General features: G+C 37.5%; 4 protein-coding genes across 5 annotated transcripts; 2 read left to right on the top strand and 2 right to left on the bottom strand.

The window, feature by feature from the left end:
- Positions 1 to 18,987: 18,987 nt before the first annotated feature.
- LOC137934857 (mediator of RNA polymerase II transcription subunit 31-like) lies at positions 18,988 to 22,398 on the bottom strand. The gene is made up of 7 exons (XM_068779408.1): positions 22,070 to 22,398; positions 21,586 to 21,673; positions 21,296 to 21,393; positions 20,349 to 20,445; positions 20,141 to 20,219; positions 19,524 to 19,786; positions 18,988 to 19,413 (listed from the first exon to the last, which is right to left on the bottom strand). The coding sequence occupies exons 2-7, from the start codon at positions 21,630 to 21,632 to the stop codon at positions 19,407 to 19,409; spliced, it is 591 nt and encodes a 196-aa protein (XP_068635509.1). The 5' UTR covers positions 21,633 to 21,673; positions 22,070 to 22,398; the 3' UTR covers positions 18,988 to 19,406.
- A 4,323-nt stretch (positions 22,399 to 26,721) lies between these two features.
- Positions 26,722 to 27,351, bottom strand: LOC137934371 (germin-like protein 9-3). The gene has a single exon (XM_068778657.1). It carries the CDS (start codon positions 27,349 to 27,351, stop codon positions 26,722 to 26,724), a length of 630 nt encoding a protein of 209 aa, XP_068634758.1.
- Positions 27,352 to 35,970: 8,619 nt separating this feature from the next.
- On the top strand, positions 35,971 to 67,904 carry LOC137967117 (actin-related protein 4-like). 2 transcript variants are annotated; one of them, XM_068813562.1, is made up of 21 exons: positions 35,971 to 36,077; positions 36,188 to 36,297; positions 36,469 to 36,560; positions 36,732 to 36,899; positions 36,997 to 37,070; positions 37,192 to 37,272; positions 37,493 to 37,553; positions 37,672 to 37,721; positions 38,242 to 38,296; positions 38,697 to 38,774; positions 39,169 to 39,222; positions 47,968 to 48,021; positions 48,136 to 48,196; positions 57,032 to 57,083; positions 57,205 to 57,271; positions 57,468 to 57,530; positions 57,616 to 57,678; positions 57,806 to 57,868; positions 65,315 to 65,379; positions 65,714 to 65,782; positions 67,484 to 67,904. In XM_068813562.1, exons 2-21 carry the CDS (start codon positions 36,285 to 36,287, stop codon positions 67,527 to 67,529), a joined length of 1,329 nt encoding a protein of 442 aa, XP_068669663.1. In that variant the 5' UTR covers positions 35,971 to 36,077; positions 36,188 to 36,284; the 3' UTR covers positions 67,530 to 67,904. The 2 variants fall into 2 exon arrangements, with proteins under 2 accessions (XP_068669663.1, XP_068669665.1); XM_068813564.1 differs by lacking the exon at positions 39,169 to 39,222.
- A 1,854-nt stretch (positions 67,905 to 69,758) lies between these two features.
- LOC137934989 (trihelix transcription factor ENAP1-like) lies at positions 69,759 to 71,230 on the top strand. The gene has a single exon (XM_068779597.1). It carries the CDS (start codon positions 69,872 to 69,874, stop codon positions 70,994 to 70,996), a length of 1,125 nt encoding a protein of 374 aa, XP_068635698.1. The 5' UTR covers positions 69,759 to 69,871; the 3' UTR covers positions 70,997 to 71,230.
- The last annotated feature ends 859 nt before the right edge of the window (positions 71,231 to 72,089 follow it).

The following is a 72,089-nucleotide window of genomic DNA, read 5'->3' as shown; positions in this document are numbered from 1 at the left end:
AAACCTTCTTGGGCTTCTCGGGGTAGCTATTTTGAGGTTCCAAAACAGAGGACGAAGCATTTCAAGCTTCATCGGAAGAAATTGGAACCGTGGCGTGTGCAAGAACAGCCTGTCCCGTGGCCTTTCCTCCCATTCGAGACATCGTCTGGTCGAGCGAGTTTAGGTCGTATGACCTTCTTTTCTGCGGCAGGGAGATGCCTCTCACTTGCAGAAATTTTAATGGAACATTCACGTTTGGCTACTTCCAATGCTAAACCCCTTGCGTATTTCTTCCAATAGATCGTGCATGGCAAGCCATTTTTCTTGGGACAAAGAATCACTTATTGTTTTCCCGCTCTGATACCAGTTGTTATGATCCTGGATCTAACACAACGATTCATAGGGAAGAATAAGAGAAAAACGAAAATCAAGCCAAAGGGAAGCTTGAAAACCCTAGGTTCGTTAAGGAGAACACACACCTCTGAGCTCGTTGAGGAGAACTCAAAACCCTTGTTTGCTCTAAAGCAATGCTTGCCTTTTCTCATTACTCTTACCCCTTAAATAGGGTTCACCCTTTCAAGGTTCAAGATAAACAATTACAAAAATACCCATATGACCTATTAATTCATTAACTAAAATAAAATAAAGTAAATTAAAGAAAACAATTAATTAGACTCTAAATAACTTAGCAACGTTATTGTGTGCATAACAATATCCTAACTTAGGAAACATGATTTATTACAGTCGGCCCGAGCTTGTTCTGATCGAGACCTGGACCCACCCGAGTCAACCCAACAAACCAGGCTGCTCTTCTAGCTACTGTCAAGCTGCACCTATCTACCGAGTCAACCCAGACCAACTCGGACCGGGGGTCCGGATCAATTTGACTCGGGCCACTTATGTTTCTACCTCGGTATACATGTCTTCCATGACTCGGATATATTGATCTACGATTTGACTCAGCGCGACTTGGTAATTTTTTTCTCTGCTAGATTATTATTTTGAAGAATTCATAGATTATTCATTGGTCAACATATTATTTGGTACAAATATGTGCATTAGATTATTTTATGGGTGAATTTTACAAGGATTATTTTGGTTCGCGTTATATGGGCCCAATCCCATTTCAGTTGCTGCTATTGTGTCTCTTTGGATGAGACATTATTATTGAAGAAGAGGTGGCCTCATACTATTATTTATTTGTCCCTGTCAAAAATATCAAAAATATTTACGGTTGGGATTCCATGACAGAGGAACTTAATACCCCGTAAAAAATATCAATTATGTCAACTGTTGGGATTCCATGACGAAGGAACTTAATACCCCGTCAAAAATATCAAATGTCAAAGGTTGGGACACCATGACGGAGGAACTTATTATTAAATATATGTTACTTCCCCCCATAATATCATATATTACTCTACCACTTGAGAATCATTGTCCTGGAGAGGTGGACACTTAAGAGAAATGCCGATAGACACACTACCTACAGAAGACGGAGTGTGCCCTACATCTAGCATGAGTTAAGACTGGAGTATGGAGCAATGTCTTAGTGGTTAGGAGTAATTTACTCTCACTGATATTATGTCATTTGGGCCTCATGAACGAGAGCACCAGTTTGAGGGGGAGTGTTGGAAGATATTACTCTACCACTTGAGAATCATTGTCCTAGAGAGGTGGACACTTAAGAGCAATGCCGATAGACACACTACCTACAGAAGACGGAGTGTGCCCTACATCCAGCATGAGTTAAGACTGGAGTATGGAGCAATGTCTTAGTGGTTAGGAGTAATTTACTCTCACTGATATTATGCCATTTGGGCCTCATGAACGAGAGCACCAGTTTGAGGGGGAGTGTTGGAAGATCGGGCCCAAACCCACACGACTAAGGAAGGCCCACATATCTAAGTGTATTAGAAGATGGGCCTAAGCCCATAAGACCAAGGAAGACACATGCATCCAAAAGATATAGAAGACGGGCTCAAGGCCCACAGATCAAGGAGAAGGCCCACAGGCCCACATACAATGATGGCATGATGGTAAATAAAGGATCATCTCATAGAGATGGCATTGATGTAATTAGATTAAAGTTCAAGGGTTAAAACCTTAAACCCTAAGTTTAGGGGTATTATTGTAATACAATAATTTTATTAATGTATAAATAGAGCTTCAGGGCGAGGGTTAATACATCAAGTCCATAACTTGTTCTTCCCCCAATTTTCTCCCAATAGGTTTCTCTCCCTTTTTCTCCATGAGCTAAATTCATGGAGTCCTAAAAATCAACACTTGGCACATGAACTTCAACTTCAAATTTGGTGTTAGTGTGGACGAGTTCATGGGCACTGGAAAAAACAGTTTCCAGTGGTAGTGCCCCAAAATAAGAAAAATATAAAAAACAAGAGAATTAGTAACTTGTTATGATATACTTAATTAAAACATAATAATTAAACCTTGTTGGATTTAGAATCCCTTTTCCATAATTCCGAGCAAGAGAAAGAAGAAATAAAAAAGAGAAAAGGGAAGAAGAGCTCTCGGGTAGAGAGAAGAAAAAATAAAAGAGCAAAGAGAGGTTGCGCCAAACAAAGGGAGAGAGAGAGTAACTCGAGAATGAGATGCGTAACTTGATTAATTTTGAATTACAACACCTCTAGTTATAGTAGAGGAGGAGGTAGAGTCCTTATACAGTTAGCCTTTTAATCCTAATTACATTCCAACTCTAACTCTCTAAGATAAGTCTATTTAAACCAAACTACTAGAAGCATAATATGAGTTGAACTAGAACTCTGGCATTCTTCATGTGACTATTGGGGAGAAAGCCAGCTCGTAGCCTTATCCTTGTGGGTCCCTCGTGATTCTCCAGCTCATCTTTATAAGGTTAATAACTCGTGAGATATTTGTGGGTCCCACTTGATCTTCAAGTCTTCTAGCTCAATTCTACTTGTGCTTCTTGATGCCTTAAATCATGCTTGCTTGGGTGAGGATTCTTCTCGATGTCCCACGTCCTTTAGGACTCTTCTTGGTGTCCCACATCCTCATGGTGAGTCCCACCAGCTCAAGCACCATGGTGGGTCCCACATTGTAACAATCCCCCTCAAGTTGGGGGTGAGAAGACATCATAAATGCCCAACTTGCTGCATATGGTAGACATAATCTTGTGAGTGACTGGCTATGTGAGAATGTCTACAACTTGATTTTGTGATGATATATGCTTTAGAGATAAGAAACCAGTTTGGAACTTTTCTCGTATAAAATGACAATCCACTTCACTATGTTTTGTCCTTTCATGGAAGACTGGATTCGATGTAATGTGTATTGCTACTTGATTGTCCCAGTATAGATCTATTGGAACTTTTTTGTAGAATCCCAACTCAGTGAGAAGAGATCTTATCCATATAAATTCACTAACAGTGTGTGCCATGGCTCAGTATTCTGCTTCTGCACTCAACTGTGCTACTACATTTTGCTTTTTGCTTTTCCATGTAACCAGATTTCCTCCAAAAATCATACAAAATCCCGAAGTAAATTTTCTGTCATCTGGGGATCCAACCCAGTCTGCATCTGAGAATCCTTCAATGTTGAAGTGACCATGATTTTTATATAGAAGCCCCCTTCCAAGAGCTCCTTTCAAATATTGTAGTATTCTTTCAAATGATCAATGACTAAGTTGTGGCTTGTGTATGTATTGACTTACCATACTTCCTGCGTATGAAATATCCGGCTTTGTTACACACAGGTAAATAAGTCGTCCCACTAGTCTTTGATATTTTCCAATATCTACATCTTCTCTAGTGCATCCACATAATTTTTTATTTGCATCCAGAGGAGTGTCTGCTGGTTTGCATCCCATAATTCCTATTTCTTCTAGTAGATCAAGAGCATACTTCCTTTGGGTTAGGACAATCCCATGTCTGGATTGCAACACTTCAATACCCAAGAAATATTTGAGTAATCCAAGATCCTTCGTCTTGAATTCTGCACATATTTTCTCCTTTGTTTTCTGAATGCCCTCGGAATCGCTTCCAGTTAAAACAATATCATCAACATATATAGCTATAATCACCTTACCTCTCATTGTATTTTCAATAAATACTGAGTGATCTGCAAAGCATTTGTGAAAATCGGCCCGTCTGATGGCTTGACTAAATTTCTCAAACCATGCCCGAGGGGATTGCTTTAGACCATATAGAGATTTTTTAAGGCGGCATACGGACTCCTCCTCAACCACATACCCAGGTGGTTGTTGCAAGTAAATTTCTTCTTTAATATCACCATTGAGAAATGCATTTTTTACATCCAGTAGATATATTGGCCATTATGAATTGGCTGCTAGAGATGATAAGATACGTATCGAGTTCATTTTTGCCACTGGAGAGAAGGTTTCTTCATAATCAATTCCATAGCACTGAGTATAACCTTTTTGCAACCAGTCGAGCCTTATGTCGTGCAATGGACCCATCCGGATTGTGTTTTGATAGTATAAACCCACTTGCAACAGACGAGTATTTTATCTGTGGGAAGAGGAACCAATGACCATGTATGATTGTCAATAAGTGCCTTCATTTCTTCGTCCATTGCTGCATTCCACCCTGGATGTTGTAGAGCCTCCTGATATGACTGTGGAATAGATATGGAGGAAATAGAAGAAAGAAACTGACAACATAAAGGTGAGAGGCAATGGTGAGACACAAAATTTGAAATAGGATGAGAAGTAGAAGGTTGAGTGCATGATCGAGGTTCTTTCCGTATAGCAATAGGGCGAGTATCATATTGAGGACCAAAATAACTGGTGAGGAAGGACTTACCTCTGGTGGATCTGTTAATTCGGCAGGTGTGGTGTCGGCCACTTGCTCTAGGGGTTGAATGATCTTTGTGTCACAGGGACAACCTGTCTAGGGGAACTTGGTACTGAGGATAGACCAGGAGGAGCGCTATCAGAATAATATGAGGAGTCTTCAAAAACTGTTACATCCCTGGACACAAATGAACGTTGAAGAGTAGGACTATAACAAATATAACCCTTTTGTGTGAGAGAGTATCCCAAAAAAATACACTTGATATATTTAGGATCAAGTTTGCTGTGTCTAGGTAATGAGTTAAGAACAAAACATTGACATCCAAAGACTTTCAACGGTAATGAAAATGGATCATCATTCGGTAATAATCTAGAGTAGGGAGATTTATTACCAAGAACAGTAGATGGTAGACGATTAATAAGAAAGCAAGCTATAAGGACGCCATGAGGCTAATAAAAGTATGGAACTTTCATGGCATATAACGAACCTCAAGCTACCTCAAGAATATGATGATTTTTTCGTTAGGCTACACCATTTTGTTGAGGAGTGTAGGCTCATAATGTTTGATGGATAATGTCATTTTCTTGACAAAAACAATTCAAAGTCTTTGGAAATGTATTATTTGGCATTATCAGACCGAAGAATTTTTATTTTCTGACCAAATTGTGTGAGTACAATAGCATGAAATGACTTTAAAATGTATAGTATCTCAGAATGCTCTTTAAAGACAAACAACGAAGTTGTGCGAGTGAAGACATCAATAAAAGTAATAAATATTTTGCTTGAGAAATATTAGACACACTCAAGGGCCATATGAATTAAAGAAAATGGAGTGTCACTTTTGACTTCTGGATGAGGAGAGTATGTACTCCTTTGATGTTTACTCAATTGACAGACCTCACAACAAAATTCTGACCTGACTATAAGAGATAGAAATATATAATGAAGAGATTGTGCAAAAGAATATCAATGAGCGGAAGTGATGGGGTGACAGAAGTAGAACCTTTCCCTTGGACTTTGGTTTGAGAATCATCAGCTATGGTAACAAACTTGTGTGAAAGAATCGGAGATAGAGAACGTAATAAATTTTTGTTAACTGTAAGATGCTTTGAGGCTCCTGAATCAATTATCCAGGATGAAGATGAGGCAGATAGCATACCTGAAGCGGTAGTGGCAGCAGTAGTTACAGAGGAACTAGGAGAAGAACCTAGCATTGTCTTCATTTTCTGAAATAGCTCATACTCTTCGTCAGTAATATTTTTCTATGCAGTTGTTGTTGTAGGATGTTCTTCTTTTGTATCACTCATAAAGGCTTGATTAGCCCTTGTGAATTGTGAATTTTCATTTGCTTTATAGTATATTTCTTTACAATGGCCATATTTTCCATAGTAAGTGCATGCCCTGTAACGGCACTGATCTATAGTGTGGCAAAAACTTTACAATGTTTACATTTGGTATCATCTGTTCTGCCAGCACCAGTCCTTCCACCTCTTCCTCTGCCCCTCTATAACATCTACCTCGGCCTCAGCCGTGGTCAGATGATGATCCTCTATGATCAGAATACATAGTGGATGATACATTAGTAGTATAGGAAGAAGTGTATAGAATACGAAATAGTGTTGCACACACATCATCAAACTTTGGGACAGTAGAAGCACTCAAAAGTTGACTCTTGCCAATCTCAAGATGAGATTTAACATTTGCAAGACAAATGGCAGTAATTAAGGCTTCCTTCTGTTTGTCTTGGATAGAAATATCAGTGGTTGAGGGCTGAGTTAACTTCCACTCTTGAATAAAGCCTCCAAACCGAGCCAAGCACTCATGAATATTTTATCATTGTTTAGTATTCAACATTCTTTGGAGAATATCATAAGGTCTATGTAGTGTATCCGGGCATGAGTACAGTTTAGCACATGTCTCCCAAATTTGTTTAGCAGTTTCAAGATGAATAACATTACCAGAGACATGTTTTTTCATTCTATTTATTAGCCAACCAATTACCAAAGCATCATTCTTCAGCCATTTCATATAAAAAATATCATCTTCATCAGCAGGTGGTCCTCCGGTTGTGAGGTGACCAAGTAGGTCTTTTGTTATAAGAAACCTCCGAACCAATGTGGACCAACTCATAAAATTTGATACCCCACGTAAGGGAATGCTGGTGATTCTCAGTATATCACCTTTGACATTCATATTTTTGGCAGCCATGATAGGTCTTTGTTTAAAAAAATATTCTAATAATAACACCAAGTAACACTTCTTCAATCAACTCGATGTATTGAAAAATTTAGCATCAATGCTAAATTATTAATCTTTTTTTTTCAAAAACTACTCATAAAAGGCTCAATAATATTATTCTATATAAGGGAACTCTTATCCCATGAAAAAAAATTCCAATAATCTAATGATGGACTGGTCTCGGTAAACAAAATTTCCAAACCGATAAAACTGTTTTGATAGCTCCTTCTAGATAGTGAGGCATGCATATCCATAACAAAATAAGATGAAAGCATTAACATATTCATCCTTGAATCATCTTCTAAATTCAAAAACCAATAGCATAAAAAAAAAATGAACACTTATCTCTCGGCTTGTGTTCTTCCTTCATAAAAGAGCCTTCTTTGAGTGGTGTTGATCATCACTTCTCTAGAGCATTCCTTTGACGAGGGATCCTAAATATAATGTTTTGATACCATGTTGGATTTAGGATCCCTTTTCCATAATTTTGAGCAAGAGAAAGAAGAAATAAAAAAGAGAAAAGGGAATAAGAGCTCTCGGGTAGAGAGAAGAAAAAATAAAAGAGCAAAGAGAGGTGGCGCCAAGCAAAGGGAGAGAGAGAGAGAGTAACTCGAGAATGAGATGTGTAACTTGATTAATTCCGAATTACAACACCTCTATTTATAGTAGAGGAGGAGTTAGAGTCCTTATACAATTAGCCTTTCAATCTTAATTACATTCCAACTCCAACTCTCTAAGATAAGTCTATTTAAACAAAACTACTAGAAGCATAATAAGAGTTGAACTAGAACTCTTGCTTTCTTCACATGACTATAGGGGAGAAGGCCAGCTCGTAGCCTTATCCTTGTGGGTCACTCGTGATCCTCCAACTCATCTTGATAAAGTTGACAACTCGTGAGATATTTGTGGATCACATTTGATCTTCAAGTCTTCTAACTCAATTTTGCTTGTGCTTCTTGATTCCTTAACTCGTGTTTGATTGGGTGAGGACTCTTCTTGGTGTCCCACATCCTCTAGCACTCTTCTTGGTGTCCCATGTCCTCATGGTGGGTCCCACATTGTAACAAACCCCATATTAGGTAAAACAAACATGATTACTACACTGATAACTAATTTAATGTATAATTAAATTTATTAATATATTAATTAATTAAATTAAATTAAATATTATTTAATGATTGTAATTTATTGTACATTACTATAGTAATTACGTGAGCCAATTAACTGTGCATATGATTAATTATAAAAAAATAAAGTCAAAAATAACATAAACGAATATAATAAATTATGTTATTAATTTATTAATAACATAAGATATACTTTAGCATAAAAAGGAATGATTAGACAAAAAGAATTGATCAAATGTTAACTTTAACACACTATATTATTTTACGTATTATTAATTAATAATATTTTTTTATTCAAGTTTAAACCATTTGTTTTATTAATTATAAAAATGGCTTAATTAAACCAAAATAATTTATCAAATGCTTGATTTAACAATATTTTAATTACCATTATTAAATCACTAATATAATACAGTAATTAAAAAATAAATATAATGAATAAACAAAAATAAATGATCCATCAACAAAACCATATTTGTTTTTGACAATTAAGGTCATAGTCATGGAATGACTCCATGTGCTATAAGTCTCCTCACTGAGGAATAATGGTACAAGAACCAACCCAGGCTGATCTGAATGGTGAAGATACAGCGAATGTTTGAGATTATCAAAGTTAGCCATGCTAGCCATATCCCTTTTTTTTTTAACCGAGTTGAATCGGATTAACTCGTCTGAACTCGGGTGGGTCGGGTCTCAGACTTAAGCATAACCAGTGCTAGTTTAATTTTTCTAACTAATAAGGAAAAATTAAATTGGTAGCAGTGCATCTTCTTCCTCACAACACTACGACGAAGGCCCTAGGACATAGACAACGCTACATCGGAGGCGCTGCAATAGAGGCACTCCGACTGGGAAAGGGGACACTGAGAGGGAGGTGGTGATGCAACGGAGATGACGCTACGCCTGAGGCGCTGCGACTGAGCAGCATTGTGACAGGAGCTGCTACAGAGTCGTGCAACGATGTTCGGCGTCGGGAGGGAGAAGGGAGAGGGAGGCTGAGAGGGAGAAGGGAGAGGGAGGCTGAGAGGGAGAAGGGAGAACGAGGCCAAGAGGGAGAAGAAAATGCAAGAGGAGGAAGAGACCGAGAGAGAAGAGAGCGGGAGAGAGAGAGAGAGAAAAAAAAATTTTGGCCTCCCACGATGACGCATCCCGGAGCTTCATCTGAATGATTTCCAAAAAACTACGGAATCCTAAATCCAGAAATTAAACATTGGGCGCCATCTTCGGATTCATCTGATTCATCAATATGAATCGGACGCTGGTGCACCACTAACGACGTCAGGTGATGAACTGAGTAATGCAGCTAAAATTCATCTCTTGATTCAAGTTGACTAACCTCCTAAGGTGGAGACTTACTGATCCAGGCTCTTCATTGAACTTGTGTAGAAGGTGCTTTCGGCACTTCCATATCTCCTATGGTTCATTAGTAGGCATAGCTGGCTAATTCACCGACAAGGAAGTTGATGAGTTTTTTGGGATCGACTTCCTCCATTGTAGTTGACCAATTTCTTTGACTGTACTTCTCACACGAAACTAAAGAAGAAGATGACGGCCTGAATTCTGTTTAGATTATAGAGGTAGTCCCTCTTGCATGCTCCTTCTCTACCTCACTGTTACACTTACGTTGTGCAACAAAACATAACAGAACCCCATTAGACAAGAATGTACGTAAGGGGGGTTAGTGCACTTTGAAAATGAGTTACCTAGTAAAAGTGAAAGTAAAAGTGAATTATTTTTTTGAGTAAGTGTGTGCAATGGAAAATATAGTAGAAATTAATTTTTTGTATTAGTGTATAGTGAAAAGTATATAGGAAATTTATTAATAAAATAATTTAAAAGATTTAACATTTATAGGATAGTTGTTTTTGGCTTTTTTATTAATAAGTTAATATAACTTTTAGCCTATCTGAATTAATAAATAATTTTAAAATTAAATTAACTTTCATTTCTTTAATTAAATCTTTAAAAAAATACTTAAACAAGTTTTACTTTTATAATATTCAAATGTATAATCAAATTGTTACTTTTTAATATCAAAATTCTCGCTCTAAAAATATTAATTAAATATAATATTAAAAATAATAAATTTATGTAAATAAAAAGTGGGTAATTTATTATAAAAAATTACTTTTATAGATTTAATTTTATAAGATAGATTTATTTAACTAGACTAAAATATATTTAAACTTGTTTAAAATTAATAAAAAAATTTAAAAATAAGATTATTTATTTAATTAAATATATAAAATTAAAATGAATAAAAAAACCTTACTTTTATAATATCCAAATGTTAATCAAAATTATTACTTTTATAATATCTAAATTCTCATTCTTAAAATAGTCATTAAATATAATATTAAAAATAAGGAATTTATATAAATAAAATAAGGGTATTTTATTATATAAAATTAATTTAAAAGATTTAATTTTTAATTTATATAGTTTATTGATAAACTAAAATAATTTTAAATTGTTATAAATAAATTTTAATTATTTTTTAATTATAAATATAAATCTAAAATGATTAAACAAATACTTAATTTTATAATATCCAAATACTTAATCAAATTTTTAATTTTGTAATATCTAAATTCTCACTCTTAAATTAGAGATCAAATTTAATATTAATCATGAATTTATATAAATAAAAAGAGGGTATTTATTATATAAAATTAATCTGATTGATTTAATTTTACGAGATAATTTTATTTAACTATTCTATTAATAAATTTATAAATTTTAACTTGTTTAAATTAATAAATAATTAAAAAATTAAATTAACATTTTAAATTAAAAGTTGAAAAAAATTAATAAATATTTAATTTTATAATATCCAAATACAAAGTGTGAGAGGGTAGAATGAGCATAACAAGAATGAGAGAGAGTGAGTGTGCGAGTGAAAGTGAATTCACTAGCCTTGGGGAGTGATTTTACTTTCACTCGTTTTTCTAAAGAATGAGTGAAAATGAATTACCTAGGTAAATTCACTTTCACTCGCCACTTATAGTGCACACTAATAGGTTTTAAGTTATTTTTACTAGTGGAAATATTTTCGCTTTGGCTTTCAGAGTGCACTACCAACACCTAAGACTCTCCAATGTTTCTATTCTAGTGCTTCAAGACTCTGATCATTATCTCGTGCTACAGCAACTGCCAACAATGGAAGCCCATCTGTTGAGACAAAGAGTCCTAAAACACCATGCTCTCTCAGCCATACGAGTTGTATCATTGAGAAAGGAAGCCAGGTTTGGAGGAAGTAGCAGCCACACGTTAACGTTCATAATGCTTTCATAATGGAAAACCAGCAAGCATGACATAGGCTCCTTTTTCTGGTGAGCAATGCACCTCCTTCGCTTTCATGCTAGCTGGTCAAACCATGTTTTCACATAGTTTTGCCAATGTTTCTTAGAATGCCCATAAGGCACAATATTTTTATGCTATGTTGTTTCTTAAATGGGGCAAGGAAATAACTAATGAGGAAAAAAACAAACTACACTAAAACCTGATTTGGAGAGAGAAACACATCATCTCTTTAAATTGATATTGTGTCAATTTATAGACCATGCTTTGATACCACGTTAAGTTTTTAGAAAAAGAGATAATTTATTGATTTTATTTTAACTGATAACAATAAGCTTTTATTTATAACATAAGAAACAAGTATAATCAGATTATAGTTAACCTACCCATGTCCCAGTTATACTTAAAATCTAACATTTAAAAATATTTCTTAATACAATTAAAAAACTAAACATAAATAAAAGACTAACATAACTTAATTACCTTTAAACTAAGACTTTCGTGAGACCTTCTTCCCATGAGACTCCTTTTAGACTCCACCATATTAATTCGGCCTCTATGACAATTTTTGCTGTGAAATTCATGTAAGACTCTTTCATACATGTTTTTCAAAAAAAAAAAAGAAAAAAAAAAGTTTTCTTCGCTGCTACCTGATGATCAAGCTTTTCCCCACTTCCTACTAAAGTGTTTATTTGTATCTTTTTGTTCATAATCTTTTACCTGACATAAATAATTTGGCCCAAAATCCTTTAAATGTATTTTTTAGGATATTCCAAGGATAAAAAAGGGTTTGTGTGCTACAATACTTCTTTGTGTAAAACCTTTGTTTGTGTCGATGTTACCTTATTTGAGGAACAACCCTTTTATTCCAAAGGGTTCTCTCCACCAGGTTTTGATGTTTCTGCATGTATGCCCAGACCGGTTGAGCCTTTGGATGAACCCATTCCAAAACCATATAATTAGCCATTGGACCAGCCGGTACTAGCGCATTCTTTTCCATTGGCCAACCAATCACCTACTTCATTTGTTGATTATGAGGTTAGTAACTCTCCTTCTTCTCCTACTATATTTGGGCCTCCTTTTGGTAATTGTCTTAAAGCTATCCATTAAGATCCCCTTTCTTGTGTTCCTAAAATATTTTGCACCTCTAATCCTATTTCTCATGCTATATCCACTCATCAGCACTCCTCAGAGTGTTGTTCTTGACCCACTACTTGTCTTGTGTATGTTCCTGGGGATCATGTTGAGGCTCTAACACATCTAGGAAGGAGAGTTGCCATGGAACAAGAAGTGGTTGCCATGTGTAGCAATCAAACGTGGGACTTTGACCTCTATTGAAGAATAAATATGTAAGAGTCTTACATGACTCTCATGGGAAAGATTTGTAGCCAAGGAGAAATTTTAGTATTTTCATATTTCTACTTTATTAAAAGTTGTTTAATTATTTTAGGATTTATCATTTAAGTATTTTTTTACTTTGATTATGATTAGGAATTCTATTATAGGTGTATTGTATATAGAGGCCCAATGTGCTCAGATTAAATAAGTCAATGAATTATTTTTATGTTAAAAAAAATTAGCATGGCATTAGAGAAGCCTCTATGAGTTGACTCAATCAATCCACAAAGATAGTGTCATCATTTTCTCTTATGTCATCTCTATTAGTTTAAGTTTTATGTTCTCTTTTTTCTTCCTCATTGATGTTTTCTAGTCCCTGCATCTGTTTTTCCTTGATGTTCTCATATCCATACTATAAATCATATATTGTCATAAATGACTTTGAGTCTATTTTCCAACTTAAAACCAATTTTGTCAATGAGAGTTTTTACAAAGAGAAATTGACATATGAAATAGGAAAAGTCATGTAGCAGGAAAGGTTTGAGTTGCAATAGAATGTTTTATTTATCAAGGAATTTTATGCCATCAATAACGATACTTTATATAGAGAATTATATCTCTAAGAAACATATGTGAGTTTTGTTTCTAACCCAATAAATTGTTTCTCAATCCAATGTTCTTAGCGAGAGATATCTATGTCATAAGACTCAAAGGTTATGCTAGAAATATGTAGCTTGCATGAATTAGAATTTTAAGCATCTTTCTTAAAGGTAAGTCTTCGTGTTTTAATCTAGGTTGTTTTTCCTTTGAGTACATAAATTTTAGGCTCTAAAGTTTGTTTTTTAATTACATGCCTCATCAATTTACAAGCATGCACATCATAGTCCTTTCTTATCTATCTAAATCATGCTTTGCATGTACCATATACCATGCCAAAGTTTCTTTTTTTTCTTTCTTTTTTTATCTCCAATCATTATCTTCGTTTTTGTATCCTGTAAATTCACTCTTGTATGGACAAAAACTCCTTTGAAATTTCATCTTTGACAAAAAAAAAAAATTACATAAAACTAACTTGTCTCACTCATGAAACCGAAATTAGGGTTTGAGGTTGTTTCAAAAGAGAAACAAGGGAGAAGAAGGCCTATTTCTCACATTTTTGGTGGAATTTTAAATATTATTTTATTAAATTGCTGCCACTACCTCTTAGGCTAAGCAAGTTCTCTTATTTAACTCCCTTACTACCCTTATGTGTCCTTGAGCTTCCCCCAAAACTTTCTATTTGTTTGGGTCAATTGTAGTTTACCTTTTGCTCTTACCTAATGTTACTTCAATCTTTTAAGGAAATATCAAAAAGCATGATAGAAATGCTCTTCTAAGTTGTTTTATCCATTTGTTTGTGTCAAGACACTCTCAATAATCTATTGATTTGATGATGGCCTCCTTTCTGGAAGTATCAATGTTGCATTGTCGTCTTCTTATGTTTGAATTATGACTGCTATTGTCTTTGTGTTTCTCTAGTACTTCTTCCGTTTATCATCTTTTATTTTCATCACTTTAGAGTTGATGCTTATAGGCTCACTGCATGTAAAAAACAAAAGTGCATCTAACATCTAGCTTAAGTTAAGTCTATTATTCTTCATTCACGAGGTGATTTTTGTTTGAACTACCTCTAAAAGTAAGTAGTCTATTTTTTTTGTGCCCTAAAACGAGCCATTTTTCTACTATTGAAATCAATTAAAGTCTTTTCTTTTCATACTTAAACCATTTTTTACTGGTGAATGGAGTCTTGTCATTTAGTTCAGGGTAAAATTTTCCCATATTTGTTTTGTAAAAGTTGGTTTTTATGTCTTTTTTATTCCCAACTTGTGGGGAGAAAGTAGAAGAAGAAGTACGAGAAAGATGTATTTTATTCTACATGTTGTGGTAATTTTTTATGTGACAAAATATCCAAGCAAGTGAGAGAATATAAGATGAAGAATTGACATCTATGACAAAAAAAAATCGTAATGAAGATTGAAGACTGTTGAATTTATGGAAAAGATAAATATTTCATTGAATTATTGTAATCAGAGTAGATGAACCTCTATTTATAACAGAGGAAGGTAATAGAGTCCAATTACAATTAAACTATTTTTGTCTCAGTTACACCCAAACTCTAACACTTAAAGATAAGTCCTAGCATAATTAAATAACCCAATATAAATAGAAGACTAACATGAATAAAACACCTTTAAACTGAAACTCTTCTGTGAAACCTCCTTCCATAATAATTGTGGCTTTGTAAGACTTCTTCTTGTGTAAGGCTTCTTATTGTGTAAGACTCATAATGCCACCTAACATGATCATGGTGAGTCCCACCAGCTTGTGTGATCATGGTGGGTCCATATCTTATGGGTTTGGGCCCATCTTCCAACAAATACCAAGATTTTTTTTGTTTTTTTTTGTTTTTGCTAGAAGAAGTTACAAACTCTAGCTTGGGGGGGAGTGTTGAAAAATAAATATGAAAGAGTTGCATGACTCTGATGGAAATGTGTCTCATGGAAGAGGAAAGTTTAGTATTTCTAGATTTTTATTTTGTTGGTTAATTGTTATAGGATTTATCTTTAAGCAGTAGTTTACTTTGATTATGATTAGGAATTCTATTTTGGGTGTAACTAGGACTTGGATAGTTTAATTTCATTATGATTTATGTCTTTCCTCTATTATAAATAGAGTCCCAATATACTCGAATTAAACAAGTCAATAAACTATTTCTGTTTTCAAAACTTCAACAACTTCATTACCACTTGGTAAAAATGTTATGAGTTTTTTATTGGAGTTTACAGTAAAGCACAATCCAGATGGGTTTGTTGCTCGACTGAAAGCTTGGTTAATTGCTAAAGGGTTTACTTAAACATATGGCATTGACTATGAAGAAACATTTTCTCCGATTGTCAAACTTAACTCTAAAAGACTCCTTTTTCTCTCTTGCTACAAATTCTTGTTGGTTTCTTCGTTAACTAGATGTGAAGAATGTCTTCATTAATAGTGATCTCCATAAAGAGGTTTACATGTTTCAACCACTTGGTTTTGTGGTTGAGGGGGAGAAGGTGTGTAGACTTAACAAATCAATTTATGGCCTTAAGCTATCTCCTTGGGCATGGTTTGACAAATTTAGTAAAGTCGTGTGTGGCTTTGGTTTTAAGAGGTGTGAAATAGATCATTCTATGTTTGTTAGACATGCTAATAATGGTGTTATTCTTTTGGCTATTTATGTGGACTAAATTATTCTCATTGGGAGTGATCAAAGTGGTATTCACCAAGTAAAGGAAGGTTTGTCCAAAGTTTTTCAAGCTAAAAATATTAGATTCTTGGATTTGAGGTGTTATAATCTCAACATTGAATTGGTTTACCTCTGTTGGAAGATATAGATGACAACCATTTTATACGAGAAGATCATATACATCATTTGCAGCAAGCTGGGAATTCATGATGTTCTCTCACCCCCAGCTTGAGGGGGAGTGTTGGAAGATGGGCTCAAACCCACATGACAAAGAAAGGGCCACATTTTCAAGTGTGTTGGAAAATGGGCCCAAGCCCATAAGATATGGATCCACTATCATCACACGAGCAAGTGCGACCCACCATCATCACATGAGGTGGCATTATGAGTCTTACACAAGAAGTCCTACAGAGCCACAATTATTATGGAACAAAATCTCACAAAAGAGTCTCTATTTAAACGTGTTTTAGTTATGTTAGTCTTGTATTTATATTGGGTTATTTAATTATGTTGGAACTCATCTTTAAGTGTTAGAGTTTCGGTGTAATTGGGACAGAGGTAGTTTAATTGTAATTGGACTCTACTACCTTCCTTTATTATAAATAGAGATTCATGTACTCTGATTAAACAAGTCAATGAAGTATACTATTTTTCACAAATTCAACAACCTCTAAGGAAGTATGTGTTAGACTTACTTGAAGAAATATGAATGCTTGGTTGTAAGCTTCTTAACTCCTACGGATCTTGAATGCCAAATTGTGTGTGAAATCTGAAAATAAGGTTGATGTTGGGAAGTCGCCAAAGCTGATTTGTAAGTTGATTTTTTGATAGTTACTAGACCATGCATTTCTTTGGTTATGAGTGTTATCTTCCAATTCATGCATAAACCTCAACACTTTCATTTGCAAACTCTTGAAAGGATATTGAGGTATTTGAAAAAAAATCCAAGGCAAGCATTACTGTATAAGAGTCTTGAGATTATATGGTTGAAAAATTTGTAAATATAGATTGGGTAGGTTCTCTCTACACTCAACTACATCTCGATTTCTTCTTCTTTACTATTCAATTACAATTGTCAATGAAGTATACTCTTTTCCATAAATTCAGCTAGTTCAACTGCCAAACTGATTGCCCCAGATGAGTTGACTAGGTTATACACATTGGAGAAATTTTCTGTGTGTGTGAAAGGGGTAAGGGGAGGGGGAGGGGAGTAGAGGGATCCATTGCCTTCTCCTTTGTATAAGAATATAGGGAGTAGGTTCGAATTTGGGTCATACCCTCTTATGTTTAGGTCCTATGCAATAAATTTCCAATGAACTGAATCGGATTTGAACCCCTTTTTACTAAGATAAAGTATGTACAAGCCAAGCCAAGAACAAGATTTGGTTTCTATACTAGTTAAAATAATGCAATTGAAACATAAAATCTTTTTACACAAGGATGAACAATTGAAGTTATACTAATAATAAGATAAAATAAACTAATGATAAATATAAAGTAATGTATATTTATTATTATAAAAATGTTTATAAATTTTATTTTAAAAACAACTTAATAGAATAAAAATGTATATAATAATATAATAATATTATAATAATATTATAATATTATATTCTACCATCCACAATAGGTTTAGTATCAGATTGGACTAGAGTCAGGACTTGGCGTTTGTTTATTACATTTCTTTGACCTTTAAACCACAGCTTCCGTGTCAAATTACTCATATCAACTTTCAATACTAACCAAAGTTTTAACTGAACCTCTTGTTGGGGGTGGGATGGATTTAGTCCAACGGGATTTTTCAACAAGAAATATACCCCAAACTAATCGTACAAGCACATACTCAATCAAACAGTCACAATTAATATTATAGTTTTTTTATTAGTTTACAACTTAAATTCAGGTTGCTAATCCACTCTCAAGGTGTCTCCACACCTTGGAGTTCAATCTACTGAGTAAAAAGCAAAAAAACACTTGCAAATCAAATGGCTTGTGTTACATGAATTCCCCCAAAGGGGTTACACAAGCCTAGAGACTTAAAGGCTACACAAACTTTTATAGCAGCACTTAGCCACAAAGGCCTTAGGCTAAGCTTAAGACTAGGTACATGACCCCACTCCAGCAACCACACAACTCTGCCACAAAGGCCTTTTAGCTTGAGCTCTAGGCTACATAAAGCCTAGTACCAATTGGGTACAAAACCCAAATACCACAGACAGCTACATCCAGCCTCGTTAACAAAGGCCTTACAAATAATTTGGGTATGTAGCCAAGGGTTTTGCATAAAGCTCATCTGATACAAATAATAAGGTAGACTTGCTTTTACAATCTCAAACTCACTAAATGCCTCTTGAATAGGCAAATACAACAATGAAACTCAAAAACAACACTATGCAATAGTAGATTTGCAAATATAAACTTGATAAAGATTTGTTGAATATATAAAAGTCAAATAACTCAAGTTCACTAGAAAATGAAGAAAGAACAATCAAAGATTTGAAAATACCAGTTCTTAGCTCAACAAATACAGCTCAATGGAATAAGAGGTTTTGACACATTTAATCTTAGAAATTCTTGCAGGACTATTTACAAATAGTTTATCAATTAGAGAATACAAGTTCCAGCTCAAAATATAAGCTAAAATAATCATAGATAAGGGTAGAACACCTGGGTCGGGGTAGAGACTTTTGTTTATCTTGGAGATCATGTATGGAGATAATGTAGACGATGTAGATAACGACATGTCATGATTTATCCTTAGAGATCATGATCCTCCCCGATCGTGTGGATCATGTACAAGATAAAAATGTGAATTGACGATATGCTTTACAAGATCAAAGTTTGGGGCCGCAAACACTCGGTAAAATGTGGCTTTTGGTGCATACCAAATAAAAGAAAATAGCACAAAATACAAGGAGCTCAGACGCAACAAATCTGCCCAAGGAACAAACCGATTAATTATCTCTGGCCAAAACGTGGATACGTGATCTCTGGACATGATTAAGCAAGAGTAACATTTTGCATGTTACAAAGTAGACAGAAAACAGGCTCAGGCATTGCTTGTAAACAATCACATTCAAATGTAAAATGTGGCTGTTGGTGAGTACCATAGAAAAAGAAAATTACACAAACATAAGGGGCTCAATCAGTTGCCACTCTGCTCATAGAACAAACCAATTGGTTGCTCTTGTAAGAGAGGTCTCAGAAGAAGCATTACTCTTATCTCTGCCTTCCAACAAAGAAAATAAGGTAAACAACTGAATATTCGGTCCCAACATTGTGGTGGTCAGCTCATGCAGTTTTTAAGTGTTGCTGCTCATGTAGAGTTACCACCGCAAAACCAGTTAAATATGAAAAAGATGGGAAATATTACCAGCTGCATCCATGTACAAAATGTTAGTTATGATATGGCCCCACCAGACTTCCACTTGTTTCCTGAAATATCAAGCATATTTTAAAAGGATTAAAAAAGAAAAAGATAATTACTTTCTTTTTCTTCGATCTCCACTGGCCATTCTCATGTCAGACTTTGGAAGAGAGGAACCAGGTGGTGCACCATACTGCATTGGAGAATGCACTGGAGGTGCAGCTGCAGGAAGTGGAGGAGTTGTAGCCGGCACCGGTGCAGGAGGTACCACTGGAACTGGGGGAGCAGAAATGGGCTCAGGAAGCGGACGTGGTAGGATGTGCTTCAAACGGTTATTCCTGTAGTTCTTCCAAAAGAAAAACTGTTGACGATGGGCCAACTCCTAGGCATACAAAAAAAAACACAAAAATTTATTTCCATTGAGAACCAAGACATAACAATCCAAAATATAATAGCAAGCAACAGAAATGACATATACACAAATTGAGTGAACCTCGAACATTATAAATCAAGGTGCAAGCATGAGTAAACTGAGATTCCAGAGGAGGCAGATCAGGTGGGGGTTGGACTCACCCCTTCAATTGGGGAGTCCCTTACTCACACCCAGTCCTGTTACTGGATTCGTGACTACCCGAACCGAATCGGGCAACCTGACCTTTGTTTTCAGGTGCCCGGGTCAGTACCTTGACTCCAGGTTGAAGAATCATGGGTTCAAGAACAAGTTTCAAAGTCTGACCTTGCTGCCTGGATGTGCCATCGCATTGCGAAAATTTGCATTTTGGAGAAGTTCAAGAAAGAATAAGCAATGTGGATACCTGCAATACAGCATGGTAAAAGAAGTCTAAAACAAACAGAAAATCTTAATAACAGGAAACATAAATATCGATACATCTCTGCAGACCAAAATCTGCAGTATAACAATCACTGTTTCAGAAATAGCTTACATTATGAATTTTATGTATTCAGGTTGCTGCCAGTATTGAAGGTATTTCAAGTAACCAATGAAAGCTTCATCTTCAAAATAACGGTTCTGAGCCAAATCTGGAAAGAACAAAAAGGAACAATAAGTAAAAAAAAAACACAACAAATATGAACCTAAGTTGATTATTGTAGGACAAAAGACACTTGACAGTCAAATGAAAAATCAATATATGGAGCAAAAACAACTCCACAGAGTCTTTTTCTCCTGGTTAAAATGTGGAAAAGAAATGCATAGAGAAATGAAGATATTAAAAATGTATGCAGCATCAGCATCTTGAGATATTACTGAGCAATATTACATCAGACATTAAATAATGATGAGCACAAAGTAAAGGCAGGCACCTTAACATATTTCAATCTGCAGTAGCACAACCTTTCTGTAGATACAAGTCCATTGAACATTCTTTCTGGTAACCCATCATTCCCCCAATGTGTTTTGCAACAAGATGTACTACTAATCTAGCAGCTCTTCTTACAGACAATGAATTCGCTCATTAATCAACCAAACAGTACATCCAGATAATTCTGGTTGAACTCAATGTGAAGTTACCCATGTTCTAGTAGTGCATCTCAAATTTTCTTATGATACAATCAGCAGTATTCAGTCTAATCATAAGAAAAAATTTATCCTAGAAACACATTACCCAATTTCTAGAACTTCAAAATACTTCATCAATATCTGAAGATCTAAAGTTGTTGTCATCAAAGTTGGATTGTTGGTTTGTGACCTAAGACCTGTCTCACAATATCAGGTCATTGGTAGATTTCTTTTCATTCATCAATGGCTCAACTTGGGTCAAGGATCAAGTAAAATTTCCACTCCATCAATGGTTCCCACCAATTTCCCTTGCTAGTTTGAGCCACAGTAAGCAATAAAAGAAGACAAGTGAGTCGGTCATATTGAACTTACAGTGGATGTACGTTGGATTAGAAAGGCACTGAACAAACTCCAGTTCAAGCAAAAATCTCTGACGGCCATCGTCTGGGTCCTTGTAGATGTTCTTAGGCCTGCAGCCATAGACAAATCAACAATACGTCACATTAATTGCCTACAGAGGACATACTTTAACATGAAGAATGATACTGAAACGATGCTGGTGGGAACTCTTTCACAAAATCTGGAAGCCATACACCACAACACAATCAAAATACTAAAAGATTCAAAATTGTGAATTTAAAGAACCAAGTAGAGATACTTGCATGGATGGAGATTGACTTGCGTCATCATTTCCTTTGTTGGCATCCATCACCCTCTAACTTTCCCTCAGTGTCGCCAGCTTTCGACTATCTGAGAGCAAAATAATAAACATGAAAAGGCATCAGAAGGAAAGAAGAGGTCCACCGATAGGCTTTGAAGCTCAGATAAATTTTGAACAACCACAAATTCATCCGGAGAAAAAATGCACGCGGCAAGGATGAATCTAGCAACAGATACATGCGCCACAGAACTACTCTGGCCCAAATAATGCACATAAATAACACCAACACCAATATCAAAATAACAAATCTATAAAATGAATAAAATTGCTAAATTTTATGCTGACCGCTACATAAGTTATTAAAGCAATAAAAAATTAGCGCATCTAGGTTACCCTACGTGATAAAAAAAATCTAAAATAACCAGGCATCATAGCTAAATCAGCAAATAAAAGGAAAATAACATAGATAAAATCCTTATATGTACCCAATTCTTCTAGTCTTTTGATCTGAAAAGGTGGCTCAATGTCTGTCCGCCGGACAGCGGCTAGTCTCATGTGGCAAGAGACAAATAAAAAATAAAAAAGATGACTCCTTAAGATTCAGGCGTATTAGAGTTCAAAGAAGTCAAATTTTAGGGTTTGGCGAATGGATGTGGTCGAAGACGAGATAATCACACACAGACTGTCCGAAGGCAGAGCGGTTTTCGTAACTAACAGGGTATCGAGTTTCTTGATTGCTGAGAGGGAAGTGAAAAGTTGAGCTCCTCTCTAAACCTACTGTCTGACAGAGAAGAGTACTCTTTTTGAGTGCTGATCGTAGTCGTCAATGTTGATAGACCCGAGAACCCAGTTTAACCGGGTTAGATAACCCAGTTTTCAGCTACAAGCCAGAAGCTGGCCCAGTATATGGTGTCTTTCTAGACCACCTATGGGTAACGATGATTAAAGCGAAACCAGTGATATAATCAGTGTGAACTTAGCAGAAAAAATGACTCACCATTCACCTCTCAACATGCAGAAGAACTGGATTTTTTTCATTTAATGCTACTTTTAGTATTCTGTAGCTACCCGATTACCTTGTTCATTTCTTCGTCCGAAGATAATAACTTGTAATCTGAGTACATGAACCCCTATTTATAATAGAAAAAAATAATATAATCCAATTACAGTTAAAGTACCCTTAGTTCAATTACACCTAAAGACTAATACTTAAAGATAGGTCTTAATATAATTAAACGATTTAACATAACTAAAACACTTTTAAACTAAGACTCTTCTGTGAGACCACCTTTTGTGAGATTCTTGTTAGACTTTACCATATTAATTATGGTTTTGAGAGACTTCTTACTGTGAGAGACATGTAAAAGTTTTCCTATCTTCTCTTCAACACTAGAGTTTATAACTTTAGCTTACAATGAACAAGATTTTTGGTCTTCAATTTTCTTTGCCAAAAAAAAAATTTTATAGATACAAAAACTTCATCTTTTGTGCTCTCACTTTATTAAATATTTTGGTCACATAAAAATTATTATAACATGTAGAACAAGATTTTTTTTCTTATTTTTTTTCTTCTATTTCTCCCCCTCAAGTTGGGGATAATAAAGGCACAAAGACCCAACTGGGACATAACACAATATGGGAAAAAAAAATCACTCCTAGCTATATGAAAAAGCTCCATATACCAGTCAAAATGGTCATAGTCTCAAACACACTCCGCTCAATTTTAAAGGCGGAAAACTAGCCCAACTATAGGGCTTAAAAAAAGAGACTACTCACTTTTTAAGGGTAGCTCAAACACAACCTTTTGGGTAAATAATAAAAGACTTGACTCTACTTGGATGTTGGGGACACTCCTATACTTTCTAGGTAGTGGGTCTAGGCATTGCTTTGAAATGATAAAAACACAAGATGATAAATTGAAAAAATACTTGAGGAAAACAACTTTAACCGGAAGGAGGTGACTATGCAACACTCAAACTTCCAAAGTGACCTTTTTTTTTTTTTTTTTGGAAAACTAAGGGAGACTATAATGGTAATACTAAATAAACTTGACCAAGTATGACTTTTTTCGGGTGATCACATTTTTTTGGAGCTAACCATACAAAAGATATACAACCAAGTAACAAAAACACAAAACTTGAAACAACTTTAATACAAGATATCCTGACATTGTTTGAGATCAAGACAACAACGAGATTCTTCTTCAAGCACCGCCTTTAAAACAAACTCAACAACCTCAAGAAGTGTCATTAAGGAGATCCCCCAGGGAAAGGAGAAATGTGGTTCCAAATGATTATATCATATTTCTCCAAGAACATGAGGATGGTGTCGGATTGACAAAAGATGACCCGATTAAATTCTGTCAAGCCTTGTGCAGTTCTAACTCTCAAAAGTGGATTGATGTCAAGAAGGATGAAATAAAGTCTATGAATGACAATGACATTTGGGATCTCATCGAGTTGCCTATAGGTGCGAAGCCCATTGGTTGTAAATGGATATTTAAAACCAAGAGGGATTCGAATGGCAATATCTAGAGATATAAGGCCCATCTAATTGCTAAAGGTTTTACTCAAAGGAAAGACATAGACTATAAAGAGACTTTCTCTCTGGTATCTTCGAAAGACTCTTTTAGAACAATAATGGCATTAATGACTCACTTAGATCTAGAGCTACATCAGATGGATGTCAAAACTGTGTTTCTCAATGGAGACATTGACGAAACAATTTATATGGTACAACCAGAAAACTTTCTATCTGGTGATCCAAAGTCTATGGTCTGTAAATTGAAGAAATTCATCTAAGGTCTCAAACAGGTTTCCCCTCAATGGTATCATGAGTTCCATCAAGTCATCACCCTGTATGGTTTTGAGGTGCATATAGTTGATGACTATGTATATCATAAGTCTAGTAGGAGTAAATATATCTTCCTGATATTATATGTCGATGACATTCTACTCGCTAGTAGCGATATAGGCTTACTGCACGAAACCAAGAAATTTCTTACAAAGAAATTCAATATGAAAGATCTTGGTGATGTCTCTTTTGTATTAGGTATACAGATACTTAAAGATCGTTCTCAAGGTATCCATAGGTTATCGCAAAAGAGCTATATTGGTAAGGTTTTGAGCAGATTCGGCATGAAAGATAGTAAACCAGGAGACACACCCGCCGCTAAAGGAGACAAGTTTAGTCTCAAATAGTGCCCTAATAATGATCTTGAAAGAAAAGATCCAGAAAATTCCCTATGCCTTAGTAGTAGGGAGTCTAATGTACGCTCAAGTTTGTACTCGTCCCGACATAGCATTTATAGTAGGAATATTGGGCAGATATTTGAGTGATTCAGATATGCAACATTGGAAAGCAACCAAATGCGTTATGCATTATTTGAGGAGAACAAAAGACTACATGCTCACTTATCGAAGATTAGACAGTTTAGTGATCATTGGGTTCTCTGACTCCGAATTTGCTGGATGCCAAGATAGCAAGCGCTCCACATCAGACTACATCTTTATGTTGGATGATGGAGGTATCTCATGGAAGTATACTAAGCAGACTCTCATAGCTTCTTCAACGATGACTACACACGAAATATGGTTGTAAAAGTTTGTGACTAGGTTGCGAGTGGTAAATGGTATTGACATACCATTAAAGATTTAATGTGACAATAATTTGGCGGTACTTTATTGCAACAACAACAGGAGTTCAACGAAGTTGAAGTTTATTGACATCAAGTTTCTAGTTGTTAAGGAGAGAGTTCAGGATAGGCAGGTTTCTATAGAACATATAGGGACGGACTCTATGCTAGCAGACCCATTAACCAAGGGCTTAATGCCTAAGGTCATTCATGAGCACACTGCTCATATGGGCGCTATTTTTTAAGATACCTTGGTTTAGGGGGAGTCATTTTTGTACTATATGTTTGCTTTAGACATTGAGTTATTCGAATTTTTTACGTAATAAAATTGATTGCTTATGATTCTATTTTTGAACTTGCTTGTGTTTTTTTATGCGCAATGTTTGGATTGTATTAAGGACTTTGGAAAGATCTCATTAAAGACTAAAGGACCAGTTGGAAATAGGCATATTCGAGATTACATTGCATGTAATTTCTATGATACTCATCCATATTTGATCTATGTCATTGAGAGTATTAGTATGGTGATCATCGTGGTTTAGTCACGACTGTATTATGATGAAAATCGCAGTGGTTCCATTATTAATATATAAGATGGTACCATTATTGATAGTATACAGATGTGCACCTAAAGAATTTGTGATATAATTGTTTCAAGAATGATATGTAACCCAAATGGGAAATTGTTAGGAAACTATGTTTCCTATTCTAATTTGGGCAACATATTTATTATTCAATTATATTAATTATTTAATGGAATTGGCTAAAATTAAGTGATCTAATTTTGTTAAACCCATTAAGGAATATGGGCCATGAATATGGCCTAATTGAGTAGATACCATAAGGAATTATGGGAACCTTATATAAGAAGACATATTATGGTTATGGTCCCCAAGAGACTAAATCACACACAATTTCCCTTTTCCCCATCCAGAAGAGAAACGAAGGTTACATTGAGGAATACGGAAATTTAATTGAGGAAGATCACAAAACCAATTATTCGTTCGTATCGATTACCGCTAAATTCCACAACAATAGGTGACCCGAATCCTAATATCCTAGCATGATGTAAATTCTAGATTAGAATTTAAAATTATAATTTTCTAACATGTAATCCCAACTCTCCCGATCAAATGTTTTTTCTAGGTAAATCTGATCTATTTTCCAGTTCTGCACAAAAGAAAAATCCGCACAACGACAGGATTTGTAATCTAAAAATGGCTTTCTGTCATGTCGTCACCATTATCCAATAAGTTTTGCAGATGATTTAGACTCATATGAACAGTCGAGAATAACGGCTTACCACTAATAGTCTCTAAGTTTTCAACGCAAAAATAATAAACCAAAACAAAACAAGGCTTTTATGCCGAGAGACGGAAAGATCTTTGAACCAATTATTACATCACAGGAAGGGTGCATACACCAAACAAGATAAAACGTTCAAACGGAATGAAATGACGACGAATAGACACCGGCCATGAAAATGTTCCTTCCCAGTGGGATCTAGTTTGCCGCAACGATCTTTGCAATGGTTTTCTTGTCGGTCTTAAACGCTTTTGCCAACACCTCAGCGTCTATTCCACTTCCAAAGAGATTAGTAGGCAAAGATATTGTCCCGGCACTCGCACCTCCGAACATGCCAATTGCTAACGCAGGGTTCTCACCGTCAGTGTTCAGCTGGTAATGAACAAGGCCCTTGGGGAAGATGAAGAGATCGGGAGCTCGAAGGGTTTGCACGAAGAGCTTGTTTGAGGAGTCGATGAGCCCGACTTCCAGAGTACCTTGCAACACCATTAAAAGCTCAGACGCTCTGGGATGACTGTGGGGAGGATTGATGCCAGCAGGAGGGTAGAGTAGAGTAGCCACTGAGACACCCTGCCCATCAAGAGCTGGGAACTCCTTTTTGGTTGCTTTGGTTATAAGGACTGTAGCTTTTCCCGTCAAATTAGCTTTCCTGAGATTTCTGAACCCAGTGAAAGTAAAGAAGCTCCTGGTTATATCGGCCGGGTTGAGCGAAGGAGGGACGAGGAAATCCGAGAGAATGTCAGGGTCACCGGCATGCACAACAACTGAGGTTGCCATGAACGTGGCTGCCAAAAGAAGTGGGCAGAGATTGCAGGTCCTCCTTTCCATTGTGTCTGTCAGTGAAGCTGGGGATGGAAGCAAAGAGAGTTGAGTAATAAACTCCTAATCCCGCTCAAACACCTGTGTATGCAGAATATATAGAAGAAACATTCCGGCTCATCATTTGGCCGGCCGGCTTTGACAAAACAAAATAAAAAATCGATAGAAATGCGATTTCATTGTCGCCTAATCGATTGCTACTAAGGAAGATCGTCTTTTTTTGTTATGGCGTATGCGATGAAATGCGATTTGTCTATCAATTTACAACTGTAAAGGAAGGTATACCTTGAGATTGTCATCGCCTCTGCTACGAACTGCGATTTTTCTTTTTCCTCACGTCTCAACATAAGACTAAATCAAGGTCGTTTATTCATGAATTGTCATAATTTAGTCTCATACTCAGACACGGCTGAGAAACCCATGCATTAAAAATGAAAGTGCTTTACGTTGTCTAAGAAGGAATGCATATACGTTAGGGAAAACACATTTGGATTAGTTTTGTACAGTTTGATGTGGCTAAATAGTAGGGAATGTGAAAATCTAAGGCCATCCATAATTACAATTCACAAGAAGGAACTAAAGATATATCCTTTGCATTCATGACACATCCATGTAATAAATCTGAGATCGAATTGATCGGTAGAACCGAGTACAACATCCACTACAAGAAAATGGACTTTTACCTACAAAATTTTCGCTTGAGGAAATCCAAAAATCACTTGGATAAATTCTCCCTGTGAAAAATTCACTAGCGTATTTCCACTGGTAGAATTTCTACCAACGAATTTGAAATTTGTTAGCATAGAGTTTAAACCTCTACCAGCAAATTTTAAAATTCCTTGTCGATTCTTTGCTAGCGAATTTGGAAATTTAGTGACATAGATGATTGGGTCAATTAAAACCTAAGATATAACAATAAATTGATTATTAAATAAAGATAATAATTAATTTTCTTTACTATGGTATTAACCATAGAAGATTTATACATATAATATTTACTATTGTTGTCTATAACATACTTTATGAGTAATGTATTTATAAATGATATTAAATTAAAAAAAATCATTATTATCAATTAAATTTTAATTTCATTTCAACTAAATTTATTCAAAAAACTAGTAGTTAATATTGTTTACCATAGATATTAGTTAATTGAACTTAATGGCAGTTAACAAAGTTTATTCTAAAACAAGTGTTAACTAAATAAAGTTTAGTAAATTCATATTAATAGAATAAATTATTCAATTCAATAATGTAAATGATAATTATTTTTTAAATTATATTTTAATTTTAAAATTTTAATTTATACATATTATTTCATTTCAATTTCAATAAATTTATACATTTTCCAAGTTACATAATTTTTAACTTGGTAATAAATTTTATAATTCTACCACCAATTAATTATGTTTACTTTAGAGATCAAATTTGGTAATTTTTCTTGTAATTATGTTGATATAAAATCAATGTATGTGTATCTTATTTATTAATTTACTTTTCTCATTTTTATTTTTATTTTATATACAACAAATTAAAATTTTATCAAAATTCTTACAATATAAATATAAGTGAATTAATTTACTATATCAAATATATATTTAATCTATTTATATAAAAAAATTTGATGTAAGAAAGCAAAGATAAAAATGTTATAAATTTATTTTAAACTAGCAGTGCCTTTCCCAATTAATTTAATTTTTTTTTGAAAAATAGAACTTTCCCAATAAAATTTTAAATGTACCAAAAAAATGTTTTAGTAAGCATAAACCTTTTCACTTTTCCTAGCAAATTTAAATTCACCAGAAAAAGTGTTTTCAACAAATGGAAAATTATTTGAGGAATTTTAAAATTCATTGGCAGAAATTCATCTTTGCTACGCAATTTATAATTCGATGGAAAAGGTTTGATTTTCCCAGGGAATTATGAAATTTTCTAAGAGAAGCATTTTCACCAACAAATTGAAATCCACAGGTAGAAATATTTGTTTACAAAAAATCATTTTTCTTATAATGTGGACCTAGTCCCTCTCCAAATTGGTTAAAGCCCAATTGATTAGGTCGAATTAGTGTATTCAATTAGTGATTTGGCTAACTTGACTCGGTTAGTAGGGACATAGAAAGAAGTGAGGGGTGACCTAGCTCTTTCAGAACTTATGAGAAAGGAGCAGGAGGGACAAGCCTAGCTCTTGGGTATAAGGTTATGTCAATTGACTTTTGCATAGGAGAGTCTCACCCTTAACCCTGATTGGGAATGTTGTGTAAAAATTATGAAGAAGTACTTGGGCTTTGAAAATACTTGGTTTTTAAATAAAATCTTGTGTGTGTCTGTGTGTGTATCTTTGTGTGCTCAGAATGTTACTTCACTCTCAAGGAGCCCTTGCTCTAGTTCAATTACAACACCTGCCCAAACACCTTGAAAATCATGGCTAGCAACTTTAAGTATAGGCACTTAAACCACGAAAGGGATTTAAAAAAATACAACTAGTCAAACTAATATGATTGACCTAAGAACAAGGATTACTTGATTTACAATCAAGCTTATAGATGCCTCTTAATAAGTAGATATCAAATTGAAGAGCAATAATATAGTTATACCAAGTTTCTAGGTGAAACGATCAAATAATTAGCATCACTAGAATAGATATCAAAGTAAATTCACATAATGCTAAATATATAGAAGTTTTGAATTTGGACAAGAATAGTTCAAATAGTAAGGATAATCAAAACTTTTGTCATTTTGAAAAGTATTTAGTAGATGTAAAAATAAATACAGGAATATTTAGCTCTTTGAGACTAAATCTTAACTTGGAGACTCCATTGTAAGATTTCAAAATCCAAGCACTTAGAAACAATGACAAGGGAGCTTTGAAAAATCTGTTTATGGAGTTGTTGTTTAGGCTAGAATAGACTTGCTATTTATGGGACAAAATCTTAGTTAAAAATAAACTAATTGTCACGAAATATTAAGCATATTTTTGGCTCTTGTAAAAAATTAGTGAAAATAATCCAAAAACTAAAAAAAATATTTATTAAATCTTAATTGTGTTTTTTATTATTTTGGTAGGTCACTTTCACAAATTGAAGAACTACAACCAAAGTCGTGGCCTCTAAAAAGTCTTTGATTTCCAAATATGTAGTTTGGAGTCTAATCCTTTGTCGGGGTTTGAATCCTTTCTGCTCCAACGACTCTTTTAGGGTTGAATATTTTGTCTGACTCGAATCCTTTATTTTTTGCTTCCTATAGGAGACTCTTTTTTTGTAGGGTTCGAATCCTCCATGTTCTTTATCTTCAACTTGGGTAGAATCCTCTTGATATAACTGATTCCTATATTTTTCTCTTTCTTATAAGGGTTGACTCAAATAATTCTAAACTTGTTGTTTCTCGTGTTCGACACCTTATTCCTTGTTGCTTGTTGTATGGGGTCGACTCCTTCCCTATTCAACATGGATCCAATTTGAATTTTTTCTTCTTTGGACATGATTCTTTGCTTCTATGTTTGAATGGATGCACATATACTCAAACTCCATGTGCATGTGCTCGACTATTTTTCTTTTGTAGAAATATCTGTAATGATTTTTTCAAATTATTTTTTCATCCCTTGCATTAGTGGTCGACTCTTATAGTGTGTGGTCGACTCCTTTTGCTTCTTGAAGTGGCAATTATTGAAATTTTGAATTTGATTGGTTTCTTCATGCATATGTGCTTGACTCATATAATATTGAGTCGACTCATTTTGTTAAGTTGTGGACCCTAATCAACGCTTTATGCTGAGTCTGTACGTAGATCGACCTTTGTGGTAAAATCGTCGTGGGGGCTTGGAAGGTTGGAGGGTAGCCCCCAAAAGGTCCACAGTATATTGATTGTTGTTTCATTAAGGGCACTTAGGGGATTTCATACTTGTAATCCGATTGCACTAGTTTTTTCTTTATATTTGGGGGCGCCGTTGTTAGGGTTTTATCACCCGAAGTAAGATCATCATTTGTAGTTGAGAGAGGTTAGAGAAAAAAACTACATGTAAGTGTGTGCGATTTTCTCTTGTAAACTATTTCATCTTCATAGTGGATTACTGCAGCAGAGGAAGACAGGACATAGTCTCACCTTGATGTGAACATGTATAAATCTTGTTATTTTTTCGTGTTTGTTTTTCCTTCTTATGCGATTATTATTATTGCTCTCGTTAGTTTAGAATTAGGGCATCTAATTCCTAACACCTTTTTCAAATTTAGCTGAGAAATTGTTAAAAGACGTCCACAAGTGTGAGGGTGGCATGGCTAGTAAATAAGGAGAACTTCCATAGAGATGGTATAAAAGTGTAATTGTGCAAGTTGGTGTATGTCCTCTTATGGTTTTTTCTTTTTGAAGTGTTGAAGAGAAGATATGGAAGGCTCTTACAAGACTCTATGGATTTATCTCATGGAGAAAAAAAGTGACAACATATTGGGAGAAAACAAGAGGAAGAAAGTGGTTATGGACTTATTGTCCTAACCTTTCCACTGAAGCTCAATTTATAGATTAATGAAACTATAATATTATAATTATGCCCCTGGAACTTAACCTAATTACTTCAATGTCATCACTTATAGGAACTTTTTATTTACCATCCTACCATCATTGTATGGGCCTGTGGGCCTTATCCTTGGTATGTGGACCTTCCTTGCTCTTTCATATCTTCTCTTCAACATGAAACATGTAGCCCTAAGGGCATTGTAGTCATTATAAACACCTTCCCACAAGTATAAATACAACCTTAAGGCATGTGGTAAAGCATTCAACCCTCTTCTTCTTTGCTCAAATTTGTTTTTATAGCTCTCTTTTTCTCCTCTTTCACTCCCTTGGTTTCTTCTCTTTTCTCTCCCAAGAGCTTGAGTTCCTCTCTTCTCTCCTTCACTTGAGGTCTTTTGTATTTGTGTTAGCCCTAGAAATCAACACAATATCAGAGCTAGCAAGTTTAGTCAAGCTATGCACCGATTCGGGTTCACAATGTCCTATGTGGACCATTCCATATTTGTCTAATGTTGGAAGATGGGCCTAAACCTACAAATATTCCATATTTATCCAAGAGCTTGAGTTCCTCTCTTTCTCTCCTTCCCTTTTTCTCCATGTGCTAAATTCATGGAATCCTGAAAATCAACATTGTATCAGAACATTGATTTTTAGGACTCAGCTATGATTTCTTTTTAGAATTCTAATATTTTTTTATATTTTAATTTTTACCAGCTTCTCTATTATTCATCCCAAATTAGCTATTGTACTTCCTTTAAAGTTAGTACTTTGACTAAAGAAACGTCTTTGCTACTCCATGTTCTTTCTCTCTTCTACATTTTCTATTTCACCTTCCGTCTGCCCCCTTAATAGAGTTGTCGAGATGAAGCACTCGATCTCTTTTTGTTTCTTAACCGCAAAGACCTTGGCGCCAAAGGCCTTGACAAATTTGACAGCAACGTGGCCAACGCCACCAAGACCTACATGAAGGCCAAACTCGGAGGGGCCAAAGTATTTGAGCGGGTTGTACACAATTATACTGGTGGAGAGAAGCAGTGTGGTAGCTTCTAGGGGCACATCTTTGGGAACTTGAACGACGAAGTGCTCGTTGACTGTACACGCATTACAATCCAAGCTACCTATATCAAATATTGTATCACCAATTCAAGCAAGGATAGCCAAATAATATCCCTTAACCTAGAATGTACAAACATTATAGTCCAAGTTACGTATATCAAGGGGGGGGTTAGTCCACAATGAACTTGAAAATAAGTGAACAATTCAATTCATCTTAAATGAATTGATTCAACTTCAACTCATTCTTGGGTGTTAGTGTAGACAAGTTCAAATGCACCGGAAAACAAATTCCAGTGTTAGTGTCCCCAAAGGAAAAATATGATATAAACAAGATAATGAGTAACCTTTTATAATATACTTAAATAGAACATATACCTGAACATATACCTAAACAGATAATTAACCAAAATAAACATGGTTACTATACTTATAAGTGATTTAACGTGTTGTATTAAAATATATTAATATCCTAATTAATAAAAAACTATATTATATTTACTCATGATTATAGTTTATTATAAATTAAAACAATAATTACATGTGACTAAAAAAATATTAAAAATTAATAAAAAAGTAAAAAATAACATAAGAAAATATAATAAATAAATAAATTATTTTTTAATAACATAAGATATATTTTAACATTAAAACTCTCTATTTTAATAAAAATAAAAAATACATAATAAATAAATAAATAAATATATTAATTTATCAATAACATAATATATATTTTTACGTATTATTAATTAATAATATATTGACACAAAATGTAAAACCAGTGGTTTAATTAATTATATAAATTGGATAATTAAACCAATTAATGATTACAATTTATTATAAATTAATATATTAATTAAGTGTGACTAGAATAAATTATTTAAAATAAATAAAAAAGTTAAAAATAACATAAGCGAATATAATAAATAAATAAATTATTTGGTAATAACATAAGATATATTTTAACATTAAAAATCACTATTTTAATACAATATAAAAAAATACATAATAAATAAATAAATATATTAATTTATCAATAACATAATATATATTTTTACGTATTATTAATTAATAATTTATTAACACAAAATCTAAATCTAGTGATTTAATTAAGTATACTAATTGATAATTAAACTAATTAATGATTAAAGTTTATTATAAATTAATATACTAATTACGTGTGCCTAGAATAAATTTTTAAAAAATGAAAAAAAGTAAAAAATAACAAGTCGTCGTCGTCGTCGAGTCCTGCCACATTCCTCTTTCGGATTTCCCAGGCGGCTTCGAGACCTTCAAAATTGCGACGAAATTATGTTATGACTGAAGATTGACCTCACAACAACCAATGTCGCTTCGTTGCTCTTCGTCGATGAGGTTCCTGTCCCAATCCATTATCCGAAGCATCATAGACTCGGTAAGAACCCTAAAATCCTGCGAAGCGCTGATGTCGATGGCAGAAACCTTACGCATTGCACAACGGGAGAGACATGGAGAGGAGATGCGTAGAACAGAAGAAGAAGATGGGCCGAAAAAACTCGAGCAATGACGAGAAAAAGCAGAGAGCGAAAATGAGAGAAAGAATAGAGAGCGAAGACGAGAGGAAGAAGATGGGGTGAAAAAATCATTGGGAGACGAAGGCCGAGTGAGAGGGAGAGGAGAAAGGGAAATGATGAGAATTTTTTCCTTTCGGGGGGGGAGGGAAAAGCAACGCATCTTGTGCTTCAAGTGGTTGATTCGAAAAATTAGACTGAATCCAAATTCCTCGATTTTTGCCTGAGAGAATGAATTGACGTGATTCACTTGAAGTGTAATTTATTCTATATTAACCCCTTAATCTAATGAACTAAATAATGCGAAAATAACTCATCTCACCTCATTTTGGACTAACCCCCTCCCCCCCCAAAATATTGTATCACCAATCAAATAAAGGATAACCAATCACTATCCCATAACCTAGAATGTACAAACATTACAATCCAAGTTACCTATATCAAATATCGTATCACCAATCAGAGAAAGGATGGCCAATTACTATCCCATAACCTAGAATGTACAAGCATTACAATCCAAGTTACCTATATCAAATATCGTATCACCAATAAGAGAGGATAGCCAATCACTATCCCATAACCTAATTACACAAAAACCAAAGTTCATCTTGTTAAGCTTCACTAAGGGGGGGGGTTAGTCCACAATGAATTTGAAAAACTTGAAGGTGGGGTTGCCCTGAAGTTCAATTCCTCCATCAATGACAACCACGCCAAATATCAATCAACCCAATATGGAATATAGTTTAATTGTTCCATCTTGTGTTGAAAATATTAATTAAGATATTTAATAACTTATTTCTCCACCACTTTCTTATATTATCTCGTGATAATTTAAAAGGATATATTTATGCTTTATCTTACACTTTGTCACAAGTGTCAAAACTCTCTCTCTCTCTCTCTCTCTCTCTCTCTCTCTATTTTCCATGAGATAGCATGGCTGGTTATCTCTATATTCAACATATTCAACCTCCAAATAAATGATCAACACCACACTAAGTAGGTAGCTGTGCCGGTGAGGCGACATTCATGTCCTAGAAATTGTGGCAATGGTGCGAGGAATTAACAACGAGAGAGCTCCCCAGTATGGTGTTACAAGAGGTTATAGTCCCGGTTGCAATGTACAAGACCACTTCTAGTATACAAACCCACTAGTTGCTATGTACACAGGGCCCTCTCGTGTGTCAAATTCTTGTAGATAATTAAAGTAATAAGTTAAAATTTATCTATAAATACTTTAAAATAAATAATAAAATAATTTATTTAAAAATAATAAAAACTAATGATAAAACAAAAAGAAAAGGAATGAGACAGAAGAAAGGAGGAAGGAGGGAGATAGAATAAAGGAAAAGATGGAATAAAAAGTGAATTTCGCTCTAATTTTGTGCGTGCATTGACACAAATATTATTTTATTATTTAAACCAGTAAAATTTGATTATGCTGAGATAACATTAGCCGAATTATCCAGCAGCTTCTAACAAATTGAAGTGCTTTTACTCTGCCAGCGTTGCAATCGACTGCTCACTAGCCGTAAGCGCCTAAACGGGAATTTCCTCTCGCTTCGAGAGTAGAAGAAAGGAAGGTTTGGTCTTACGAGGTCTTTCTCGTTTCTTCCTGCTCCTTCAAAACAGGTAGGGTTTTTCTTCGCGTTTTTACGGCCTTCTTAGGTCTTGTCTTCTTCATTTGAATCTCTGGCATACTAAGTTGCAGCATGATCTTGATTCCCAAGTCTATTTTACAGAGCTGTTGTACAACGGCATTCCGTGATAGTTGCTTCTTGTGCTAGTCACTTTTTTCGTTAGACTGTTTTGACGGTTCAGCCAAAATTTTGAGGCAACATGTACGGAGGTGGTGAGTACAGTGTACATTTTCTTAAATCTCGTTTAACTTTTTCTTTCTACCCCTGGAAATTGAAGCACAGACTGCAGCAATACGAATATCCATGTCATTTTCTCACTTAAGATCTCGTTATCTGTTGTTTCCTTTTTACCATGACATGAGCTGTATTTTGTTTCCATACAGATGAAGTATCCGCTATAGTACTTGACTTGGGCTCTCACACATGCAAAGCTGGCTATGCTGGTGAAGATGCTCCGAAGGCTGTGTTTCCGTCTGTAAGTGTGCTTAAAGTTAAAATTTCATATGAACTTGCGTAACCACCCTAGTGTGTTTGTGAAGTTTTTATTGCAAAGTTAGGGCTGTCCAAGTGGGGCGTGTGCTTAGTTATAATGGGCTTGATAAATTTTTTTTCTCTCTATTTAATCCAAAGTTCTCTGCCTTTGAAGGTCGTTGGATCAATTGAGCAAGCTGGAGCTGTGGATAATGAACGAGATTCAGAAGCTGCAATAGATGGTAAAAGCGGCAATAGACCATTTGAAGCCGAGAAAACAAAGACAAAGCGCAAACTTTATGTGGGATCTCAAGCTCTAGGCTACCGTCGAGACCATATGGAGGTGAGCGGGTGGAGCTACTTGCCTAAATATGTGCAAGCTCTTTGCCCATTCTTTTTTCATCTCTAATGTCAGGTTTTCTCCTTGATAATTCATTTAGGTGTTGTCGCCCATAAGGGATGGAGTTGTTTTGGACTGGGACATAGTTGATAATATATGGGATCATGCTTTCAGGTTTACATTGTTCTTAGTTGACATTGATTTCTTTATTTTGAGCTTGCTATTTGTTTTTCTTCTTGTAGCTGTTCCAAACTTGATTGATTTGTGAGTGACATGATGTAATATCTTCTGTCAGGGAACGATTGTTAATTGACCCTAAAGAGCATCCAATGCTACTTGCTGAGCCATCATCTAATATACCACAGCAAAGAGAAAAGTGATCCGCATTTCCTCTTCCTTTAGTCAGATTATGATTTCTTCAGTTTTGAGATATCTGTGTCTGAGTTTTGTATTTAATCGTTCTCTATCTGACTCTCCCTCTCTCTCTCTCTTTCTCTTGCTCTCTATCTATCATAGCAGTTTGTTTCTTGAAGGTTGGTATAGTTGTTTTTTTTTAAATATGGCGAAATGTAACTTGGACATGTAAAATTTGGCAGGGCAGCTGAGTTAATGTTTGAAAAATACCAAGTTCCTGCTTTATTCCTAGCCAAAAATGCTGTATGTTTTCTATTGACTTTTAGTTTCATATTGACTTTTGCAGCTTTCGGCATGTCTGATATTCCTATACCTGTTTTTCTTTTTTTGTTTGGCATAATCGCTGTTTACTCATTCTCAGGTTCTCACATCTTTTGCTTCTGGCCGTGCTACTTCTTTGGTTGTCGACAGGTCTGACTACATTCTCTTCTAAGTGTCTGATTGGACATGTTATTTTTTCTTTTACTTTGGGTTGATGCCCTTTAGTAATCAACACACCCTGTTTAAAATGTAAGCTGAGTTGAAAGTAGAAGTTTTGTAGTTTGGAAATACTTTCTCAGGAAACTGTGCCCCTCTTGTGAAGGTTTTTGACTTTTGTCCCCCTCTTTATAAGAGTTTCTTTTCCACCTAATAAGAGAGAAAGTCTTTTCACCATTAAATAAAGATGGTTCACATCTTTCTGCCTTCTGTTAGAAATATTTTGGTGCTCATTTAGTAACTGATGCACCCTGGATAAAATGTAAACTGATTTGATAGCTGAACTTCCAGATTACCACTCCCAAATTTTTGTTAAGGCACCTATAGCTTATTTAACTTGTCATCTTTTATTTTGATCCGGGTTACCTTTTACCCAAACTTTCTTCTTTATATGAAAACTCTAACAGCATATAGTCTGTTACAAGTATTAATAAATAATATTTCCATTGCACAGTGGTGGTGGGTCTACTACAGTTGCCGCTGTACATGACGGATATGTCCTTCAAAAGGTATTGTCTGGCTTAATGTGGATAGCTTAGCATATCTATTTGATGCAAGAAAATACTGATCGATGAGTCATTGGAAAGTTATAGTAGAAGCATCTGTTTGGTACACAAGTAATTGAGCTAGAGGACTGAAAATTGTGATTAAATCATTAGAAACTAAGAGAAAATAAAAGTATTTAAGAATCTTATTTGTTTATAAGAAGTTAGTGATTAGAAAAATATTATCAAATATGTTGTACATCTGAAATGTGGAGTTAAAAGGAACACCTGCCTGGTATACTGTGGTGGTCCTGGATGGGAACAATAGCACTTGTTGTGAAGTGACTGCAGTAATCCCCTTTTTCCTGCTTTTGTGGGAAACAACATGCCTACTAAGTGTCTAGGGTTCTCTCTATTTCTTCAGGCTGTGGCAACATCTCCGATAGGAGGTGAATTTCTCACGGATTGCTTGATGAAAAGCTTGGAAAGCAAGGGCATCACCGTAAGCAGTTTTTATTTTAGAGCAATGTTGGTTAACAATAAAATGATTGAGTTTAGTGGATATTGCAAACTCTACTTATACTCGCCTTGTTGTTGCTTTATCGCATTTTTACATGTGACTGGATATTGTACTCTTCTCATCTTTCTCTCTGTCTCTCTTTCTCTTTAATTTAAGAGTTTCTCTTCTTCCCATATTGCTATCCCTGTTTCTACCTCTTCTTCCCCTGCTCTGAGCTCCTTTATTGAGATGTTTTAATGAAAACAATAAGAGCTCTATAAAATGGAGTTCAATACTAGAATAATATTTTCTATTTTCAACTTTTAGGAAACTTGAGTCCAATTAAGTTCAGCAAACAAATGAATGTACTTTCTTTTAAGTTATTCTAGTTCTACAGATAAAACCAAGATATTCTTTCAAAAGAAAGGAGACACGCCCGGGAGAATTTCAGGTGCCCCCCTGCTCTCATAAATTAGTGACATATAAATTTTGTTCTTGTAACTTCTTCAGTTTCTTTTACTCTATTATTGTATTCTGAAATTGATATTTCAATGTATAAAGTTAATGCTTTAATCATTTTGTGTTCATTCATGGATTTTTTCATGTTAGAAGACTCTTTTTTTATTTGTAATTTTCTTTTTATGGAATGAAGATGGTGGTGAATGATTTCTAATAAAAATAGGGCAGCTGGAGACCTTCTTGGGAGCTCTCTTTATTTCATTTTTCGGCTTGTTTATTCGTGCAGTTCACACTGCACATATCTCTCATGTTGTAACTTCACTGATGTTGCCCCCCATTGACATGACTCTATGCACATGAGTACACATCCTTATAACAATTGACTCAATGGTCTACTTGGTCCTCTGGAACCCCTAAATACTGTTTTCTCTCAATGGGGTTGTTTCATTTACTTGAGTACAATAGAAGTTCATGTTATATTCATCCTAAGAATGATTTTGCTTATATCACCCTGAACTGAACTCGACATATATGCTGTGATTAAGTTGAACACTGTGGAGCTTTAAGTTATATCGAAGCACGGTATTTCTGGGAGCAGCGGGAGCTTTTCTGTTTTTTTATTTTGTTCCTTTTTGGCACCCAGCGAACTTGTTATTTTGCTTCTTTGTTTCTTGAGGTAGATCCTTGATAACCTAGTATTAACCTCTTTGGAGAAATTATGATTGGATTAAAAAAATATACAATATTTTATCAGAGGAAGTGACTTGGTGATACCTGACTTTAGGACCATGCCACACACAGTAAGAATGTCATTTTCACACTTTAGAATGAAGTGAATGTTAAATCCTGCTTGGAACATTGTAATTTAGTAGTCTTAGATGAGGTCTAACAAAGATGTCTACGAGCTGGCTTTCAAAATTGTCTTTTCTTTGGATGTGTTCACTTGGGCATTCATGAAAAAAGCTGTCAAAAATGACAATTAAGTTGCCACAATGGATTAGTGTTCAGACGATTTTTAACCAAATAAGCTCTGTGTTTATCTCCCAATTCCTAATTTTCAATTTGGCAAGGTGTATGTCCACCTTGAACCCTTGCAAGCTGTTCCATTCTGAAGTTGAGTTGACTGATCACATTTCTCCTCCTTTACACTATTGCTCATAAGATCTGGGGCTATGTTCTCTTCAAATGTTTGTTGGATCTTTATTTTCCAGCTACCTTGCATGTATCCTATGCTAAAACCATTTATACTCTTTTCCCTAATCTGGTTAGCACTATGTGCTGAGTATGTCTCACTATGGTTAGTTGGCAATTAAAGTCTGAAAGAAATCAACTCATATCTAAAAGGTCCTCAATTATGGTGTTTTTGGAAAGATGCTACATTCTTCCATTGCTTGGGTGGGTTTGATGAATAACATTAATGAATTCTTGGTTGCTTTTATTCACAAAGATCAGAGGTCTATAGCTGGTCTTTCTTCTCTCAGACATGCTGTGTGTGTCCTTGGAGCCTACTTCCACCTGCTTCAATTAAATTAAACTTCTGAGGGTGTTGTCTTACTTGCTTTCTCTGGTCCACTTGGAATTAGGGACTCTAATGAGGCTGAACACTGCTCTCTTTCTTGGTTTTCAAGGACAGTTTCTTGGGCTAGCTTATTGTTGAAGGTGATTCTACTGTAGTGGTGCAAGAGTCACCGACCCGCTTGGAGAGCTGGCCATATTTGTATATGAGATTCTCAATATCTTGGTTGTGTATTAAGATCCAAAATATCTTTCTTGGTCTTTTGGCTAGGATCAAGTGTTCATAAAGGATCTACAATTGTTCTACAAATTGTTGGCTGGAATTTACTCCCTCTCAGCTTTTTTTTTTTTTTTGGTGAAGATGTATTTCTATTAACAAGAGAAAATTACAAGGGGGGAGGGAGCAAATCCCTTACAACAAGAGATTGCAGGGAAACTCCCTCCTTGGCAAGCACATCTGCTACCGAATTTGCAGATCTTGGAATGTGAGACCAAATACATGAAAAGGATGATACAATTTCCAAAATCTCTTGGAATATGTCCCAGTGCCTCCATTGGGGGGGGGGGGGGGGGGGGGGTTGGTATTGCGCTGGCACCAACCAATCACAACCTTGGAGTCCCCTTCAATGTGAATAGGCCCACTGCATTTGTCTCTGAACACCCGTAGCCCATTAAGAAGGCCATGTAACTCTACCGACGTAGAGTCAGATATGCCTAAAGGCCCAGCAAAGGAAAAACATTGATTTCCAGATGAATCCGAAATCACGCCCCCAAAACCAGCGATCCCTGGATTGCCGAGAGAAAAGCCATCAAAATTCAATTTTAGGTAACCATTCTCCGGGGGAGTCCATTCCTTCATAATTGAAACCTTGGTCCAATGTGCATCCTCGCCAAATTGCTCCAGTTGTCTCGAATGGCGGTACCCTTGAAAGAAGAAAAAGGCTTTTTAGTCAATAGCCAGGTGGATATTTGCCCTGTCACTCTACCAACTACTCTAGCCTCAGACTCGCTTTTAGAATCAAACCGCCTTCTATTCTGTTCGTTCCAAAGCCCCCATGGAACGAAACTAGCACAGGCTGAGCACAGGCTTAGAATCAATTTGCCGAGACTAGTAAGGGGATATCCAACGATCGACTTGCAGAAACTTATCAGATCGGCAACAATACAGAATTGAATCTCCAACTTGCATAAAACAGAGGTCCACACATTCCATGAGAAATGACACTGGAGAAGAGTATGACTGGCGGATTCACCTTCATTGTGGCAGAAAGGACATAGTGGATCTATAGATGGGCCATCCCTTCATTGTTAAAATATTTACATGGGGTATTTTCATCATTTCCTATAGTCATATGTTTCTCATAAAGATGCAGTAAACTATGCTTCTTATTAGAAATCTATGTTTCAATTTTTATTCAATTCTGGTTTGTATTTATGTAGTTATGAGAGATCTTGTAATGAGGGACAGAACTATCTTTTTGTATTATATTTGAAAAGTAACAAACTTAGGAGGATTAAAGAGGAAGAAAGAGAGAAAATTGAGAGGAAGAGAGTAGGTGAAGAGGCTGCAGTGTGCTGCATTGGAATTAGGCTCAAAATTCGAGCCTGACCCCCTTTAACATTTCTGTTAGGAAACAATGTGAAGGGTACTTTGGTTATTTCACATAGTGTACACCTCCTGGATATAGTCCTATCTTGTTCAGCATGCTTGAGTGTTTATATAGTTGTAATTTTGTGGCGTAGGAGTTTTTAGGGATTAAGTGTATGAGCAACTTAATTGAGGTAATTTGGGTGGAACTAGAATCCTTACTATTTGAGCTCTCAAACGATTTAAGAGCAGTAACATGTTTGCTGGTATCTGCCATTTAATCCATCAATACACCCCGAATGAACTCAAGAAGATGCTCCAAGTTCAAGGTATCAATAACCTAAATCCACCCAAAAAGGTTATGTGGGTTCTGTGCTACGAAATTAGGGTACTATCATCACACCCAAATCACACTTCAGTGAACAATGGCACACACACTCTTCAATCTAGTGATTAAGCTTGAGAAAATGCAATTCAAACAACACCAGGCTTGATGATGCAGGCAAAAGAGGGATGATGCAGGCACTGGGTAGGTACACAGGTACGAATGAAGCTAGGGTATTTAGTTAGGAACCCTTTAAGGGCAGCAAATCGTAATAACTGCTCAATTAGCTGTAGAAGCCATCAACCAAATGATTATGGCAGGAAGAAAAGAAGGAAAAATCTGACCTTTACCCTACTAGTTCAGAAATTGTTTGAAGAGCCTTCAAAAGGGTTGATCAACATGGAAACAGAAGTCAAGATTTGTGGAAAACTGCCCAAGAATGTCTTTTCCTGCTCTGATACCATGAAAAGTATTGATCAACATGGAAACGAAAGTTAAGATTTGTGGAGAAATTGCCCAAGAATGTTTTCTCTTTCTCTGATACCATGAAAAGTAACAAACTTGGGATGATTAAAAAGGAAGAAGAAAATTGAGAGGAAGAGAGTTGGAGAAGTGGCAGCCATGTGCTGCATTAGTATTAGGCTCATAATTCGAGCCTGACCCCCTTTAACATTTCATTGAAGTGGATTTACAGTAAAAATAATGCCCCTAAACCCTAAACCCTAATACACATCAGAATTCAATGAGACTTGAAACATAAATGCATGATAAGTAGTCTAACTTTTTGAAGTTGATATGTAGTAACTTGCTGGAAACATATGACATTCATATGAGAGGATGAAATGACCAAAATACCCCTGTGCCACTATTCTAACAATATTTTAGTTAAGTGATTTTATAAGAAGGAAAGGGCTCGATTTCTGAGCCCTGAATGTGCACAACTTTCCTAGCTGTTTTCCTTCTCTCTTGTCTCTTTCTTTTCTCTCTTACATCTTCTCCTATTTAAATCTTACAATTATACATGGCATTAGAGCGGTAAGACGTCGAATTTGGGAGGTTCTTCTACAAGTTTCTTGGTTCTCTCCACGAGTTTTTGATTCCTACAGAAGGTTTTCCAAATAGTTCTTCTACTGGTTGGATAAAGGTCATATCTTACCCTATCTTTTTCTGCCATAACCATTTGGTTGATGACTCTTGTTACTAATTAAGTAGTTTACTATGTTTTTATTGATCCTAGAGTGTTACCTAATGGTTTTATGCTAAATGCATACTTGCACCTATACTGTGCCTACGCCACCTATTCTTTGCCTGCATTAGCCTACTTGCTGGTGTTTGTGATTGAATTTGTGTTGATTTCTAGTGGCATTGGAGATTGTGGTTGTTTTTGCTTGGTGTTATTATTGTGTTTGTGCCCTAATTGAGAAGTGTGGCCACTTGATATGTGCAGGTTGGAGTTTGTATTTATTGCTATTTTGGATTTAGTATATTATTTTATTAATAGTTGTGGTATACTTACAAGCTGTTAGAGGATTAAATGTTGGACTTGACCAAAAATGTTACGCCAATAAGCCTTCTGAGAGTTTATAGATAGTAGGGATTCTCATTCTATTCAGGTTACTTCTTTGAAGTTGAATGAGTCGAATTATGTGAACTAGTAGTCCTGGATGGTCTTAGGTCTGAGTATGACACAATTCGGGCACAATTATTGGCTAATGATGATGTGACAGCTTGAACATGCATTGGCTAATGATGATGCAACAACTTGAAAAAGCATTTAATTGTGTCGTTCGGGCATAGTGTCGTTCGGGCATAAGGTGTAGTGGCTGGTAAAATGAGAAAGATATAGAAGTCGTTGATGCTATCTCTCCCAACCTCAATTCTTCTTTTAATAAATCTAAGGCTAGAGGTTGTGGGGGCAGTGGTAGAGAATCTTCTACTAAAGGACATGGACATAGTGATAGAGGGATAGAAAGTGTGTTCACTGTGGCAGAAAAAAAGAAGCTATTTTTCAGATACACATTGTGAGAAGTTTGGAAAGCCATCCAACAACTACGACATGAAGAGATAGTATTCCATGTGCTGGCTCACTAGAAGAAATTCAACAACTACTTCAGAGGTTGGTTCAATTGACTTCCACACCACTCATCACTACTTCCAAAGAATCGAATTCCTTCTCCTTTGTAAGTGCCAAAATGGCAAGACAAATATGCAAGAACTGAATGTATCTTGTTGTCCCTCTGGATAATTGATTCAAGATTATCCACACACATATTAGGTTTATCTGTTTATTTCAGTTTATCACTCCTTAGTCCTATCGTAATGTTACTTTAGTTGAGGGATCTACCTCCCTAGTTTAGGGGGAGGGTACCGTTCACACTACTCCTAGATGTCCTTGAACTCAGTTCTATTTGTTCCAAACGTTTTTGTAAAGCCTTTGTCTGTTCGTAATATTACTAAATCTCTTAATTGTTCTACTACTTTTTCTCCTGCTTGTTTTTTTAGGATCTATAGACGGAGAAGATGATTGGTTTAGGACATGAGAAAGGTGGGCTTTGGGTGATGTATCTATTCCGAAGTCAGTAGTTCTTACAACTAAAGATACTCCAATACTTATGGTACCTATGTTTGGGACATCCATCACCAGCAAAGCTTCGCCAATATTTTCCTTCTTTGCTAGTTGATCTTACCTTTGATTGTGAGTCGTGTCAACTTGGGATACATCGTTGAGCTAGTTTTCCAGCTAGTTCTAGTCATAGTTTTCGAGTCTTTGAATCAGTCCGCTCTGATGTATAGGGCCTGTTTGTTAGGAATTAGATGCCCTAATTCCAAACTAACGAGAGCAATAATAATAAACGCAGAAGTAGGGAAAAACAAGTACGAAAAAGGACAACAAGATTTATACAGGTTCACCTCAAGGTGAGACTACGTCTTGTCTTCCGTCGCTGTAGTAATCCACTATGAAGATGAAATACTTTACGAGAGAAAGCGCACACTTACATGTGTTTCTCTCTAATCTCTCGGGCTGCAAATCAAGATGCTCCTCGGATTAAGATGATTAAACCCTAATAGCGGCGCCTTTCAATTATAAAGAGAAAATTAGGGCAACCGCGATACAAGAGTAAAATTCCCAAACTGCCCTTAATGAAACAACAATCAATATATCGCGCTCAACTCAGCGTAGGGCGTTAATTAGGCTCCACAACTTAACATTGTTAAGGAATAGTCCCACATGGATTAGTGAGTACAATGATCTTGAGTTTATTAGTTGGGAAAGAGGTTTCCTAAGTTGGCTAGTCATTTTGGGATGGGCCTTGGACCCAACTTTATATGGTATCAGAGCAGGTACTCATATGTGGGCCTACACCTAAATTATCCACTTGTAGAGTCACAAAAGTGGGCCTACACTTAAATTATCCACTTGTAGAGTCACAAAAGAGGGCCTACACTTAAATTATCCACTTGTAGAGCCACAAAAGAAGGTCTACACCTAAATTATCTACTTGTTGAGCCACAAAAGAGGGCCTACACGTGAGGGGGAGTGTTAAGGAATAGTCCCACATGGATTAATTAGTACAAAGATCTTAAGTTTATTAGTTGGGAAAAAGGTTTCCTAAGTTGGCTTGTCATTTTGGGATGGGCCTTGGACCCAACTTTACAGGGCCTATGTCGAGTCTCTAGTTCTTTTGGTTTTAAGTATTTTTTTCTTTTATAAATGATTTTAGCTGAGTTACATGGGTATATCTCTTGAGGGAGAAGTCAGAGGTCTTTGATGTATTTCTAAAAAAATTCAATGCAATAAAAAAATCAATTTGGTGTCGATGTTCATCTTTTTCGTATAAAAGTGGACTTGAATTTCTAAATCACAGGTTTACTTTATTCTGTAATCTTCATGGTATAGCCATCAGATTTTGTGCATTTATACTCCCTAACAAATTGGGGTTGCTGAAAGAAAACACCAGACAGTTGCTTGAAGTAGGTCATACCTTGCTATCCAAATGAATGTTGCCAAACCCTTTTGGGGAGATGCAGTTTCAACTTCATGTTTAATAAATTGTATTCCATCATCTGCTTGCAAGGACAAGTTTCTATTCAGGTTCTAAAGCCACAATGTAAAATCTTTGATGTTCTTCCTTGTGTCTTAGGGTCTACTTGTTTTGTTCATTTGTTTAGTAACTTTACTGATAAATTATCTCCTTGTTTTGTTAAATGTGTTTTTTCGGATTTTTCATGTCATAAAAAAGGATAAAAATGTTATGATCCTATTAAGTGCAAGACATACATTTTTTGAGAATACTCTATATATTTTGTGTCATCTACTCAATATTAGCAAGTGTTTGATCCATTTATGAATAAACCTTTGCTTGTAGCTATTATGGGTGCTCCAAGAGCAAGTTCCTCTAAGCCGCTATATATGTATAGCTGGCAATGTCACAACTAAATACCGGCATCAAAAGCTTCACTCACTTATGAGATTCCGGTTCGTGAGCCCCCTCCTCCTTTGGACCAACCATCTTCCTCTTTACTTGCAGATCCAGTTCCCTCTTATTTAGATATGCCAATTAGTCTCCGGAGAAGTAAAAGGCCTTGTACTTCACGTCCCATATCTAAATATATGTCCTTAGATTCTTTGTCACTTTCCTACAAATCTTTTGTCTTGTTTATCTCTGTCTCCTCTACCTAGTTCAGTGCAGGATTCTATGGCTTCACGGTTTGGAAGCGAGCTATGGACGAGGAGATGGATGCTTCGTTTTCTAGGGGGACGTAGGGTCTTTGTGATCCTCCTTTAGGAGCAGCTGTTGTGGGCTGTCGTTGGGTGTACACCATTAAGTATAAGGCTGATGGGATTATTGAAAAAGAAGAGAGATTTAGGCTGACCACTCAAATTCTTGGTTCAAAAGTTCTTGATCAACAGAGAATCAAGGCTTCTTCATTGACACGTAATAGAAAGAGGCAAGACTTGCAGCTGGTACACATGAAGTTGATTTCTCAAGATCCCTTAACGGTTCCCCAACCCTAAATTGAAGTTCTGATACCATGCTGGCTAGTGGAAACCATGATTATGGTTGATTAGATTGGTGAAAAGGAAAAAGGGTGGTTGACCATGCTGCTATTCTTTTTAGCTAGTGGTGTTCGGGGGGGGGGGGGGGGGGCGCGGCTCTGTGGTCTGGTTCTGAATTTTCTGTTTTTTTTTTACTTATTATTGTTTTCTTTTTCTCTTAATAAAATTTCTCGTTACAAAAAAGATCAGTCAGAAATTTCTCTTGATGTATTCGAGTTTCTTGTCTTTTGTTGTTTTATGAACTTCATAGACGGTAGATCTGGATTTCCCAAATACAACAGAAAGTTACAAAGTCTACTCTCGGGTACGTGGTTATTTCTAAATTTCTTTTATGCCTTGCTTTATGTTTCCTCACCCCTTATCACTGTGACTTTTAAATTCTCACATTTTAAAGAAAAAAATTATTTTCTTTTGTTAGAGGGTAATTGCCAGTGATATCAAGGAATGTGTTTGCCGGGCACCAGATGCTGCTTATGATGGTAGGATCTTTTCCTCATATTCGGTCTTCATACTTTATTTTTCTGTATTGCTGCCCTTATTTACTCTGTATATCCACTATATGTTTTTTCTTTATCCAATTCCTTTCCTGTTGTTTTGTGATTTTTTGTTAAATAGTGTCTCATGTAGAGTTTATGAGGTGGTCCTAATCGTGTTTGTTTCCTGTATCTTTTTTCTTAATAAAATTTAGCACTCACCAATAGAGAAGAAGAAATGTGAAGAAAGAGAATTGCAAGATCTGCAAAAGCAAAACAAGATACAAAATAAACAATAAGCAGAGTCCCTATGATGAAATCAATTCTCTGCTCTTTTTCTTGATGCCCACTCTTTTTGGCCAACTTACTACAATTTTATCAACTTTGATTTTGTACCTGGATCCAGCTTACATGTGACAGAAGTAAACCCTCTGGAGTATATTTTGAAAACTCCAATGGTGGTCATCTTTTAGAGGCTCTGGGCACTTTTTGTTTTTATTTTTGAAACTGGTGAGTAATTTATTTATAAAAAAACTGATTACAAGGAGAACGGCCCTTAGGCCCCTTGGGGCATAGAATTCTCCACTAAAATACAGGAATGAGTAACCCCAGACTTTGTTAATGCGTCAACCCAATGATTAGCAGACTGAGAAACATGCTGCCAAGTGATGACAACTTGTGATGATAAAATCAGAATCGCATCGTAAACGTGTCTGATGCGCTAAACTGGATTAGAAGACCAGGAAAGGCATGGGGTAACCACCATAAGAGAGTCAGTGTACTGCTGAACATATTACCGAATTTTTTTGAAGAGCAGCGTTAAACTCAGATTCTCGGAAAATACCCTTGCCCAAGTGGGCCTGAATATGCCAATTTCCTCTACTGGCATGATCACGTGTGATAGCAACATGCGCACTGATTGCCTCGAGATGACAAATAGCCAAAAGCCGACTTTCAGTCTTAATCTCGAGGCAAGTTCCCCAACCATGCTTCATCTCGAGGCCCCGAAGAAGCCCAACCGTGATAGCAACAACCAGCTCTCGTGGTTCGATACCTCGAGCACCGGGAATACCGGGAATCCTCTTGTTGACGGAGTCCTCTTCCTCTCAAGCTCTGTATCTTTCAGGGAATGGAATGCCCAACTGCTAGGAGATGCTCACGGTGGTTCCAACTTCCATCTTACTCCTGTTAAGCAAGACTCCTCCCATCTGAGAACAGAAAGGCTGTCGCCCCCTACCTCGCCTTCTCTCACACACATGGAGTCCGGACATCCTGATCACCCAGACTTAGAATCCACACCCGAAATCTCCCCTCCTCTACACCCAACATCCCCCCTTGTCCTAGCTACATATCAAAGAAGAAGACGTCGTCAGGAAAATGATATCCCTCAGGGTGAATCCAGTTTGGCCAATCTTCGATTCCCTGAGAGATATAACAGTACTCAACCTTCCCCTCCCCCAAATGACAGATCGACTCGTCTAGTGGAGGAACTCCAAGTTGAACGTCATAGATATGATGATGAGACATGGCAATAGATGATGAATTTGGCGCGCCTTATGGGAGTTGTCTATAGGGGTCAGTTGCCCAGAGACAGCATTGCGTTGGGAGTCCAGAAACGAGGTAACAAATGATTTTGTTATCTTGGAATGTTAGAGGTATTGGTGCTGTACAAAAGCGCGACATGATATCTAGCTTCCTTTCTCAATTTAAGCCCTCCATTGGTCACTCCAGAGGTATCTTTGTAGCCTGGGACTCAACGAATTTTGACTCTCTTAATGTTACTGAGGGTTGTTTCTCATTGGGTATCCAGCTATAGGATAACTCCTCCGACAGAATATGGTGTGTGGGTGGTGTCTATGGTCTGACTAGATATCGGGAGCGAAACCTCTCTTGGGAAGAGCTCAGTGAGCTTCACCAGACATGGAGTCACCCCTAGCTATTTGCCGGTGATTTTAATGCTATCCGATACTGTAACGAGAAGAAGCCTCCTCCAACCCGCATATCTACCTCAATGCGAGGCTTCTCGGACTTGATTGGCGGATTTGGGCTGGATGAGATATCTCTTTCTGGAAAGAACTACACCTGGTCTAACGGCCAGCATCAACCAATCCTCTCAAAATTGGATTGTTTTCTAGTTTGTCCTGACTGGTTGCAACTTTTCGGGAATGTTTCTAGAAGAGTTCTCAATAAGGTTGTGTTTGATCATTGGCCTATCATGCTGACCACCTCTTTTGAAAAATGGGGACCCTCTCCTTTCCGTTTTGAAAACTCATGGTTGGATGAGAAAATTTTTGAAGCTCTTATTGATGGATGGTGGACTGAGGGTCCAAGCTTTGGAAGAAGGGAGTGGGCCTTCCCTCTAAAGTTGCAATTCATAAAAGGAAAAATAAAGGAATGGGCTACAACGTTGTACCTCTTGGGTGCCAAGAAGGCTTCTCTCCCTTGTTAGATCACTGCCCTGGACCTGGTGGAGGAGCAAAGGTACTTAACTCCTGCTAAGTTCTCTTCCCGAGTTTCTCTAAATTCTAATCTCAATACCATCCTGCATCAAGAGAAGATCCGTTGGAAGCAAAGAGCCAGATTTAAATGGCTGAAGGAAGGCGATGCAAATACTAAATTTTTTCATGTCGTTGCATCGACAAAGCGAAGATCCAACCGAATTACCTCATTATGTGGTAACGTTGTGTCAGACTTTGATCACTAATGTGTTGATTAAGTTTTCACAGATTTATATTCGGAAGAGTGTTCAAATTGACCGAGGTTTCAACAAATCATTTTCTCTCGTCTCTCTCCAACAGCTGCCTCATTGTTAGAATCCCCCTTCTCTATTGGAGAAATTGAGCGTGCTATCTTAAGCATGGAAAGTGATAGGGCCCCAGGCCCTAATGGCTTCAATGGAGATTTTTTAAAAAGATTTTGGTCTCGACTCAAGGAGGATATTGATAGAAATTAGACGCCCTAATTCTAAATTAACGAGAGCAATAATAATAAACACAGAAGAAGGAGAAAACAAGCACGAAAAGCACAACAAGATTTATACAGGTTCGTCTCAAGGTGAGACCACATCTTGTCTTCTGCCGTTGCAATAATCCACTATGAAGTTGAAATAGTTTACAAGAAAAATCGCATACTTGTATGTGTTTTTCTCTAACCTCTCGGGCTGCAACGCGATATACTCCTCGGATTAAGATGATTAAACCCTAATAGCGGCGCCCCCCAATTTAAAGAGAAAGCTAGGGCAACAACATTGCAAGAGTAAAATTCCCAAATTGCCCTTAATGAAACAACAGTCAATATATCGTGGATCGGACGGGGGCTTCGCCCCTGCCCCTTCCAACCCCCACGACGACCTTACCGCGAAGGTCAATCCGCAACCAACTCACTGTAAGGCATTAATTAGGCTCCACAACTTAACATATATCATAGCAATGATCCATGGCTTCTTCAGGAATGACATCACCTTCCACAACATTGATTCCGAAGAAAAGCTAGTGTTGAGAAACCAAAAGACTTTTTCCCAATTAGTCTTGTTACGAGTGCCTACAAAATCATTGCTAGAATTTTTACTGATTGTTTAAAGGTTTTTCTTCGTATCGTCATCCACAGAGGGCAAAGCGCTTTCCTTAAGGGGAGAGAAATCTTAGATTCCACAATGGCAGCACATGAGCTTATTGATCACTTCCGCTATAACAAGGACCCAAGAATCGCCTAAAAGCTTGATTTGGAAAAAGCTTTCGTTAGGGTTAATTGGATCCTGCTTGATGAGATAATAGAAAAAATGGGTTTCGGCAAAAAATGGAGATTTTGGATAAGAAGTTGCGAGGTCTCGGCTTCTTACTCTCTCATCCTCAATGGCTCGGTTTGTGGGTATTTCCAAGGGACCAGGGGGATCAGACAGGGTGATCCGCTATCTCCGCTCTTATTCAACATGGTAACATAATTCCTCTCCTCTATGTTTTATTCGGCTTTTAATCTTGGATGGCTCCCCCCTACTAGTCCCCAACAAGCTTTTAATATCCCCATCCTTTAGTATGCGGATGATACCATCATATTTGGAATTGGTAATATAGAAGGAGCTAGAAGGATCAAAGCCGTTTTGGGCCTTTTTGAATTAGCCTCTTGGCAGAAAGTTAATTGGGGAAAACATCACTCATGGGATTCAACATCGGTCCTGAGCTCCTTGCGGAGATGGCAAATATATTTAGTTGTACAACAACTAGCCTCCCTACAACTTTCCTTGGCCTCTCCCTATTCAATGACCGCATAACCCAAAGTTTATGGAATCTGGTGCTTGAAAAGATTTGAGTCCCGGCTAGCAACTTGGAAGAGGCGTTTACTCAGCAAAGCTTGGAGGCTCATCCTCCTTAAGTCTTGCATTGCGGGCATCCCGAATTATGCGTTATCCTTTATGCCTTGCCCCTCTTCAGTATGTAAAATCATGGATAAGTTAAAAAGAAGGTTTCTTTGGAGGGGATCGAGCGATGCATTTAAATATCACCTGGTCAGATGGGATGAAGTTTGTCTGCCAAAGAGCTTGGGAGGTCTGGGGATTCGGAAATCAAAGGAAATGAACCAAGCTCTGCTCCTAAAATGGATATGGAAGTTCACCACAATTTCTTCCAATCTTTGGAAGGAAATGGTTCTTGTCAAGCTTGGTTGGAATTCTCCATGGTGGATCTTAGGTGGTAATTGGAGAGGCCTATCCTCAATCTGGAGATCACTATACTCACTTCTTCCAAAATTTTCCTCCGCCAATAGATTCTTTGTTAGAAATGGTAGATCCCTCAAATTTTGGGATGATTGGTGGGCGGGGCAGGAATCGTTACAGATCTCGTTTAGGAATCTATTCCTCCTCTCTACACAAAGGGAGATATCAGTAGCTGATGCTTTTGGGGGGGTGGTCTGAGCCTACATGCTAGAAGGGGTCTTTCTGACACTAGGCTTTGGAAGCAAGCCGCTTGATGGATTCTTTAAATTCTGTCAGAATTAGACCTTCAGAGGCAGAGAAGCTCATTTGGTGGCTTGACAAAAGTAGCACCTTTTCAGTATCATCTGCATACGGATACATTAATGGCTGGGATTCGACTCAAAGGGAGCATGAGATATACTTTGTATGGCGTTTCTGTGCATCGCCAAAGATAAAAATTCTTCATGTGAAGCGCTTGCCAAAGTAATATTCTCACGGCAGACGTGCTTTGAAGAAGGGGCCACCCATCTATCGACCTCCTCTGCCCGTTTTGCAACATAGAGGTTGAAACCACAAGTCACATATTGCTACAGTGCTCCTCGTGGAATGTCTGAACTTCCATTCTCTGCAAGTTGGGGCTGCAATTCTGTATGTCAGTTGATCTGATCTCCTGCAACAAGTCGCTCATAGGTTATCCCCTTCCTGGTCTTTGAAAAGTGATGATCTCCGCCTGTGCCAGTTTCATTCCGTGGGGGCTTTGGAATAAATGCAACCGAAGGCGTTTCGATGCAAAAAGTTAATCGGCGGTAAGAGTCGTGGACCGGGTGTCGGGCCAAATCTCCGCTTGGCTTCTGACTAAGAAGCTCTTTTCCTCCTTCGTGGGTACCTCTACCCGTGAAAACTGGAGCAATTCGGTGAAGATGCACATTGGGACCAAGGTCCAAGTCATGCGGGAATGGACTCCTTCTAAACTTGGTTACCTAAAGTTGAACTTTGATGACTCTTCTCTCGGTAATCCTGGGATTGCTGGTTTTGGGAGAGTTATTTCGGATCCATCCGGTATTCAGTGTTTCTCGTATGCCGGCCCATTAGGCATTTCTGATTCAACGTTGGCTGAGCTCTATGGCCTCCTCAATGGGCTTCGCGTTTTCAGAGACAACTATAGTGGTCCCCGTCACATTGAAGGGGACTCAAAGGTGGTCATTGATTGGTGTGAGTGTGCATCCCTTCCCTGTGGCGCCATTGGGACATCTTTCGGGAGATTCTAGAAATTGCCTCACTATTCTCTTGTATTTGGTCTCACATCCTAAGATCTGCAAATTCGACAGCAGATGTGCTTGCCAAGTAGAGAGCAACCTTGCAATCTTTGGTTGTTAGGGATTTGTTCCCTCTTCCATTGTAATTTTCTCTTGTTCATATAAATACATCTTTTTCAAAAAAAAAACATGATCACGTGTGACTCCTCTTAACCAAGCTGGACCTGGACTGCCCAAACAGCTCCCATCAAAATTTAATTTGAGAAAACCAACTAAATGCGGGTTCCAAGAAACCACTGGCACGGGAGATAAATTCGAAGAATGAAGAATATGACCCCAATTTCTATGAATAACTGATCTAGGATTGTGAAGTTGGGTCCAAGGCCCATCCCAAAATGACTAGCCAACTTTGGAAACCTCTTTCCCAACTAATAAACTCAAGATCTTTGTACTCGCTAATCCAGGTGGGACTATTTCTTAACATTCCCCCTCACGTGTAGACCTTCTTTTGTGGCTCTACAAGTAGATAATTTAGGTGTAGGCCCTCTTTTGTTGCTCTACAAGTAGATAAGTTTAGGTGTAAGTCCTCTTTTGTGACTCTACAAGTGGATAATTTTTAGGTGTAGGTCCTCTTTTGTGGCTCTACAACTGCATAATTTAGGTGTTGGCCCACTTATGAGTACTTGCTCTGATACCATGTGAAATTGGGTCCAAGGCCTATCCCAAAATGATTAAGAAACCTCTTTCCCAACTAATAAACTCAGTATCTTTATACTCACTAATCCATGTGGGACTATTCCTTAACAAGGATATTTTGGACGAAGCCGAAAGGCAGCAGTCCATGACAGGATCGAATTTGCAATATTTTCACCTCCAATTGAGTGGGGTGTACTGAAAAATGTCCAAGAAGTTTTTTCCTTTACATGCCAAAAAACGGCAGCAACAGACAGCTGCCACATCAGCCTACGCTCCTTGGAGAGGGGAGCTGTAGAAGCTTGAGCAGCTACCAAGTTAAGGAAACACTCAGGAATCCCTAAATGTCTTCATACAGAAGTCTAGATCTGCTAAAGGAACAATGTAACAATAAATGACTCACAGATTCCTCCACAGCCCCACAAAACCTACACAAATTGTTAATGATCACTTGACCTCTTTTCATCAACTCATCACTTGTATGAATCTTGCCATGAGCAGCAGACCACATAAAATGTAGAACTTTAGGAGGAGCTTTAAATTTCCATACTGAAGAGATCTTGGACAGCAATGGACAGAAGAAGGAAGTCAAACCATTTAAAGGGAAGCAACAGTGAAACTACCCGATGACTCACGGCTCCAAATAGGCAAATCTGTATCATAACCTTTAACGAAAATCAATTCCAGAGTATGCAGCAGCTGACCTAACTAATATTTCATCATTAAAAGAGCTCGGCAAAAATTAAGAGTCTACAGAGGGTACCAGAATTTTCTGTCATTGTATGGGAAACAGAAATACTTTTATCTCATGCAAGACCAAGTAGCCGAGGATGGGCAGAAGGGAGGGGTGTGATACCCAACCACAAATCCAACCAGAATTTAATTTGCCTTCCATGTTGCACATGTTAGCATATATTCCTCTGAAGACCTCTTGAAGACGGTTTATTCCTTTCCACAGATATGAATGGTGCTGTGAAAAAGAAGTAGAGGGCCAAGGAATCATTATATTTATATTTACTGGCAATCAAAGAGGTCATATCGGACATAAATCTCAAGAGGCTTTCAGATAATAAAGACTGCTTGATCACCTTCATACTTCCCCCAAATATTTCTATTCCTTGGTACTTGTTTAGATATTATGTGAATTTTTATTGTTTTTGGGGCAGGTAATACAAAACCTGATGCCGGCCCTACATTAAATGGAGAGGGGAGGTTTCTCTGTTTGCCCACAATGCTGCCAACTCTGCTTGGTGCACGTGCCTTTAGATCTTTCCTCTCTAGTTAGGTCCATCTCTTTTCTGGGCTGCAACATGCACCTGGTGGCATGCCTTTGACAGCTCAGTTTCGTGTCTCTACGGTACATGACCATAAATCTATCAAGTACCTTCAACTTGTTCTCTACACTAGTAGGATTACTCACATATTCTTAGGATGTTCTCAATTACTGCATTTGCTTTGTCTTGCACATGAACAATGTTATGTTACTCCTAGTCTTGCTCTATGCCCAATTAAAAATAATGTTTTTCATGGTACTTTTCTGATGTGAATATGACTGTCCTTTACTGGTCGTCTGCTTCATTGAACCATCAGATGGAGGTCATCATGCTGATCACAATGATTTCTTCACAGAAACAAAAGTGTACTGTGTTCTGTGGAACTGTTATTTGCTTCCTGTTTTAACTGCCTCAATCTTTTCTAGTCATTTTTTCCTTTTGCAATTTTTTTAGGTTTTAGCGGTTGAGTTTTATCAATTGTTATCTACTGATAAGTGTTTCTTTGCATGATTCGATCAGCTTTCATTATTTACTCCATGTAAAAGATATTGACTGCTGGCTGAAGTGTTTGTTATCTTATTATTGTATCTAATCTCCTCAAAGGTGCTCAAATATCTTTTTCAGTTGTGGATTGGACTTGGGCTCGAGCCTCACCAGGGGTATAATATGTGTATATATGTATTTAACTTTTATTTTTATTTTTTGGGTCTTATGGAGGAAATGTCAATTTCCTCCACACACGAGCTGACTTGGTGGGGAGGTTTGCCTTACAATATGATATTTCCAATAGTAATAGTATCTGTTTGCTCTTTTGGTCTTATGGAGTCACTGAATTCTTGCATAAGGTTCTAGTCCTTCCTCACTGTTCACACTCTCTATCCTATAATCATCTCAAAGAAAAAAAACAACGACTAATGCCATGTATTTACAGATGCTGGATATGCAAACATTCCTATGACGCCATATGAACTGCCAGATGGACAGTAAGATGCTATCTGATTTTTGGTTTTCTAGTTTGAATTTATTAGGTGACACTGTTAATATTTCTTTCTAAAATATCTTTTTGTTGAACTTCATAAAGTTTACCTTTTAATTTATATGCAGGACAATAGAAATTGGGGCTGATAGGTTCAAAATTCCTGATATTCTGTTTAACCCATCCTTAGTCCAGGTGAGCAGACTCAAAGGCTCGAAGGTTTTGTTTCAAACAATGTTTGTGCCTGAGAATGTTCTGGCTTCGCCATCTAACACACTTGCACAGCAGTTTCACGTGCATACTTTGATATTCCTTAGTAGTTTTTTGTGTTTTAATTCTTTTCTCTGGTTTGAACTTATCTAACGTGATTCGTTTGAGCACAAAATGTTAGACAATTCCTGGAATAGAGAATGCTATTGACTCTTCTCTTCCTCTCCGTGGGCTTCCACAAATGGTAAAGTTATTATACTACTGCTTTGGCAAGGTTTCTTCATTAATGCATTGCTGATCCTATCTGGTCTTTGCATTTTTATTGACAGGTTATTGAGAGCATAAACAAGTGTGATGCAGATATTCGGAGGGAACTTTTCAGTAGTATATTGGTAGTATTTTTGAAGTTGTTGTATGGTCATATTGTTTTTTTTTTCATGGCTTATAATACAGCATTCAATTTGATATTAAGAATCATTTAAATGTGAGTTTGATGGCTGCATGTTTTCTTTAAAACAGCTTGCTGGTGGCACAGCGTCAATGCAGCAGTTAAAAGAGCGTCTTGAGAAAGACTTAATTGAGGTAAAACATTTAGAAAGGACATTAAAACTTTGTTTAACTGAATTAAAAAATTATACTGTGATTAACTTGAACACTGGAGTTTTAAATTAGAACTAAGTGTGCAATTGCTGGGATTAGTGGAGAGTTGACAGGTTTCTTTTTGTTTGATTTTTTTGGCACCCACTGAACTTGTTGTTTTGCTTCTTCAAGTAGGTCCACGATAACGTAGTTCTTAACCTGTTTGGAGAAATTATGAGCGGATTCGAAAAATATACCTGAGAGGAAAAATATATCAGGTGCATGTCAAATTTCTTATTTTCTCCTCAGTGACAAATAACTTTTTGTCTCATTTGAGGGAGATATACTACTATGATTCACAAAGTCATTGAGACAAACCATTCCAAATTCATCTCGAATATTGTCACTGGAAATGTAACCCAAAAGGCCATTTTTGTCATTTTATCTTTGGTTAATCGTGGTAAATCTAGTTCTCTCTCTCTCTTAGGATGTTAGTGTTGTATGTCTCTGTTATGTTTCTATTTTATCAGTTTTAATATTGTTTTTGTGCGTAGATATTAGTTTCAGTTAATAATTAAGTCTTCATTTATTTCCTAGGGAAGTCATTTCTCGTAGAAAGTAGATTTCTAGGTTTTATGGCTTTCAAGGAAATAGATATATTTTTGGAATTGTTTTAATTATAAACATGGGAGAAGGGTCTGTAAACATTAATCTATGCCATGACTTTTCCTTCTGCAAACTCCAACATAGTATTAGAGCGGGTTAAGGGTCATTGAGTTGACCTGTCAACTTGTGGAGAGGATGTAACCTTCCTTCACAAAAGGTTATGTTTTTCCTCTGCTTTTTTTTGTTTTTTTTGTTTTTGTCTTTTACATGATATGAGTCTCTCCGTGTTTGCCTCTCATCTGTCCATCGTTGTTTTCTATTCTTTTCGTTATTTCAATTGTCGCTGTGTATGTTGTTGCTTCCTATTATGTTTTGCTTCTGAAATGGTGTTGGCAGTTCCCTTCCTGCTTGTCACCTTGGTCTTCCTCTCTTCATTGGGCCTCTCAAGCAACTATGGACCCCTGTCATTGAAAAATTGGAACGCAGATTAGCGACCTTGCGGGGATGTCTTCTCTTATTGGCTGGGAGACTCACTCTTCTTCGGGCGGCTATTGACGATATCCCAACTTTTTTTTCCTTCGCTGTCCTATGGCTGTCTGCAATCAAATTGATCGTATCTGGAAGCGATTCCTGTGGATAGGGTCCAACGACGCCTTCAAGTACCACTTGGTTAGCCGGGCTGAGGTCTGTCACCCCAATAGCTCTGGTGGGCTCAGCCTTTTGGTTTACCAAAGAAACGAACATTGCCTGTCTTTTGAAGTAGTTCTGGCGGTTTAATCATGCTCCTAGTGCAATTTGGAGGCCGATGGTTGCCAAAAAGTTGCGTATGTCGGGAAGATGGCTGACCTGCGGGGGTGAACGACAACATCTCTCCCCCCTTTGGTGCTTCCTCTATCACTGCTCAACACTTTCTGTACTGGTGTAAGCTTCCTTGCTGGAAATGGGGAGACAATTAGTTTCTGGTTCGATTGCTGGTGCAACGAGAAGATGCTGGGTAGCTTCTTTGCTTCCTTGGTTTGCATTTGTCTTGCGCAACATGCGCCGGTTGCTGAATTCTGGTCCACTCCTGGTTGCTGGGAACTTCAGGCGTGGTTTATCTGACTCGGAGGTTGTGCAGGCTTTTCAACTTCTCTCTAACCTCCACAACATTGATATCTGACCCACCCAGGTAGACAAGATTCTATGGACGCCTGATGCCAATGGGGCTTTCTCGGTTTCTTCAACATATTTGCACACCACAGTGAGGCTTGACACTAATCCAACTCACGCCAGTGCCATTGCTTGGAAGATTTCTGCTCCTCCGAAAGTTCAATTTTTCCTTTGATGCACCCTCCACAATCGCATCTTGATGATTGAAAACCTTAGACGATGTGGAAACACTCCTCCCTATCGTCTTTGCCCATTATGTTTTCCGATTGATGAGACTGTGCAACTTCTTATTCTGCATTGCCACTGCTCTTGAGGTGTTTGGTCCAGGATGATGCAACACAGTGGTCTTCAATTTTGTATGCCCGAGCATCTATCTGGAGTTTATCAGGCCTTCATGCACCCTCTCCTTCCCAAGCTGGGAAAAATCCTGGTCTCTGCTTGCCTGGGACATATTCCATGGATGCTGTGGCAAGAGAGAAACAACCACCGCTTCAATTTGAAATTCAGATCCATCGAGGAGATTGCAGAACTGACTGTTGGCCACATATCTTCCTGGCTTCACTTCTAGAAGGATTTCAGCAATCTTAGCAGCATCTCTCTGAGGACGAACTGGTGTTGCATCTCCCACATGACTGGGAATCTTCGCCCTCCAGCTTGTATCCCTTGGACGCCTCCTCCCCATGGGTTTATCAATCTAAACTTTGATGGGAGCGCTAAGGGGAACCCTGGGCTGGCTGGGTTCAGAGGTGCTTTCTAGGATTCTTCAGGCACAATTCTGGTCTCTTATGTGGGTCATATGGGGAACTCCGACTCCACCGTTGCAGAACTCCTTGCTTCATACCATGGCCTTGCCGTATTTTGTGACTGTCTTCATGGCCCGTTCCTTGTTGAAAGAGTTTCCCATGTTGTTATTCAACGATGCTTGTCCTCAACAACTCTTGGCGGCACTAGCCTGTTTATCATCACATTTCTGACCTTGCCTCTAACATGACTTGTAGCTGGTTCCATGTTCCCTGTTCAGCTAACTACTTAGCTGATAGCCTTGCTAAGGGCAGGACCTCCCTCCAATATCTTGTTGTAACAGGAGGTCCCTTTTACTTTGTTGTTTTCTTGCTTGTCTTTGATAAATTATCACTTTTATAAAATAAAAAAAAAGGGCATTGGAGTCATGTTTTCATGAAAAAAATGGGAACTTGAAAATAGTTCCATGTAGTTACTTTCAGTTAGAAATTCTTCTTGCCGTGTTGTTGTTTCTTGCAACCACCCATTCCCCGGGGTTGGTAAGCAGCAGCCATTCTGCTGCCACGACCCCCTCGATTGGCAGCTCTCCCAACATATCTATCTTCCTGCAAAGGGTTGTTTGCTGGACATGTCTCCTGGAACTGCCGAGGAACAAAATTTCATGGAACAGAATCGTTGAATTGGGGACCTAGAATTACATCGAAATCACTTGTAATCGGGACTGAGAACCTTCCAAAACGTCCCCTTTCTCTATCTATTTCTCCTATTGCTCGTAGCCACCTTTGTGTCAGCATCTTAGGAGCTGCACACATCTCCAAATCTTGTAAAGTCTCACGTTTCTCTTCAAACAAACCACCAATTAACACCAGGTAGAAAATTCAACAACGTTGAAGAATTCATGAGAAACCGCTGCAGAATCAATGGGAGCATAAGTAGGACATAAGAATCAGTAGAAAAGTTTGTGATGTTTTTCGGATCTGGCTACCATGCTGATGTCGTATCCCAAAGCTACTTGCATGCCTGAATTTGCTACCAGACAGCCTGCAAAAGTACTAATGAAATCCAGAGTAGCAACATTGCTGATGATTCACCATGTGTGGCCTTGTTTTGAGAGTTTGATCCAAGTTCTATTGGATTCTTTGGTACAGAGTTGTCCAGGCAGCTTTTGTGACTCCGATTTTATCTTGTTTGGTATATTTTTATCCCACTTAATTTGTCCGAAGAAGAGATGTCAAGTCTGCATATTCTGCTTCTCCGGAAGCAGCCAGGAGTTTGATGGAATTCCTGATCAGTTTCCAGGAAATTTGTTCTCATGCTGTTGTGGCCTTAACAATGCTTAGAGAGAGGAATGGTGGAGAGTTGAGCATGCTAGTTGCAGTGGGTCCTGCCAAAACCAGAAGCTGCTGCTGGAAGCCATATTCAGCAGGTCCTCCACCGTTGGGATCCTCCCGAGTCCAAGAATAGTCAATGCTTCTTCTAGCCATGTCTAGCCACTTCCATTGTTTCTTTATAGAAGTGACTAGGAGCCACATAACCGGACTCCTGTAAAGATTGAAGCGACCACATTTTTTAAGAACAAGTTTGTATTTGCTTTTTCATGCTTATGGTTAGTGTGAGATAAATTTTATAACAATTTGGAGTTATATGCTCCAGCTTCAGGGGACTGTTGGAAGATATTAGTTTGAGTTAATTAGGTTTATTTTCTAGGAAAATTATTTCTTGTAGAAAGTAGATTCCTAGGTTGTATGTGTTTCAGGGACATAGATGTAATTTTGGAATTGTTTAATTATACATATGGGAGAAAGGTTTGTAAACCCTAATTTCTCCATTATCTTTTATTCTTACAAATTCCAACAATTTTTACGTTACAGAGGTGTAATTTAGTCAATTTCTTGTGAGTTCACTTATTTTATTCAAAAAGGGGTTAAGGGTCAAGCTTGTCTCCTAACTAGAAGCTGTCTCTTTCTGTGACTGCTCTTACTTGGCCATATCTCTTTTCTCTTGGTTTTCTTAATTTATTCCCTTTTTTATGTAAGTCCTACAGTTTCACACAATATCAGTGCTCTAACATAGTCGTAGTAAGATCTTATCCTATTTGTGACATTTTATGAATTTTCAAGAAAAGAAAGAGGTAACTTGGGAGAAGAGAGAGCTGAAAAAGAATCGCTTAATGTTAAATTTTGGAAGAGGATGATTAGGGTCCCCCCTTCTCTACTATTTAGGATTCCACATGAGCTCTGCATATCATCCTCAAATAGACGGTCAAACTGAGGTTGTCAACAAGTGTTTAACCACATACCTCTGCTGCTTGACCACCCCCGGAGATGGCCCAAACGGATCCCATGGGCTGAATTCTGGTATAACTCTATGTTCCACAAGGAAGTTGGTACGACCCCCTTCCAACCTTTCTACGGAAGGGACCCACCGTTGCTACTCTGGTACTCGGTATCTCCTTGGTAGATGAAGTGGACCGTCAACTGCAGGACCGTGATGCCATCCTAGAAGAGCTCAAGCCCGAATGAAGGCACAAGCTGACACAAATAGAAGGGACCTCTAATTTCAAATCGGTGATTCGGTCTACCTCAAGCTGCAGCCTTACCTTCTCCTATCTCTACCCTGCACACCTAATGAAAAACTCAGCCCTCGCTTCTATGGCCCCTTCAAAATTCTAGACAAGATAGGTGAAGTAGCCTACCGTCTTGACATCTCCTCCTACTCTCGCATCCACCCTGTCTTCCACGTCAGCCAACTAAACCCACCAACCTGCTTCCAGCCAACCCCTCACTGTCTCACAGAGGACTTGGAACTTTCTGTCCAGCCAGCCAACATCCTCACCACATGGCAACTCCAAGATGGCTCCCTCGAAGGTGCGACTCAATTGCGGGTGGGGGGCGGGGGGGCATGTTGGACCCCCCATCCTACGTGTATACAGCAGAAAGGGTAAGGCAAAGAAAAGGAAGGACAGTCAGTTAGACAAAGGAGAAAGTGGCACCCATCCACCTGGCAGCAGCAAAACTGACCCTTAGAGGACAGTTAATTAGCAGAATAAGGAATAAAGGAGTCGGGCAGCAGGGGAGGGTGCAACGAAGGAAGAATAGGGTGACCAAGGGAGGTCTCCCTTTCTTTGACCTAAGTTCTAGATTTTTTTTTTTTTTTTTTTGTGATGTTAGCTTTGAAAAAAGTGAGATAATTCTCGTCCTACTGTGTCATTCTAACCCTTGCTAGTACAGGTAGTCAAGGATGGTCAATATATTGCATATGTTCAAGGTCTCCTCATTCTGTAAGCCTCACAGAAGGTTGAGAATCTAATTAATTCAACCTTCATGAAGGAGAGAGGATGGTGGGCAAATATCTGGAGTATCAAAGTCAGCTGGAAAACCACATCAGGGACTCGGCAAGGGAGAGTTGCCAGTCTAAATGTTGAGCCAAAATGTGGTATGACGTCTCCTTCTACCATGCATAACGATTTCATGCTGGACACCATGGTTTAATATTGTGGATAGTCTTCCACAGACAGGAGGCATGGGTTGGATAGGATCTCGATAGAGCCAATCTCAAAAGTCCTTGGCTAATATGCTAAAAGTTATAGAGTTAGTGGAATGCGGAAAGCTAGGTCTTTAAGCTTATATTATGTTAGTTGGGCTAACTGATGCCCTTACCCCTGGTTTGTGCTCCACAGAATCATGCTAATCTGCCATATTTCCATGGTGATTTCCTAAGGGGGCACAATATGACCTTTCCACCTGGATAAGGTAACCCTTTTATAGTCAACATTGCAAGCAGATTGATTAAATGGAAAACTGGACAGGGTATTAAGTTTGATAGGAGTCGCTTGACAGGCTGGGCATGTGAGTTGTCTAGGCCCATCAAAGAGAGTTTGGTGGCTTTGAGAGGCAGGTAGCATGATCCTAACTACCCCATGGGATGGTTATGGCAAATGGTATTATCGTAACTATTGCATTGGTGGTTATAAGTGGTATGAACCTAACAATTACATGAAAGCGTTATGCCAAGTGTCACTAGACTGATCGTCTTAAACTTAGTTTGGCTAGGGGAGAGCCACTTGGCTAAGTAGTGGAGAACATTTTTTCCATGGTGTGGTGGACGTGGTTTTGGACATGGCAAGATAATCTCTATGACCTGGAAATTTTGTTAATCTTGAGCTTTATATACCTCATTGGACTTGATGTTGTGAAGGAATTCAGATCCTTGGGCAAAGAATGAATTAACTAGAGATTTTGTCTCATCATGTTGTTGGAATCATTTTTGCCATTCCTGTTCACATATAGCACGCTTGGGCATCTTTGGAGGTCAGCTGGCTGAGCTACATCATTATATCTTGGTCATAATAGATCAGTTTAAAAAATTGATGGTACCCATGACAGCTGCAACTTTAAGACAGTAAAACGAACATGAATTCTTCCTTAAATGGTCATTATAACTAAACTACATCAGAATGAAAGGACTAAAGTACCCGTCAAAATTGGAATGAAAGTACATTATGTATACTACGAATGATTACAGAGGACTCTGTTAGTGATCTGACCTTGTTTATAAACAACCGAAGTAACTAATTAATAAAGTTAATCAATCCCTCAAGTTTACTTTTATCAGAAATTCTGTACAGGTAGTGGGATGCAGAACCAAGTCCAGACCCATTAAACTAGAAAAGCAGAGAAGGATGGACGTGCCAGTAAACCTGAGACTACCTGATGATTTTATTGGCTGCTTTATCTAATGTTACCCGTTCATCTTGTTTACTAGTATGCTTCTAAGGACAACATTTTCAAATAGGTTAGAAATAAAAGGAACCATATAGAAGAATACAGAAGTGGGAATAGACGTTTTTTTTTTTTTTTTTTTTTGATAATGGAAAATGGCTTCTAAATTTTTGGACAACTTGAGCACGAACACCACCTTGTGTCTTTTCAACGTTTGTCCTTGGTTGTGCAGGAGGCTCCTCAAGCTGCTCGAGTCAAGGTACTGGCAAGTGGGAATGCAACTGAAAGACGATTCAGGTAGGATCCTTGTGTACTAATACATCTTCTCATATAGTGTCACATACACCTGCATTCCCTTCTGTAATCCTGCCTATGTATTTTGTTGAGTCAATGGTTATTGTTACACTTATACAATAGGTCACAAAGAGTTGCAGGATAAAACTTGGTTCACAAGTTGCACCGATGAAATTATTCTGAGGGTGAATATACCTTGGCATAGAGATAGTTAGCCCTTTAAAAAAGTGGTATAATGATGAGAAAATCCCGAAACAACAATACATTAATGTATAAACTAAATTTTCATGCATATTTACTGCCCTGTTTTAGTCTGCTGACAATTGTATGCTGTCAGTGTTTGGATAGGAGGGAGTATTCTGGCTTCACTCGGTTCCTTTCAGCAGATGTGGTTCTCCAAAGCAGAGTAAGTTCAAAGAAGCCCTCACGTTCATTTTATCATAAATTTTTAGTTTCCAATGTGCATTGGTGTGTCACTTTTCATGCCATGGTACCCCAGACGTCAATTGCTAAACTGGAAGGTCTTCAATTCCTTTTCCTATCCGTATGTGTTGGTGTCTCTTTTCATGCCATGGTACCCCACCCTTCATTTTCTGAATTGGAAGGCCTTCAATTCCTTTTCCTCTCTATTATGTATTCTTTTCTAGTTTCTCAGATAAGATAATCTTGTGATTGGAACAAATGCAGTTGAGTGTTTGTCCTTTTCCTGACTAAATCTGTCCTCAAAAGCTCAGTTGCATGTGTTCTTTTCACTGGATCAGTTCACCTTTTATTGTGTCATTGTTGACTCAAGATGACAATTCCAAATAAAAAAGGCTTAAGGGATTTGTGCAGAAGTTTTTTCTTGCTTTAGGCTTTAAACAGAAACTGAGTTACAAAACCCCATCCATATGTGATCTAAAAATAACTCTTGGATACGGCAATTCTTTATATTTCTAAGAAGCTCTTAGTTCACATTCTAATGACACTTAAAACAAACGGATTAATTTGAATATTGAGGAGGTTACAATGGGACTAGTTCCTCCTAAATTGGCTATCGTCTTTCTAACTAATAAGCATAGGAGTTTTTCAACCTAACTATTGTGTAACTGTTCTCCACACACATGACTCTGACTTTCTACTAGTCTGAGATGTGGAATGCATTTACAACTATAGACTGCTAGATAAAAAAGTTACAGTGGGGCTGGTTCCTCCTAAAATGGCTATCAGGAGGTCTTTCTAACTAATTTGCATAGGATTTTTTTAACCTGAACTATTGTGTAACTGTTTTCCCATACACAACGATTGACACTTCTATGCAACTATTCTGAGATGTGGAGCTCATGCACAACTATTGACTGGTGGATTTTTTTAATCTCCAACAACAGACATAGTCCCTTTATTAGTAATATTTGTGTTGAATATAGTGTTACTTGATGTGTGCAAAAAGTGGCATGAATGGAAAACTGGGAATATGGAGGAAGACCTTGGAATCTCGAAAGTTCTAAATTTAGTTAAGCGGGAATGTGTGATTTATAGACTAGATTAATAAAGCACAGAAGTGCTCGTGACAACCCTAGTTTTTTATTGCGTAATGAACCACACATTTCTGTTATGCAGACCATGATAAGCCTCCTAAGTTATCATGTTCGAGGAAGCCATAGTTCGGAACAATTTTCAAAATGCCTGAAACTTGGCTACCTGAACATTTTTACCACCATTTAGAGACCTCAATTAACTTAAGGGTATGTTCGAAACCCCTAGAAAGAAAAGAAAAGAAAAGAAAAGAAGAATTTGACCATTATTATTTCCAAAAATGGTTAGTGAAAATGAAATAATGATCAAATTCTCCTTTTCACCAACTATTTTTTAGAATAATAACGGTCAAATTCTTATTATTTTTTCTTTTCTATGGGGTTCTAAACAGACCCTAAGAGTCTCGAACTGACAATTTATCTGAACTAAAACTGCTCATCTGAACGCTTCAGTGGCAAATTATATATGAAATACTGAGCAGTGTTCCCTTCTCTTGTTTGTCCTTCAATCTTTCCACTGGAGTTGACTTGTCTCAGTTGCTCATGAAAAATCATTGTTTTCTTTCTATTGTTTTTCACCTTGACAATCACAGGTTCGAGGAGCATGGGGCTTCGTATATTCAAAGAAAATGCCCTTGAAGCGGCCTGAGTCCTTATTCTGAAGGCCAGTATTTACTGTATCATCTCTTCATCCTGTAGAAGGCTCAATCAAAGTCCGTAAAATTCTCTAAGGTTATGCATGCCTTTCCAAGATGATTGTAAGTCAATATTAGCGTCTAACCACTGGACCTTTTTGCATTTCAATTACTGAGGCACTTCTGACCTTATGAGCAACCTTATGTAGCTTTTCGGTTTCTTTAGGATATTTATACAGTAATTTCTGGAGGATAGGTTGGTCTTATCTCATTGAATGCAAAAGACTGTTTATGACTGTCCAGTGATATTGTAATCTGAGTGCGTATGTGCCTTCGCCGGTATGGTGCGGCCGTGAAATCACAAGAAGGTACCTTTTTATTTTGTGGGTAACAAAATCACCAGAGCTACTGAATGTTTTGTTAGAATTTTGAACTATTCGGTGTTCATAATAGAAACATAAAAGACCCTTCATGAAATTTCAATTTTTACAATTGCTCAAATCCATTTACCAGTAAGATTATCGTTTAGCTACTGCCCATGTAATGTTTCTTTATATTAAGTAAATTTATCAAAGTAATGTGTAGGGGTGGTATCGAGTTGAGCCAAGTTTGAACCTGTATATGTTGGAGTTTGATTTGATTTGAATATTTCGAACTCGAGCTCAACCTTGACCCTAAAATAGAAATCGAGTTTGAGCCTAAATTTTTTAACCGGGTTTGAGTTTGAATTTAAGTCGGGTTCAAGTTCTAACCTAAATTTAAAACTATAAAATAAAAAAAAATAAAAAAAATAAAGAGAATATTTTGATGAACTTAGTACCATTGAACTGCAAGTTATCACACAGGAGTCCAAGATTTTGTAATGGTATATATTAATGTATAATAACCAGTTTAATAGATTTAAACGAAAGAACAAATATTTCAATTAATAGTGTTTATTTTATTAGTACATAACAACATTGGATGTTGAGGGATCCAAAAGAGTTAAATGATTGATCATCTTTGAGGTTTGATGTAAATAAGAGTAGTTATGTACCAATTAAAGAGGGAATTGACGAGAGTAATTAGAGTAAAGGGTATTTTTGTAAAAAAATCTATGTTGACGAGTGGGCTCACGAATTAATAAGTCGAGCTTTGAAAATCTTGAGTTTGGCTTGTTATAATTAATGAACTTTGTTTTAAGTTTGAACTCGAGCCGAGTTCAAGTAAAAACTAAATTGAGCCGAGCTCGAATGGTTTACTTGTTGGTTTGGTTAGCCGAGTTCAAATAAAAACTAAACTGAGCCGAGCTCGAATGGTTTACTTGTTGGTTTGGTTTGGTGCCACCCCTAGACAGACTGATATGAATTGTGGGTTGACCTAGATATAGAAGGGTGGGGGATTGGTTTTTCAGATCATACTCATCCTAGTATCCAATGAGTTACTCTTTAACGAAGTCTTATCTTTAGCAATTGGGATACACATTTGGGTCAGATTTTTTGTGGGTCCAATGTAGTTGTATAAACAATATATAAATGGAACAAAATAAATTATTTTATATTGGGTATATTAATATATGGTGCTATCTCTATATACCCTTCATTTAAATATTTATTGAATAATAGACATAAACATTTATAAAACTATTGAAATAATAAAAAATACATTATCATAAGCAAAAACAATGTTATTCTAGTGTAAAATAATTTTTTAAAAGAATATTATAAAAAATACACTTGGATCATGTTTTTATCTTTGGTTATTCACTCAAATAAAACCTTTACCCAATTTTGTTATATTAAATAAATAATAAAAAATGAGTAAAGGGAGTGAAATTGACACCTCTAGGCAAATATCCAACTTTTCAATGGAGTGGTACTGAATTCAAATTTAGTGGAGCATGTGACTTATCCTGTGTTTTTAACACGAGCAAAACCTACCCACCCACCCACCCACCGGGTTGCATGGAAGAGGCCGAGTCCAGTTTCGCATGATTTGGCGTTGAACCAAAATTACAAAATAAAACAAAAAAAAAAAAAAGGAAACGGCTCAAAAGGGGTAGGGAGTCGGTCTCCTTTTGATGAAAGAAAAGCGCCCCGAGCGCCATCCCACCGCCTCCCCCTAGGCGGCAGTCAGCGACCGCTGGCGCCTGGGCCTCGCTGGAGAGGGTGCGCAGCTTAAGCCGCGTGCGCCACCGATAATCCTATCACCAGCGGCGGCTCCCCTAATTTTCATTCACTCCGATAAAGACAAAACCTAAACTAAAAAAAAAATGCACCACCATCCTCCTTCACTCCTCCTCCCCTTCCCCCTCCCCCTGCCCCTCCCCCTTTCTAACTCTGACCTACGCCGCTCTTCCCTCCTTTCATGGCCTCCCCTTCCCCTTCCCTTTCCCCTTCCCTTTCCCCTTCCCCCTCTTCTCCCCAATCTCCTTTCCCCCAACAGCAAGATGAAGAGCAGCGACAGCAGGAGGATGAAGATCTCCAGCCGGAGAAGCAGCAGCAACAGCAGGAGCCGCAAGATAGGAAAGACGATGGGCTGGAGGATGATGAGGAGGATGACGATGAAGACCGGGAGAAGCCACAGGAGGAACAACGACTGCAGCAACCTCCTCCCCCGCCTCCCCCTTCCTCCTCCCGCCGTCTCCCCCCTCCCTGTTGGACCCACGACGAGACCGTAGCTCTCATTGATGCCTACCGCGAGAAGTGGTACTCCCTCCGCCGCGGCAACCTCAAGGCCTCTCACTGGCAGGAGGTCGCCGATTCCGTCGCCCGCCGTTGCAACTTCTCCCCTCCTTCCAAGACCGCCGTCCAGTGTCGTCATAAGATCGAGAAGCTCCGCAAGCGATACCGAACCGAGCGCCAGCGGGTTCTCGCCGGCGCCCCGCTTCCGGCCTGGCTCTATTTCCGTAAGATGGACGCCATGGAGACCGGTGGTTCCGGCGGTGCCGTTGGTCCTGGCGCTGGCAATGCGCTTGCCGTCACCGTTGCTCGCCCTCCGCCCCCTGTTCCCGCCAAAAATAGGATCCACTCTTCCCGCTCCTATTCCGACGATGTCAACCTCAGTGCGCCTTCCTCCTCCGAGGAAGATGATAAACCCAATACCCGCAGTCTCCACCGTCTCATGTCCAACGGAGTCGGCGTCCGTTTTCGGATGCCCAAGGTTAACAGAAGCCCTATTCCGGCTAACAGTCCATTTAAACCTAAATCTAACTCTAATCCCATGATGCTCCGGAGGCACACCTTGCCCAAAAAGCGGAAAAGTAATCCAATGGCTGAGATGGTTTCCTCCATTAGACTTCTTGGGGAAGGGTTTATGAGAGTGGAGCAGATGAAAATGGAGATGGCCAGGGAGATTGAAAGGATGAGGATGGACATGGAGATGAAGCGGATGGAGATGATTCTTGAGTCTCAGCAACGTATAGTCGATAGTTTTACCAGAGAGTTTGGCGGGAGAAAGAGAGCAAAGAGGATGCCTTCACCTGGAAATTAGACTCCTAGAAAGGTTCTGTAAAGTTTGTTTCTTTTTCCTTTTTTCTGGCTTAGGGATCCTAATGTAAGAGGTGGTGAAGTAAGCTGATGCTTGCTTTGTCTCCTTTGCATTTTTTTTTTAATTCTTTTTTGCTTATTTGGAATTTAGCTTTCCTCTACTGACTGGATTGGATGTGCAGAACTCTTTTTTGTAATGAATCATGAATATACCTGATGGAATGCTAAGTAGAGCAAATGTGGCTTGTAACTGTCCTATTTCAATTCTTTAGGTTTTAGGCGATTTGGTGAGCTCTGAGGTAGTAGATCCCATTTGAACGCCTCTGAAGGTTGCAATTTTGGAAGTTACCAGGAAGGTTTTCTCTGTCTTGTTATGTTTCTCTATCCTTGCTCTCTCCTGTTGTAACCTAGTTGTTGTGGAATTTTTGTGTCCTGCAATTTTTCTTAGCAGGCTACTTTAACAGAGAAAGTTCTACTTTATGAAACTAAAATGAACCTGGGGGATGGTGCCTGACTTTGCTGTGCTATTCCAAAATTTACATCCAACCTTCAAAGATATCAGGTGAAGTAGTTGCATCCGTAGGTTCTGTGGGATCCTTTTATACCTTTTTGGTGATTTCAAATTTTAAATCATTGATTTCTTTTAAAATGTGCTTCTGCATTATGCCATATGTATACTGCATGAATTCTTGATCTGAGATCAGTTGAAGCAGATAGTGCCTGTTATTATTCTTATTAAGGACATTTGCTAGCCTAAGACTTACTTTCATTGGCTGAGTTATCAGCTCTGTTGATGGCATGCCAACCATATGGATGAACCAATGAGTCCACAAAGATGACTCTAGGACTGCATCCTTGTTAGGTTTCCACACTTAAAATGATCAAAGATTGGCTGTTCAATGTTGCACTTGAACAGACTTTATCTATTGTGGTACTGCTTTTCCTGGGAATGGCTCCCTAAAAGAAAAGTTTTGATAAAATTCCAGGAAAATTGAAACAGTTATTTTTATATTCATTTTTATATTGAGGATCATAAATAGGCTTAAGAACATGGATGGAAGCTTCAACATAGTAATAGACCAAAACCATTAGTTTCC

This window comes from Aristolochia californica, unplaced genomic scaffold (assembly GCF_029961685.1).
Source record: "Aristolochia californica isolate CCGP_79_NKW_82.1479 unplaced genomic scaffold, dmAriCali1.0.hap1 SCAF_6, whole genome shotgun sequence".
NCBI classification, from domain to species: Eukaryota; Viridiplantae; Streptophyta; class Magnoliopsida; order Piperales; family Aristolochiaceae; genus Aristolochia; species Aristolochia californica.
The sequence above is the reverse complement of the archived record's forward strand: the minus strand, read 5'-3'. Positions and strand labels throughout refer to the sequence as shown.

Excerpts from the sequence above, each read along its gene's own strand:
- LOC137934371 (XM_068778657.1), bottom strand. The coding sequence starts at position 27,351 with ATGGAAAGGAGGACCTGCAATCTCTGCCCACTTCTTTTGGCAGCCACG.
- LOC137967117 (XM_068813562.1), top strand. Across the intron at positions 57,084-57,204 it reads TATGAACTGCCAGATGGACA|GACAATAGAAATTGGGGCTG; the intron begins GTAAGATGCTAT and ends ATTTATATGCAG. Across the intron at positions 65,380-65,713 it reads GCAACTGAAAGACGATTCAG|TGTTTGGATAGGAGGGAGTA; the intron begins GTAGGATCCTTG and ends GTATGCTGTCAG.
- LOC137934989 (XM_068779597.1), top strand. The coding sequence starts at position 69,872 with ATGGCCTCCCCTTCCCCTTCCCTTTCCCCTTCCCTTTCCCCTTCCCCC.
- LOC137934857 (XM_068779408.1), bottom strand. The coding sequence starts at position 21,632 with ATGGATGCCAACAAAGGAAATGATGACGCAAGTCAATCTCCATCCAT. Across the intron at positions 21,394-21,585 it reads GCAAGTCAATCTCCATCCAT|GCCTAAGAACATCTACAAGG; the intron begins GCAAGTATCTCT and ends CTATGGCTGCAG. Across the intron at positions 19,787-20,140 it reads TGGCACATCCAGGCAGCAAG|GAGTTGGCCCATCGTCAACA; the intron begins GTCAGACTTTGA and ends TTGTATGCCTAG.